This window comes from Cricetulus griseus, chromosome 5, assembly GCF_003668045.3.
Source record: "Cricetulus griseus strain 17A/GY chromosome 5, alternate assembly CriGri-PICRH-1.0, whole genome shotgun sequence".
NCBI lineage: Eukaryota > Metazoa > Chordata > Mammalia > Rodentia > Cricetidae > Cricetulus > Cricetulus griseus.
This window is the reverse complement of record NC_048598.1, coordinates 48007419-48079507: the sequence shown is the minus strand read 5'-3', so window position 1 is coordinate 48079507 and position 72089 is coordinate 48007419.

Sequence of the window (72089 nt, the reverse complement as noted above, 5' to 3'; positions counted from 1 at the left end):
TCTTATTGATGTGTAAGTTTCACTAATATATTTTCAGGCTACCCAGTTAATTGGTTTTTTACTACATAGGTTTATAGGGTAACTTACAGTTTTAGAATACTTTTTACAATTTTGTTAGTTTATATAATGTATGAATATCATATCTACCACATTACGTTCATATCTCCCTCCCAATTATACTGACTCCATACAGTATAATTGTATACTGTAACATTCACAAAACAATCATGTTTCCCAATGTAATTTTATTTTAACAAAAAAATAAAATTGCAAACGTCCAATAAATAAATGTTACAGCGTAGAGATTCTTTAGCTGCAGTTACAATCTATGTGCATTTAACTTTTCATTCTGTCATTAAATATCTATGTATGTAATACTCTTCCTTGTATACATGAGAATTACAGACAATCATATCAATTTAGCCTCTACTTATAATAAAGATTTCACAGTGGATTGTAAATAATGAAACACATGATATGAATTATTAATTGTAACATTGTTTATGCTCTTATTTAACTAATGTTAGAGTAGTAAATTTCACTGATAGAATGAAGCAACATACAATTAGATTAAAATATTTTTATGTATCACAATTTAAGACATTATGACCTAGAGGAGGAGCTTCAACCAGAATCAGTGACAAGCAATAGCCCTCAAAGACTTGTTCATAGTGCCAGGCTCACCAGACAATCTCCAACTTCTAAGGCAGCATCACCCACTGAGGACCAAATGTCAAAACACGTGAGCCTATGGGGCATTTTGTTCTCAAACATAATCAGTAATATTATTTCATTTTTGTAACTATAGCCATTATTTTTTCTACTCTGAAAGTTATCCCTCTTCCCCCCCCAACCCTCCTTCCTCCTCTTTCTTCTTGTATGTCTAATTTTGTCATCCTTAATATGAAATGCCTTTTTTTCCTCATTCTGGATGGACTTCAAATAATGTCTTTTGCACTAAGTATTTTTTAATTCTGTAGAAGGTTCTATCCTTTAGCAGCTTCTGGTATAAAAGACAGTGTCTACTCAGAGTTATTAAATGAAATGCTAGTTAGCAGTTCTTGATTACAAGTATCAAAGCCTTCCATTTCCTAAGCAGTAATTCGCCCTGTACATTGGTGATAATAGAATTGCCTTCCTACGGAATAAATATCAGGAACCAGAATATTATGAAAGAAGAGATATTTTAACTTTTCCATGGGAATAGATTTGTCTCCTTGGAGGCATAACATGAAAATTAATTCCTTATATCAAGCTATCATAAACTCTTCTATTTAATTTATTAACCAGAACTGTCTGTTCAAATAGTAGTATTAGGGATCAACAAAGCATATAGTATGATGCCTGATTAGCTGCAACATCCTTCCCTGGGGTTCTCTGAAACTAGAGCAGGCTTAATTGGTTCTGGAAAACTATAACTAAATATAAACTTAAATAAAATAAGTATAAATCCCCAAATATATGCTTGATTCCTTGAAAGATTTTAATCTGCTTACCTTTCCCTTATGTTATTTGTAGACTGAAATAAAAGACATGGTTATTGATCTGTGTATTTATAATGAGAGTGAAATTTTTCATTATATAGTTTCCTAAAGTGACATTCTAATTTAGACCTTATTTGGAAATATGCTTACCCAGAGATATGCTTAAAGACATTTTTCATGTAAAAGTTAAAAACACTGAACTCTTAATCTGCCTTAGAAATGCACACAGATTTTCCATACACTAAAGACATACAAGTTCTGAAATAAACATGTTTAATTATACTTAGTCGGTTATGATACAGATACATGTGACAGGCAGCTCTCACCAAATCTGGGATGAGAGGGTTGCTACTCTGTGTGTGTGTGTGTGTGTGTGTGTGTGTGTGTGTGTGTGTGTGTGTGTGTGTGTGTGTGAATGTGAGCTCTCTTGTGTTTCTTCTCTTTTAAAATGTTTTAAAAGTGTGTGTGTGTGTGTGTGTGTGTGTGTGTGTGTGTGTTAATTTGTGCATTTGAGTGCAGTTACCACATATAACAGAAGCAACAGATATTGGAGTTGGAGTTACAAAGTAGTCGCAAGCCATTCAATATTATTACCAGGAACTGAATCCAGATCCTCTGAAAGAACAGTACAATTTCAGAAACACTGAGCCATTACAATTTCAGAAACACTGAAATCGTTTCAGCCCTCGTGCTTATTTCTCCCCATCTCTCCAGCCCTAGTGCTTATTTCTTATTATAAAAATTCTATATAAATGCTGGTCCCAAGTCACAGAAGCCCACGTAGGATGAACCCTTCATGGTGAAAAAGTCCAGTTTGTTCTATGACTTTGACAACTTCTTTGTCACAGAGACCTGACAACATGAAACAACAGGCTTTTTGGAACTGAACCAAAATACAAGCATGTCAATCTAGGGATCTGTGTTCAAAGGGCTTCTTAACTTTAGTGCTCTTATGCTCAATGGAAGCTGCAAATTAAAATCACCAAGAGAGTTTCCGAAGCTATTCTGTTATCTAAGAGCTATTGAAGACCAGTCATTACCGCAGAGAAAGCAGCCTGGCACTGGTATTTTATAAGGCTCTTCAGGTGATTCTAATAGTACTGCCAAGGTTAAGAGCCACTGCACTACTGTCCCATTTTCCACAGAGCAAAAGCATTCTTTATAATTCTGCTTCCCTCTCCTATGCCATTCACACACTTCCCACAAGCTGAACATTTCAATGATCTGCTCCCCCTGCTCAAGTTAGAAAGATCTGAAAGTAGGTGGATAGAAACAATTAAACTTATCCCTTTGGGGCATCATTTAATTACTCCTGTTTTTGAAGGTTGTATGTTTGTGTTTCACAACTTGATTACATCCTATTTGTTTGCTTGTATATTCACTGCCTAAACATGCTCTAAACAAAAACAACAACAACAGACTTGTAAAAGTGAATGGAGAACACCACAAGGCTTCAAACCTGCACAAGCAACTACTGGCAACTGAGGAATCTTGAGAGTGGGAGACATAGGTTTACCCAAAGAGCACACCAATTGGTCATCCAATACCAAATGGTCAGGGCTGAAAACATACTATTTCTTAATGATACTGTTATTATTGGCTGCCAATGTGCTGATCCTAAAGCATTTTATTGGCCATCCCCTGCTAGGAGTACTCACACGACCACCTTCTAATCAATGAAACTGAAGCAAATACCTGTGGAAGAGTATAGGAGTTCAAAGGAAAACGAAGACAGTAAATCCACTTTGTGTTAAAGGGCTTCTTGTTCTATCTTATCCCCTATTTTCAGAGCTGATAGAATATTAACAGATTCCTCAAGGTGGCATGGATCATGACTTTACTCTGAAGATAAAGCCAAGAACATTAGAACAGAATGATTGATGAATTTGCTTCTGCATGAGTGGAAAGTACACGACAATTTTTCTAAAGGTCCATCTTCGAACGTCAGGTGTATTGACAAACAGCCTTAGGCTATTTGAAAATTCTGTCAATGCCAGAATAACAGGAGTGCATTCTGTTCTATTGTGGATATAAGCTTTAAAGAATGACTGGTAAGTGTCTGTTTTGGTGGAGGCAGAATGGGAGTTATTTTCTCGTAATTTACTTTCTCATCCTTTCTCCTTCTCTCTTTTTTTTAATTGTATTTCTAATCACAGGGACAAGTACATATATTCAGCACATCACTTACTATTCCTTGTCAAAATAGGAATAGCGAGTGTGGAATCAGAAGCTCCTGCAGTTAAAAATTATGTTCTTTTTCTAATGGTGTCAAATAATTTTTATGATACATTTACACAAAGTTGATTTTTGCTTGCTTCTTTGAGACCAGGTTTCTCTGTTAAGCCCTGGCTGTTTTTGTAGACCAGGCTGCTGTTCTCCAGATCCACCTGCCTCTGTCTCCTAAATTCTAGGATTAAAGGTATATGAATTGCATTGGATGCCTAAAGAGTGTGCTGGCACACCTGGAACTGGAGTTACAGATGCCTGTCAGCAGCCATGTAGTCTTAGGAACTTAACCCATTTTCTCTGCAGCAACACTAAATCATCTCTCCAGCCACAAATCATGAAATATTTTTAAATCTCATGCTCTCTTCCTTCTTTATGTAAAGAAAATAAATAAATGGATAAGCAAATAAATCCTTGCTGTATTTCAAACCTCACAGTTCTGGCACATTGTTCGATTTCTCTTTCAGTCTCTGACAGGTTCCTTCACAATTCTCCAAGATAAGTCCAGGAGAGTGTTGGTTTCCAAGAGTACATTTTCATTTTGTGCCAGATATATATTTAATCTATGAAATTGTTGATATTAATGCCATCTATGTTTGCATTTGCATCTATAGGTTCTCTCTATAAAAAGAGCAAGATGGCTCACAACAGTCTGATGGAGCCACACAGTCCTGTTTTCCTCAGGGAAAGCACAATTCATCATGTTTTTGTCATCTTTGACACAGATATGCTGCAAAATTCTATGAATACCAAATGTGCTAAATGTGTGTGTATGCACACACATATACACACTCACACACGCATACATAATATATGTGCATACATAATATATGTCTTTTAACTGAAGTAACTGATATTATCCATAGACATACATTCTACCTGGGAAAGTGGACAGATGTTATGAAGAGAAGAACAATGAATGGGTCATGAGGAATATTATGTGGAATATCATCAAATTGTTAATAGTAGTTCTTGAAAGTATAGTTTGCCAGATAACAGCATGTGCCATAATACAACATTCCAACTTCTATCAGGATGACAATTTGATACGTGTGTGTGTGTGTGTTAGCTTCTTTCCTTCTATGTAATTTCTATTCTTGACTATTTTGCAGAAATATTTTATGTATTATTTTATCTATTTATCCTCTAAACTGTATTTACTACCTGCCAACTGAGGAGTTTCCCATATGTGGTATTAGTGTCTCTCTCTCAGCATTGTTGCCCACCTCCATGTCCCTGAATTTCACGGTTCAGATAAGTATGACTTCATGTTTCCCATATCACTTGCATGAATGAGTGATGTGTTTCTGCATGCCTCACTCGTTTCTTTCTCCTCCCACTGTTTTTTTGGCTTTCCCTGTAGCCCCTCCCCATTTCACTTCACTGAATATCCACTATTGTGTGAACAAGCTAATTCAATTGTTTCAATATTTGTCTGACTCCTTTACAACACTAAGATATTTATTCTGGGACAGACAGTTTCTGCTGCAGAGTAGCAAACCTTGAGTTGGCCCAGTGGTGGATATTAGTCAACATCAACTGAATATCAAAAGAGACAGAGGGTAGACCCTTGATGCTAAAACCACCTACTTCAGTTTAGATCACTAAAGGTCAATGACGTAGTAAATCTGGATTGATCTGTTTACATGTGGCTGCATAAATCAAAGGCATGTCATATTTTATGAAGTAAAGGAGAACATAATAGTGTTTCATTTTCTCCTGTTTCATGTATATTCTTTATTGCTTGTTTGATGATTTTACAGTAAAGTAAAAATCCAAATGAAATCAACAGAGTCTAAAACTCTCAAAGTATTTTTAAATAGAGATAATTCTGGGCTCTGGCTTTATTCACCCATTTTAACCATACAATTGTTACATAATCAAAATCATTTTCAGGTAAATTTATTAGAGAATCTTTATAGAATTGTGTCTATAGCCACAATAGTATAAATTAAAATTATGTCTATTTTTAATCTGTTTAGTATAGATTACTAGAAAAATACATTTTTCACTAAATTTGAAAAGAAAAACATTTTACTAAGACTAGTTGCAATTTATCTGAGATCATCTGCCTAGTGAAAAGCAATCACAGACCACTAATCATACTATCCAACAATAATGTTGTGTTTTATCACAAACATAATCCATCTAGATTTAACAGTGCATTGTTTATTATTGCTAAATAATACACATTTAAATTTGATGTAGTGGAGTTTGTTTTGGCAGGCAGATATGAATATTTGTATTTAAAGTTGTTAATCTGACTATTGGAATGACCAACATGGGTTTAATCATATTGACACTAAATATACATTTGTTAAATTAGACAATAATCAGTTGGACAATATTCTATGGTCATACAAGATAGTACTTTATTTTTTCATTTGTGAAACACTCTAGCAGGCCTGAGAAAGGCAAAAGCAGGCCTAAGCATGGCCAACATGGCTTTAGCAGATGTTGCCCTTAACCCATTCCCTCATCCTTGCTAAACATTAAACTTAACATTACTAAATCTAGCCATATAGGTTTCTTCCATTACTTAGACACTTCCTTCTAAGGCTGACTGCCAAGTTCCAACTATCAAAGTACTGAAGTCCAGTAGTCAAAAGCTCCTTTTCCCCCCTTATTAACTTGCCAGTCAAAACAAACCAACTCATCCTATGTAGAGAGCTGCAGAAAACCGCACCCAAAAGATGGCGCTGGTTTCCGCCTTCCGCCAGCCCGACGGCGAGCGCTCTCTGTGGTAAACAACTCCAAATATGGTAGAGGTCATGTATCCTCTTAATTCTGCTTGGAGACAACCTATCCTGGCGCGCCACGTAGGGTTAGGTGATTGGTAGATGTAGACTATATCAGGCCCCGTCTCCCTCGGCCTGGGGCCGCCGCCTCCATTATACATTGTACAAAAGCAAAGAGGTTCCCGATTAAACTGTGTTTGAAGAAGATTCCTCGGTGTGGCGTCTTTCTTGCTGGTCAAGGGTGGACGCCGCAATCCTAAAACTGGGTTTCCATTTCCCTTCATAAAATGTCATTTGCCTATAGGCCAAATCTGTTGCCTTTCTATCCAGAGGCACCCCTTTTTTCTCTGGGGCAAATATCCCTTGCCCCATCTGGTTTGTCCCTTTTCTTTTTTCCCTCTTCCTCTGTCTCCTGTTTTTGTCTCTTATTCCCTGCCCTTTGTCCTTCTTGGGCCAAATAAATCTTTGTGCTGAGAACTTGGTCTCTCGTATACTGGCTCTGGAAACATGGATAACAATAAATATGGATAACATAAAAATAAACCTGAAAGTGCATAACTGACTGAAATAAAGCACACTCTTCTTTAAGTACTAATTTCTGCAAATTTTGAGAAACTACTTGAGAAAAAGAATTTATCTTGATTCTAGAATTACAACATTAGTTTTGATATATACCAGGATATCTGCAAAATATATACTATTTCTTTCTTATTGTGTTGTTTTACTCATTCATTGATGTAAGTTTTACATGCAATTCCTTATAATTACAAATAATTGAAACAAGGCATGGTAGTACAAACCTATGAATCTTTCACTTAAAGCCAGGAGAATCACAATGGGCTCAATTTGAGGATAGAAATTATTTAAATTTGACTTCTTCATGGAACATATGCTTTCTCCTCCTATGTTGGTTGAACATGTTCTTGTGTGTAGTAGTATGGGCTGGCATCTGCGGTTTCTTAGAGCCTGCAGAACACCTGTCCATGCCCTTATGGCTTTTAGATTCTCCATCTGAAGTCAGGTGTAATTCTAATAGTTTGCCTTTATATGTAACTTGCTCCTTTTCATTTTCAGCTTTTAATATTCTTTATTTCTTCTGTATATTTAGTGTTTTGATTATTATGCTATGTTACTTGGGAATGAACAATTCTAGTCCAATCTATTTGGTCCTCGGTAAGCTTCTTGTACTTTTGTAGGCATATATTTCTTTAGGTCAGGAAAATTTTCTTCTATGATCTTGTTGAAATATTTTCTGGGCCTTTGGACTCAGATTATTCTCCTTCTTTTATCCCTAATGTTCTTGGGTTTTGTAGTTTCATAAAGTCCAAGATTTCCTGAATTTTTGTGTCAGAAGTTTTTTGAATATAATATTTTCATTGAACAATGTATCTATTTCTTCTAACATCTTTAATACCCCAGATTTTCTCTTCTATATCTTGTATTCTGTTAGTGATGTTGTTCCAGTTTGCTTACCTAGATTTTTCTTCTCCAGAATTTGCTAGTTTGTGTTTTTTTTTTCCATTGTATCTATTTCATGTCTTGAATAGCTTCATTCAATTCCTCTATCTCCTTTTTGTCTAAGATTTCTTTGTTTTCATTTAGGGATTTCTACAATTTCTCTTTAAGGACCTCTATTTTCTTCATGAAGTTTGTTTTAAGGCCTTTTTAAAATCTTCAGCTGTGTTGTAATTTTCAGGACTTGTTATTAGTATGTTAACAGAGCTCTGGTTTTGACATTTTTTCCTGGATTGTTACTCATTATATCCTTATGCTAGCACCTAATTGTCTGGTTTCTGAGGTGATTATATAGATTTCTATTATATAGAAATTATTATATAGATTATATAGATTTCAGTGATGATTTCTGAGCTTGTCTGTGTTAGACAGGTGTTTTCTTTTTTGCTTGGTCTGTGTCTCTTCTCTATTGTTTTGGCTCATTTGCCCTGTGGTTAAACAGGGAGCCTCCATCTGAGTTGGAGACTGGAATTCTGGTATCTGGGTGGCCCCTGTTCAAGCAGGGGTCCTCATTTCTTTTCAGGGGCTGAGGTGCTGCCATAGGGATGGGAGGGTGAGTTGCAGCTAGGTAAGTAAGCACTGTGAATGGGAGAGATCCAATGGCATGGACTCTGATTGAGCAGGGACCCTTGCACACATATTATTTTAAATATTAGGTAATTAGCCAGGCGTTGGTGGTGCACACCTTTAATCCCAGCACTTATGAGGCAGAGGCAGGAGGATCTTTGTGAGTTCAAGGCCATCCTGGTCTCCAGAGCGAGTGCCAGGATAGGCTCCAAATCTACACAGAGAAACCCTGTCTCGAAAAACCAAAAATAAATAAATAAATATTAGGTAATTGAAAATTGAGACTTAGAATAATAATACATTAATGTTTTGAAGGTAATGGTATGTACTTTAGAGAAAATAATATAATTTTGATATCAGTAATATAAATTGGCTTTTTTTACAATATCCATCACATTTTGGGCCATTACCTTGTGTCATTATTTTCTCATTTTTCTCTGTGATACCATATTGATACATACTAAAACTAGCGAAACACAGATTGTTGTTAAAGACTAATAATTCTAATAATACGGTTTACATTACCAAGGGCTAATTCCTCTACAGTTTTATTTCTTGACACATATTTGGAGAAATGTACCTCCCATTGAAAGCAAACAAACATTGAAAGAAGTCCAGATTCCTCTGTCAGTGTGCATATGAGATTACCTTTGACAACACGCATTATACTTTGTGAGATTTTTCTCTTGAACTTCCCTTGCCAGTGTGTTGCTTCAACATTTTTCTTTTCTTGTTTTGTCAAAACCAAATCTTTAGAATATTAAAATAACCTTTAAGAGAAAGTGAGTTTAAGAAACAAATGAAACCAGGCATGTTGGCACGTGAAGATAATGCACATGAACTAAGAAGGTGGAGGCAGACAGATAAATAATAAGTTCAGTGGTAGGCCACATGCTTACCAAAGCCCAGACTTCAATTCTCAACACTATAATCTTAAATATAAATAACTATAATAACACTGTGGAGGATGGCAAGGACCCTTAGCATTTAAAAGTGTCTAATGATCTGAGATAGATCCCTGGGACCCACATGACAACACACAAGTGACTTCTGAATGTTGCCATTCTAACATTGTATGCAGAATGTGGAAGGTGTCACCCAATAGCTAAAGTAAGTACATAAGTGTAATTAAAAGTTACATTTTAAATAATTATAACATTCAAAGGTAATTGTCAACTTGAAACATCCATAATCACCTAGGAGTTGAGCCTTTAGGCATTCCTGTGGAGGGCTATCATTAATATGCTAATAGAAACTGGAAGATGCATCCACTGTAGGCTTCATTTCTTAGCTGAGACTCTATTGTGGTGTATATGAATGAAGAGAGGGAGCTAAATAACCACAGGCCTTCCTCACTATCTACTTCTGCATTGTTTGGGATTTGATTAGCTGTTTCAATTTCCTGCCACCTTGACTTCATCACCGTGATGGTTTGCATCCTTGAACTGTGAGTGAGAATAACCTAGATTCATCTATCCAGGATATTTTACCACAACAGCAGGAAAAGAAAAACACACACACCACACAAACAAACAAACAAACAGATGATGGTACTGATTATCAGGTCCATTGAATTTTTGTGGCTAGAGTGTAAAAGAATTTGGTTCTTTAATTAGAAAAGTCTGAGTAATCTAAGCAGGGATGAACATTCCATTCCTCAATGGTGTATGTATTGTGATCTGAGAACTCATGAACTCTAACCAAAATCATCCACTGACTTTCACTAGAATCACTCATTGAACTGCATATCCCCAATCTCTCCTGTATCTATTCCACAGGCCATTTCCACAGACCTAAAAGATTAAGGTTAAAATTAGTGAAGGAAATAAAGAAATCTTTGATTCATTTTTTTTGTGTTAGTCATTTTACAATGCTGTTAAGCCAAAAATATAGAAATAACTGAAAATAGGAAAGAATTGTCTTAGTTCGTGATTTTATAGTGCTTCATTTCAACATAGCATGGAATGTGAAGGAGAGTAGCTTAGGCTATGACAACAGAAAAGGCAGTGGTCTTTCTCATCATGCATGATAGACGAAAGAAATGAAGTTCCCTAAACTAAGTCAACTATTTCTACCAGGAAAACGCCACAGCATAGAAGCTCTACAGTCCCCAAGATAGCACCACCATCTAGGAAGTAGGTGTTTAAAGCGTGTTTAAAGGTCTTCAACCACAACACAAGTAAAAACAAATGCGAAACTTTCCTGTCCTTGAGATACCTTTGGGCTCACAGATTGATCCATACTGTTAGTCTTGCCAGTGCTCAGGAGATAATGTCCGGATGATGATAATTTCAAACACACTCTGAACTGCTCAGGGGACTCTGAAAAGCAAACACCCATATCTATATGTCAGTCAGTGTAGCTGAATCAATGGTCAATGCAGATCCCATAGCAAATAATAAAGTAGAAACCCATTGAGAAAGATAGCACATGTCAACTTCTGGCCTCCAAATATGTGCCCACAACCCCCACAAAATATTCACACAAGCACATGAACATGTATATACTCACATGTCTACTAAGCAAAGCTTTGGGCAGCAAAGCAGTTATGAAGACTGAAGAAATGATTTATGCATTTTTAGAAAGTATGTCTAAAATATAAGTGTCACAAAAGATTCAATACAATAAAGTAGACATAAGACTTTTAAAAATCAATAGATTGAAATAATTATTTTAAAAAACATACTATGCCGGGTTTAATGGCTCATGCCTTTAATCCCAGCACTCGGGAGGCAGAGGCATGCGGATCTCTGTGAGTTCGAGACCAGCCTGGTCTCCAGATCGAGTGCCAGGATAGGCTCCAACGCTACACAGAGAAACCCTGTCCCCCCACCCCCCAAAAAAGTACTATATACAATAAAAATATGTCATTATTCATTAGGAAATGTAGGTCAATTTAACAATCGAGAGTAGATCACGAATGCGTTTTGGGATACCATTCCCTATGGAGTGATACTCTCTCAGCCTAAACACATGGGGAAATGGCCTAGGTCCTTCCCCAAATGATGTATGGTAATTTGATGATCCCTCATGGGAGGCCTCACTCTCCCTGGGGGGTGATGGGTTGTGGGATGGGGGTTGATGGGGGGCATGGGAGGACAGGAGGGAGAGAGAACTGGTATTGGCATACAAAATAAGATTGTTTAAATTTAAATAAAAATTTATATTTTTCAAAAAAAAGACTTGATTAAAGGACAAAAGCAACATAAGATTTTTGACCATGTTGAAATAACACATCTTGCATATATCTCATAGAAGTATAAATTTGTAGAGTCATTTTTTAAAAGTCTGATGGAAATTACTTAAAAATGTAGAAACAAATCAATCATGTGATTAAAAAAGGAGCAATTTTACATATCCAAATCAAACTGTAAGTTGCAAGAAATATGTACTTCCATGTTCTCTGAAAGCACTGTACTTATTAGAAATTAACAGACACAACTAAAGTATCTAAAAACTAATGAATCAACAAAGAAAAATGGCTGATATGCATAATGGAACATTATTTACTCATAACAATTCCAATCCTGTCCGGTGCACAGCTAAATATACATTTGTGCCTTTCTGTATTGGGTAAAATAAAATTTTAAATAACAAGTTTACCTTAAAAAGTAAATCCTTAAAAAGGATTTACTTACACTATTCTCTAAAAGAAAAAAAAAAGGTCTGAGAAATAAACCTCCAAATTTCATCTCCTATGCTCATACATATATGTATATATACATAAATATGTATGCATGGTGTATTATATATGTACATATATGGATAATATAGGTTTATATGTAATATTTTTATTATACATAACATGAAGTATTTAATTTTATAATTATAACAACTATATTATACATATTTATATATAATGTATATATTTAGACACATGCACAATGCACACACACATTATATATATATAATGTGTTTTAATTGCTTAGCTCCACATACAAAACTTCAGAATTTGGGATGTCTCTTGAAATCCAATAATAAATGCCTATTTTGGATGAAATTGCTCCCTCCCATAGTTCTCTGTTCTCTGATTCTATACTTGTGTTCTCCAGGTCAAATGATGTGTGAGACTACAGTGAATTGCCTGAGCTTCGGACCATGAAGAAGGTTTATAGTTTGTCTTTAGTACAAAATCATAAGTTTGCAGTATGGCTGGCTGAAATCGAGATACAAGGAAGGAAGTTCTTGGTAATGTAAAAGGTCTTACTAAAGGACAAAATTGAACATGTATTCTAATAACCATAGGTTGTGTGATAGAATTTTCCTGGGGAGATACAACACACATCTATTCAAGCCAAATTGGAAGGCAAGGGCAGACCAAAGTAAGGATACCACCAAAGTCCAAGTTGATGAACCAAAAATTTGAGCTAGTTACCTATAAGAATATAGGTGAGGGCTTCCTCGAAGAAGTTGAAGTGACTCAAAGACAGCTTCATCACAGAAGTCCACCTCAGCATGGGTAACAGCTCACAAAAGCTGAAAACCTGGGGCATACTGCACAGCTTGCAGCCACCTCAATATATTGTATAGTGTTCTTTCCAGATAGTGCAGTTGGCCTAAGGCTTTTTTAAAGACAGCTCAGCTTCTTTCCACTACTTCAAGGCTGCTTGGCTAGTCTCTGCCAGTAAGCTGAGCTTGTGTCAATCCTTCTTGAAGCTTGACTTGTCTAAGAGTGACTTTCAGTAGTCTTTATTGTTCACTCTTTAGAAAGAGGTAAGTAATGAATCCGGTCAGTTTCAGGGACAGCCTGAAGCTGTTTCACGTTATGGATATTCCCTGGGTGATGTAATTTTTCAGTCCAAAAGACAAGGCTAAACAACACCAGACCTACACAAAAATGCTAGCTACATTTCTGTGCCACATATACCATAGGGTATTATTTAGTGTAAAAAGTAAAGTCTGGAACTGGGAAAAGCAGTGAACATCTGTTTTAACAAATTTCTTCTGCTCAGCTTGAAACTACAGAAGCCTACAACCTAGGAGGAGAGAATTAAGGATAAAGATCAAAGATAAACACAACAATATATATATATATATATACATATATATATATATATATATGTGTGTGTGTGTGTGTGTGTGTGTGTGTGTGTGTGTCTGTGTGTATGTGTATGTGTGTATGTACATATATATATGCATATACACATACACACTGTATATATACATATATATAAGCAGAAGGTTAGATCCTTATAGATACAATCTTATCTCTCTCTGTACAAGTGCATACCTTTTTCCAGTTAGACATAAAACATATTTAGCTTCTTTATCTACTATATGTCTTCTGATGGATGAACATCTTTCCTGAAAATGTGTAACTTCAGCCCTTCCTTCACCTGAATTTGCAACAGGAAATCAGGGGTTTTCAGTGGCAAAATTATTAAAACATTAGAGTGAAAACATTGAATAAAAGAAGAGTGCCTGACTTATTAGTAAATCAGAGGTGGTAAACAGACATGGGAAGACTCAGAACTTACCAAGGAAAACACTGCCAGATTTCTGAAAATAGAAAAAAAACTATTATTCCTGAGATGTAACAACAAAAATATCTGAAACAACAATGAAAACACAGAATACAAATAGCAGGATTTGTCTGCCACTGTTGTACAACAGCAACAGAGATCTGCACACAGCAGGCAAACATGCTTGGAAGAGAGGACTGTTATCACAGTGCTGTCAAAAATGTTTTAATTTGAAAGGGCAATTGATAACTTGAAAATTGAGTGACTTGTTACCAGTGACAGTGGAATTCAAAATTTCACTGCATATCAAAATTTCTGCTTGATTGAACTCAGAACTACCTGTCTCTGTTTATACTATTTAAGAAAGTGTAAGCTTTGGGGATGAGTGGAAGTCACATTTTTTTTTCAAGTAGAAATGTGATGTATTTTGTCAAAAATTCACATACTATTGAAAAATTTAGACGTCACAGTTTTAGAAGACATGTAAGTTTAGAAGCCATGTAAGACAGCTGAGATATAGAATTGAAGACTGAAAAATGTAACTGTGCTCCATTCAAATACATAGTGAATGCTTTAATAATTTAGACTGGGCGCCTGAAATTCCAAACACAATACAGCATGATAATAATGGAAAAAATAGTTATCATAAAAAACAAATATGGAAAATAGATTATTCAAAGTGAAGCATAAGAAATGTCTTTAATTCTTCACATGTATGACTGATTTGACTTCTAAACAGCCACCACAAAAATAGCTCGTAAATTTTTTCATGACTTTTTTGCTTTTTAGGCATTTGGTTTGGTTGTTTGAGACTGAGACTTTTGAAGTAGCTGAAGCTAGCCTTGAACTCATGAATCTGCCTGAGCCTTCTGAGTGCTGAGATCATGGCCTTATCTCTAGCTCTGTCAAATAGTAGAAGTTGTAGCTACTGCTGTAGTCATAGAGGGAAAAACAGCAAGAGGAAACACATAGTTCTTTTTTCCTAAAAGTGGAGTGGGGAAGAATGCCAGTGGAAAGTCTAATGTAAAGCCTTACATTAAGTGATTAAAAAACTCACAAATATAACAACAAATAAGGAAAAACCCTATTTGGACAATATTTTAGTAAAAACGGTACTTTGTGTCTCTATTCTGATGAGAATATAAATTTTCATACTGACAAAGAAACATTGGATATACCCATGTTAATTGAGGTTACAACTAAAATTCCAAGCAAAGGTCAATAATAAGAATTCAAGAGTAGTAGTAATTATACTGCAAATATATAAAATTTATTCATTTTATAAAAACAATAAAATCTAACCATAGTTTCATAAAATACTAAAATAAATAGTTATACAAGTACACTGCAGTATTAGAAAATACTATTATCAGCCAGGTGGTGGTAGTGCAGGCACTACCAGCACTCACGGAGGCAGAGGCAGATGGATCTCTGTGAGATCAATGCCAGCCTGGTCTAAAAAAGCTACACAGAGAAACCCTACCTCAAAATATCAACAAAAAATCCTATTATCTCACAGCCTAGAAAAAAACAATTTTAAAGTATTAATGATGTACATCTAACCAATATATCTGCCTAGTTTGATATGAAATAAATGCAAAGCACTACAGTCTAGGTTGAATTCAGACAATAACCAAACTGGAAATATAAAATCAGCATTACATGCCCAGAATAAAATCACCAGAAGAGTAAGTAAGTAGGATCTAAAGATCTATAAGGAATGAAAGGCTTTTTTATTAAAGGCTTCTCTCTAGCCTTTGCTATATGTGAAACTTTCCCCACATAAAGCTGTTTTTTTCTCTGGACTTGGTTAATAGGTTAATTGTTATTCTTATCTTCCATTTAAATTGTAGGGTTTAAACATAAAGTTAGTTAGTTGAGACTTGAATTTTGTACCATAAATTGAGGTTAGAAGTTTGTGTAGAGTGTTAATTGCTAAGGAATTTAGGAGGGAGTGGCCACTGGTCTCTGTTATCAGCAGGCCTGGATAAAGAAACTGGCATATTATTTTAGGCTGCTCTGTGCTAATACCCTTGGTTAGACACATGAAATTCTGTTCTTGTGCATATCTACAAAGTTTTTAACTTAAGGATCCATTCACAGAGACATTCAGTCTAGTTCTGGTTTGCTCTTGACATCATGAATCCATTAATTGTATGTGGCTTGTCTTAGAACTAAGAAGAAATTGCTGTTTACTTTATGCCAGTCTAAGAAAGAGATAAAAAGGGCCTACATGTCTTACAGTCCTCGAGGAACAGTAGATGTAGATATGAAACATATCCTAGTCCATCTTCTATATATCAAAATTATATATAGAGTTAATTGTAAGTCATCTGCCTGGTCACTCACAGACATCATATGTGCCCAATAAGATTGAAATGTAATCATGAGATTACATATACAAATCACATGAGGTTACACATTATGGTGCAGGTATTGGGGACATTAGCTCTTTTTGCACATGTGAATTTACAGACATACACAGTCAGTATTTATTGGCAATTTCTTCATAAGCCTTGCCTATGGATTTCCTCCATCAGATTAGTTGATCACCTGATCACCTAGTGGGTAAGACTTATAAATATCAGCTGTCAAATCTTATAATTGTACCATGTCTCACAACAGCTTGTGACAATGTTTTACCACTTTAAAACTAATGTAATAGTTTAACTATAAACACTTCTGTATTAATTTGAATTAAGGAAAACTGTTTAGGAAGTCATCACATTGAAAGTGTTTTTTAATAAAACCAGTGCAATGTGAGTTATGAATGTTAATTGTGGAAACCCTGGAAATGAGACTATCTGATGGAGCAAGGAGGCAAGCCTCTAGGCAGTCACTGGATAAATGTGACAAAATAGCCTGGGGTTTTCACCATAGATATCTCCTTGGTTATTGTTCCCACCCCTATAGCTTTGGTATCCTGGCCAGAGAGGTGGCTAAGGAGGAAACAGTTACTTCCCAAACGTGAGAAAAGCACTTGCAAAGATGAACATAAGGACAGGGAAAGAAGCTTCACCAGTGTATGGAAGAAACAATGCATTTGAAGTTTCAATAAATGGAAAATTCCATTTCCTTCTAAAATTCAACCTATATTGCTATCACTCTAGGTCACTTAACTTAGTATAGTAATGAATATATTGAGCATGATAATGAATTGAAGAAACCAAATGTCAGGGACTTTAGGTGCAAGGCAATCAAGTGGATGTATCTCCTAAGAATTTAAAACAATTATGGTATTTTCACCAAAGTATCATACACTCTTAAAGTAATATTTTATTAATGAAATATACTAACAACTTTTCAGAACAAGCATTCTGTCTGGTATTTTAGCTAACTGATTTAGTATTTTGATGTGAAAAATATGCCAAAGAAGCGTATAAAATATATTGTCGAAGAATATCTTTTTCAAGACATGCATACATTAATGGATTTTATTTCCACTATATGCCTTTATTATTTAATAACTAATCAATTAAGATTAATGTTCTTATATCCTATAATGTTTCATTACCTTCATTGTTGATATTTTAGTTTCCACTTGGTTATGTCCAAATGACTATTTACAATGCTTCTTTAGACTCTAATTCTTACCATATATAAGTGACAGCTATATTTCTGCTCTTCTTCTATTATTTTGCTAAAGAGCAAACCATAAAATTACCTTCTAAATACTCATCTTTCTTATTGCATAGATAAGCTTATTGCATAGCTCACAAGTTTCGTCAAAGGAAGTTCTTTTTATAATAGCTGGTGGTTCATACAAAGACCCACAATTTACCTAAGTACAGAGAAAATCCATAGAGTTGTTGGTTCTAAATAACACACACACACACACACACACACACACACACACACACAATACCAGGGCTAAGGGAACACCCCAAAACCCAGGCACAAAAGATGGGAAGAGCCAGAGGTTTGGAATAATTGTTCTGAAATAATAATGTTCTGACTCAAGCACCCATAAATTAACTTAAGCTGTAGCTACCTTCATGGGATCTGTAAAACCTTGGTCTTATCAACATTAAATCATGCAAGAAAAATGGGTCTTGTGACTCCTTCCTACACTGAGACACTATTGGCAAGTCAGTGGTGGCTGGGAGATAGGAAGTTTTTTTCTTAACTTCTCATCCATGCTTATATAGACAACGATAATTTAATTCATGATTTACAAACAAAAAAGCCAGTAAACCTGAAAACATAGATGTCTGGAAGATGTATTTCTTTAAGAGAAAGAAGGGTAATGAGACAGAATAATAGAAGATATTTAGGACTAAAGATTATATATATATATATATATATATATATATATATATATATATATATATCACATATGTATGCTTATATATACTTGCATGTAGATAATTATTTTAGTACTGGTTCAACTTAAATTCTATTTTATAGCAAAAAGTGAAGGCAAAAGAAGCATGAAGCTATGAGTCATGTCATAACCACTACCATGAAACAGAGAAGGATAATGCCATGTGAGTTTGTACTTGTTTTCTTCACTTTTTGTAATCAAGCATTTTCTTCCCAAGGAATGTTAAGGTCCACAATTAAGAAGGATCTTCCCACATCAATTAAACAATCAAGATTATTCCCCTCAGAAAATCCCATAATCCAGTTTCCCATGTGATTCTACATTTTGTTATGTTAAAAATTAATACCAGCTATCACAGGGAATTTAGTTATTGAGGGTAACTTCACTGTAATGGCAATTAAAACCACTGTCATCATTAGGGAAATTTGTCACAATCTACCTTGCTTTCTAGTGCGGCAGAAGACAGACTCAAAAACTGATTGGGGTGATGAAATTGTGTTTTATATTATCTATCTTTATATTTCGTTTGTCAATTGAAGCCTTCTGTTGGAGCCTCACCCACAAAAATGACATCCTAGAATGTTTGGCAGCAGTATGTACAGACTTTCCAAACTAATAAAACACTGATATAGTAAAATAAATGTATATCTTTTATGAGTATTCATTTATAATGCATAAGTTGTTTAGGTTATTTTAATAACATTACAGGTAACTTATAATGTATTTCATCTTCCTTCTTATGCAAGGGAACTAGCATAGTGCCGTATTTCCATGTTTTATTATTTTGGGAAATGAACCCAGACTACTAAGACTACTAAGCAAGTTTTGGCTACTGAACACAGCCTTGGTCCACTGATTAAAGAAGAATATGAGAATCTTTTGCCAGATTTTCCATAAATTATAAAAGTGATCTAGAATGAACAGTAAAACATTATTCACATTGTCAGGCAAACAGCTGCTGTACTAATAAGGAAAGAGGAATTTGATGTTCAGTACAGCTGTATTCCTTTTTCTGATCATAACTCATTAGAGATCTCATCTATTGACATGAAAAGCTGGTTCTACAAACCATGATGGATGCAACTAATAAAAAAAAATCCTAACCACATAGTTGTCTTGACATAAATGAAACAGTTATATAGAATTTTATTAATACATGACAAGATGTAAGTTTATTTATGGACTTAACAAAATACCATTTAGTCCATTTAGAGCTATGCAATTATATGATAATTATTTTAATTTGAGAAGTAATTATTAAGCTGTTATTTGTATTTGGTTAATTGAATTCCATTAGGTAATGCAGCATTATTACACTTCTTTCATCAGAACTGACAGCATAATCTATTCTGCAAGATTTATAATAGAGTGATAGATCACTTTCATATTTTAAAACATTAAACATTCACTAGAGTTTATTGGGCAAAATTCAAGAATCAACCACCAAGACTCGAAAAATCCCAGGTGTCTTTGCACCAAATATTTGGTTTTCATATATTAGACCCAGTACTTCAGCAAATTCTCTAAAGTAACCATCATGCTTCAGTACAGTTGTGTTTCTTCTAGTATGTGAAGTACACTTTTTAAATGCCATCTAGGGGATGTCCCACACACCTTCTCAACTATACTATGAAGCTTTTTCATTAATGGTATTTTGTTGGAAGTATTAAACTGTCTTTGTTAGTTGGTAAGTCAAACAATAGACCACAAAGTGAGTAGCTAAAACACTAGACATGTGTTTATCACAAAATACAATCCGAGGAGCTCAAGGTCAAGATCCATCAATATAGCATTCAGAGAAGTGTTTTCATTCTGGCTTGCTTACTGTTGTTTTATTGCAGCACCTCATATAAAAGGGACAGAAACCACTGGTGTCTCTTCTCTCCAAGAGAACTGCTGGTAAACATGGTATCGATGTCAGACTATCTTGTCTACCAAACTACCCATCCCAAATGGCGTCTCCTGATTTTATACAAGTCAGAGAACCATCATGTGACTTTTGAAGACAAACACACATATCAATTCTATGTATTATCTCTATATTCCCAACATATTCTTCTGTCAATAATATGCCAATGTTAGTCTTTTTTCTAATCATTTAAACTTATATTAAAAAGAGCATAGTTATGTCTGTCTAATCAAAGATAATGAAATGAAGATTCTTTGCTTATCAAAGTATAACACACAATTTTTCCTAAAAATTACAGAATGCAAAATTTTAATATTATCTAGGGTATTATGATAATTTTGTTATTTTCCATATTTTGAAATTAAGTAATAAGTAATTTTGCACCAATTATGATTCTATATGTAATACACAGAGTAAAAGACAAAATGTATAGAGACTGGAGTCTTAACCATGAACAGAGGTGCTTGGGCTACAAAATTGAACTCTTCAGGACATGATACATTAGTAATCACTTTTGTGGCTATCTCACAGAATTCCCATAAATAAACCAAACTGTAATTTATGGCTTTGGTGTGGTCAAGTCCTCCCTTCATTTCACTCATTTGAAGTTTTAAAACAATCATAATAACATTAGAGTTTGAAAATTGCAGCTCCAAAACATGTATATTGACATCTTAAACATAATATTAAGCATGTGCCCTTATTTTAAATAGAGGCGATAGGGTTATAATTAGTTGTGATGGGGTCACAATGGAGTATGTCTTCCACAGACTAACACACACCAAGAAAAAATAATAGGAATATATAATCATAAGAAATATTGAAGCAATAGATTTCAAGGGAAGCAGAACTTGTGACCAAATTCTGTAAGGTAGAAGAGAGAAATAAAATCATCCTTCATGGGAAGTGAAAAACATTAATGTCTTGCTGTCAGATTTCAAGCCAAGAGAAACGAGATAATAAATGTCTGAGGTATGCTTAGATACTTTGTTGTACTATTTAAAATCATCTTAATAAAGGAACACAAACATTTGAAAGGACGTATAACAAGTGAGAAAGTACTCCCTTACTGTATAACCAAGTTTCCCAGACGTTTTAAGATAGCTAAGTGAAGAATATATATTTATGTGTTATAACAATATATATATATGTATATATACATACATATATATATATATATATATTCATGTATTTCCAGAAATAGACTGTGAATAGATTGACAAGGTATCTGTGAATTAATTTTTTTCAAAAGCATGATAAACAGTCCCAGTTCCTAGCTGTAGCACAACAGTAAATATTCTTGATGGTGAAAACTATGTAAACTTATTAGCACCGTTTGTGAGTAACTGACTGTGACTGTGTCACCAGGTCATTTTACGTAAGCTACAATATTCAGATTGATGATAAAAAATTAGTTTGTATGAAAAGGGAAGAATGCCCTGTATATTTAATGACCAAATATGCTAGTTTTTGTGGTCATACCACAAAATACAAGAATACTTTCAATTGGATAAGCTACAATATTAATTTTTTATTTTTGTTTTTTACCAAGAATTACAATAGCTATTACTCTGGAAGTAATCAGTTTTTTGGTTTTTTTGAAGGTTTTTTTTTTTTTTTTTTGGCTGCAATAGATCTCATTGTAATGTTGGTATTGAATGCTATTTTCATGTAGTGCAGCAAATAATTAGATATCTGCCTTATAAAAATAAAACTTTTATATTTTAGGTTGTGGTCCTTTAAAGGATGAGCCATCTCTCCAGATCCACTGAACATGATAGAACGTAGAGGGAGAATATCTTTGAAAGCATTGGCACAGAAGACAGCTTCCTAAAGAGAACACCTATCACATAGGCACTAAGATCTACAATTCACAATGACACTTTATAAGGCTGAAAAGTTTCTGTAACTTAAAGGACACCTTCAATAAGACAAAACAGCAGCCTACAGAATGGTAAAAGATCTTCATCACCCCACACTGGACAGATGGATAACATTAAAATACACAAATAACCCAAGAAATGAGACATTAAAGAAAACCAAATGATACAATTTAAAACCGTGGCACAGATCTAAACAGAATTGTCAGTAGAGGAATCACAAATAGCCAAGAATCACTTAGAGAAATATTCAACATCCTTAGGCATCAGGGAAATGCAAAACAAAACAACAATGAGATTTTATCTTACACTGTCATAATGGCTAATTCAAAAACAGAAGTGACAGCTTATGCTGGTGCGGATGTGAAGCAAGGAAAACATTCCTGTACTACTGGCGGGGTGTAAATTTGTACAGCCACTTTGTAAATCAATATGGCCGTTTCTTAGAAAAATGCGAGTCAGTCTACCTCAGGATCCATCTATACAACACCTGGGCATATAACCAGAGCAGGCGCTCCATCATAAAACAAGGACACCTGTTTAACTATGTTCATAGCAGCTTTGTTCATAGTAATCAGAAACTGTAAACAACTTATATGTCCTTCAAACAAAGGATAAAGAAAATATGGTACGTTTATTCAATGGAGTAATCCTCAGCTGTTATGAAACAATGACATCAGGAAACTTAACTTGCAAATGGATATAACTAGAAAATCTGAGTGAGGTAACCCAGAACCAGAAAGACAAACATGGCATTTACTCATTCAAGAGTAAATATTAGCTGTAAAGTAAAAAATAAAAATAAAAATCACCATGCTACAATCCACAGACCCAGAGAAGCTATGTAGCAGATGTGAAATATGAAAATACACCAGTTCTTTAAGATTAGATAATGCTTTCAGGTCCAGCATTATTACCAACCCTGACATAAAATATGCAAATGGTGCATCTATCAGTAGAGAGCTATAACTGATTATATCCATGAAATATGTCCATTATATACATCCATGTGCATGTTTTTCTGTATAAATATGTGTATTAGTTTAACAACATAAAAATTTGTGTATTAAAATTAAAATAATACTCAGCATGATAAACTCACATGGAATTCTTTTAGGTATAGTTGGGCTCTATGAAATTGAACAGTAGAAATTGTCAGTAGGCATTAACCACTGATTTGTGATGAAATCCAGAGAGAAGAAATCATCTTGAAAGAGGAAGAGGAAATTGCCTGGGGTTCCTTTGGCATTTTGTTAGAGACAGCTTTATAATGAGCATTAAATGTACTTTTCTAAGAATATCCATCTAGGTCTACAATTATTTCAAAATTGTTTACTGAAGATGATAGAAAAGTATCATCTGACAATCTAGAGTGCACATATCAAAATTAATTGCATTAATTTCACATTCAAACTGGCAAAAATAATTTTTGTAGTATATTAAAAGCATTGATATGAAAATAGTACAAAATCATCCAAGCCTCCTAATATGAAAAATAGATTACTAAAGTTTTAATAAGTGGAAACATTTGTACTTTATAGCTTTTCAAATATTCAAATCAGGAAAATGAATGAGTATCACAGTAGGGAAGAAGCTCCTCGTTGAGTGGTTTTAGCTTTAAATTCAGCCCTATGACAACCATTGAAAAATACATAATCGAAACTGAAGCAGATAGAGTAATTGAAGAAGCACAGCATCTACTCACATTTCCCGAAGAAAATAAAGAAAAAATCAGTCTATTTACAAGAATAGACAACAGTAAAGAATCCTAGAAGGGAAAAATGCAGCATGATGAGCGTGGAAGGGGTTCAAACAGAACAATATACCTGTTTTACTATGACACAGAGATAATAGAAATGTATTAGGAGTACTTAAATGTAGGGAACACTGTGTTTTATTTATTAAGACACTGGTTATGAAACTTTCCTATGGCAGTGTTTTTAAGGACTGGGAAATTGAAATCAAATCTTTAATAATCAATGTTTAATTATCAACAGATATTGCTTTCTTTGTTTTATAAAATTATATAAATATAATTGTATTAATCTAAGTACTAGACATAGTACTTGAATCTTAACCATAGGATTTTGAGATTACTGAAGAAAGCAATAGAAAATTGTAACAAACATTTCATTTTTACTCACACTCTTGGTACTGCTAATCAATTTCCGATGTCCCTTTAAGCATAATTATTCTGATAAAATATGAAAGTAATTAACCTTAAATACATTGAATGTTTATCAATATGTTATATTTCATATCATTCATTTAATATGAGAATAAAGAAATAAAAGAAAAAAGGCAGCATAGACATATATGTGGTATAAAAAAAGGAAAGGAAAAGAAAAAAGAGAAAGTATATAAATACAAGGAAAGAAAAACACAAATGCCAAAGGGATGGCAGAAGTGTAAAGCACTGTGCTTACCACAAATTTGACTAAATTAGAAAGAATGTACAGTGGCATATATAATCCCATTTTTGTTTTTATTTTTATTGAAAACAGATTATTTTCTCATACAGTGAATCCCAACCAGTTTCCCCTCCCTCCACTCCTCCCAGTTGTCCCCCAACTCCACTCTACTCCGGATCCACTGTCCCTCTGTTTCCCATCGGAAAGAGAAGTCCTACAAGGGACAACAACCAAACAAGACAAAACAAAATATAATAATACAAGGCCAAAGCTTTCATACTGAGCCTAGACCAGGTAATCCAACAGGAGAAAAGGAGTCCCAAGCAGAGGCAAAATGTCACACACACACATCAGTTACCACTCTTAGGAGTCCCACCAAACATCAATCTAACAACCATAACATGTACATAAAGGACCTGGTGCAGAATTATGCAGACCATGTTTGGAACTTCAGTCTCTGGGAGGATATGTGAACCCTGCTTATTTGATTCAGTGTACCATGTTCTCCTGGTTTCTGTCTTCCATTCCCTCTGATATGTAAGTCTTTCTCATCTCTCTTCTGTGGGGTACCCGAAGCTTTGAGGGGAAGAACCAGATGGAAACATTCAATTTAGACTCTGTATCATGTCTGACTGTGGGTCTCTGCATCTATGCTCATCTGTGCCAGAGGAAGCATCTCTGAGGGTAACAGGACAAGTCACTGATCTGTGAGTATATCAGAATGTCAATAAGAATCATTAAGTTGATATATATGCTTGTTTGTGTGTTCATTTGTTTTGCCCAGTCTCTGCTTCCTGACCATACAAGCATTGTAAGGGATGAGCTCCTCTTGTTTAATGAGCCTCATTAAACATAGAGGCAAGGCAGTGTTGGTACAAACCTTTAATCTCAGCACTTGGGAGGCAGAGGCAAACAGATCTCTGTTAGTTCACAGCCAACCTAGGCTACACAAAATTGATCTGTTCTAAAAGAGAGTAAGGAAAGATCTCATATGCTCATGGATTGGGAGGACTAATATTGTGGAAATGGAAATCTACTTTTAACTAAATAAACTCAAGCACATTGTTGAATCAATTCATGACTGATTTACTTATAGAGAATTAAAGAAGCCATATTAACAAAATAAAAGGGAACTGTGAAAATGTGGATTTTAAATACTTTCTAATTGTCCAGTAAACCAGATCTGTTCAACTTCAATACTCTGTCAGCTAAAGCCTTTGGGACATAAGAGCAGTTGAAAAACTAACAAATAGTATGAATCTCAGATACCAGCCATATGTATTGAAATCATTTAGCTATCAAACCTGTTTTCTTATTTGTGTTTTTAATCTAGATAATGAATATAAGTTCAAGTTTTAAAATTATAACTAATTTCAGCTCTAGAAGTTTTATACAACATGTTTCAGGGAAATTTGATAGATATTCCTTGTAGCTCACATCTAGAATATAGTAAACTTAGGTTGTATATCCTTATCAGTTGCTTATTTTATTAATTAATAATAGTCATAAAATAAATTTTCTTTGCATTTTTGTGTTTTATCAATAAATGATATTAAAAGAAAAATATGCAGTAAAATGTTATCATTTATTTTCATAAATAAGTTTTAATGCATGAATGTATTGTTTGGTTTATTCAGAAGGAAAATTGAAGCCTCTGACTTTTGGAAGAAAAACCAATTACATTACTGAAATTATGTGGCAAACTCATATCATAGGAATATCCAGTGAATTTATTCAAAATTGTTTTTTCTACTTTCAATGAAAATCCAATTTCCATTTTAATAATGTTTGTGGCAAATACTATGGATACACATTTTTATTGTTAGACCAATGTTAGTTTTATTCTTTTGGTAAACGGGGTGGTTTTGTTTGTGTTCTATAAATGCTATTTATGTTTTATACTTTGGCAGCATACATAAAAATGATATTATAAACTGGCCATCATTTGGACATATGTGCTTATGTATTTTTTCTCTTTGCAGTAGTAGTGAATGGTTTATCATAAACAAATTTAATTCATGCATCAATTTCTTTTGTGGCAAATAACATATTTTGTAAGATATGTATTTTTGCAGGCACATGAGTATAAAAAGTTGTGCTCTGTGATAGAGATCTTAATACTGTAACATAAAAGCAACTTTATGAAACTAGTAAAATAGCTGATTGGAGCTGCAGTAGTTAGATCTTTGATTGATAAGAGTTACAGCTATTAAAATAAGTTACATTTAAGTTTTTCAATGAAAAATAGGGCCCATAATTTTTAACTACTACTTAGTGAGAGTTAGTTGTCATTTGTAGATATTTTGTTTGGAAATCACTCAGCAAAAATATTGCTGTCTCCTCTCTTATTTGTGATATTCTAGAAGACTTTCAAATCTTAAGTCTGTCAATAAAATATTAAGTGAAAAGTTTTGAATAATACATTTTACCTCCCTATGACAGAAATGTCACAGTTTGTTTATACATTAATCTAGCAGAAACTAGAGTTTTACTAATTTCAAAAGAAGTAAATGAATAATAATATAGAAAGCAATTATATGGAAAATTATATATATAATATAAAAGGAAAACCTGTACTCTTATTTAAGTAGATAACTTGATGCCAACAAAATATATTTACACAAAAATTAGTAAAGATAATATCAAAACTACTAACACAACTCAAAGAATTGTCATTAATGGAAACACATACAGAGAAATTCTTTCAGAAGTGAGATTTTAAACTAGAAATAATATGTATGTATGCATGCCCATGTGTGTGTGTGCACATGTGTGTGTCTGTGTGCCTATGTGTAATTTTAAGTATTTATTTTTTAGTTTTGAAATACTGACTAAACATTTAAGTTGGGCTCATATTAGTTACCTGGAACTCCTGATCTCCTAAAATAATTATTATTTTCTAAAATTATTACATAAGGGGTATTTGTTTAATAGTTGAATAGCATAATATATTCATGATATTTGTTCTTTAACATTGATAATTGTTGGAGATATTCTCCAACAAGCAGGGAATCATTAAGATAGAACCTAAAATTATGACCACCATATTAACAAGAAAAAAATAACAGCTCTGCCCTATTAAATTAAAATTCAGTTCCTTTTATGTGACTTAGAAGTTAAGAAAAAACAAAATCCAATCTACAAAAGTAAATCATACTTAGAATGAATTATAACATTTTATGGCCATAAATTAAATCTCTTACTAATTTGTCACGTAAATTACCACAGTTACCTTCATATTCAAATATCCATGTGATCTATTTACTCATACTCTTGATAAATAGATTTTTAGCCATAAAATTAACTTATCTTTTTTGTAATCTGCAACTTTTATTTGAATCATGATAAAAAGAGATTACCAATCTTATACTCCCCCCCCCCCCGAGGTCTAACCTTCCTACCTAAAATACTTAACTGTAAAACTCAAACCTGATACTATAGTTCTATGATAATAGATCAAGATATTATGAATAACATGAATTGTAATACATGAAATATAATATTTTGGAATGTCAAATTTTGTATGTATTCTATTACTATGTGCAGAGTATTTTGGATGGGAAAATATATGTTTCACAGTTTATTCTACCAGTTGCAAATTTGCTAGTAGTAAATTTTATTTGTGTTATTCAGTCTAGAATATTATTAAAATTCTTTATTACACAGTCTAAATGAAGCAAAGTTAGTCCCCACTCATTCATAATTTTGTGGGTTCTATTCATCGGAGTGCAAGATTATATCTTTTCTGTGAAATATCCAAATAATACTTATATGTGTAGATATCAACATAAGAAATCAAATGAACAAGTTATGTGTTTGTTAGTCATGTATAGCCTATCTAACAATATCATTATTTTATACATCATATTCTGAAGAAATAAAACCCAAAATCAGCTTAACTATGAGAATGAAGAATAAAATTAGCATGAAAAAGTTGACTGACAGAATCCTCTGAGTGTTGATGAGTCACCAACACTGAAGCCTTCCTTTTGTGAATTCCCATGAGGTGGATGTCTAGGCTCAAGGACTAGCTCATCAAAACAAAATGTATGGTCTGTAAATTCCTAAGTGTAGGAAAAAATCCTGTGACTGTTTTACAATCTATATTGAGGCTGCAACCTAGCAGGAGGAATTATTTTCAGCTGAGTTGCTGCTGAGAGTATATTCTTGCTTGTCCAAAAGAGAAATTAAAAGAGATAAGTGATCAAGCCCCACTTATAAAAGCCTCATATTATTCACTATCATAACTTGCCAAGAAAGCATATATGCACTCAAATTTGTATGACAGTAGATGCTGGCCCTGTGTTAATTTTTAACATCAAATGGTAAATATTATAATGCTTTTTTCAGTTTTTAACCTCCAATTGCTGTAGTGATATTTGGTGCGATACTACTAATTATGGAGTTGAGAATCCCTTCATCCCCAAGACTCAACATAAAAGGACCATCAAAAAATGCACTTTCATAGCTTTACCATTCTAGACTACTGGATAACACCCCAGGAGTATAATTTCAATTCTCCAAAAATACAATTTGCAGAAACATGCATTGGCCATTCAGGCTTATTCACAACAATCAATACACAGCCAACCTTAAAAATCTGTGTAACTTTACTGGCAAAGTCACCATGACCTTATTTTATAAGTGTGGTATTAGGAAGTCTATGTCTAAGTGCTTTACATACACTTAAAAATACACCCATGGGGCATAGACCTTTTGACTTTACAATATATAATCCTTTATGAATTCATGATAGATTTTGGATAGCAAATATCAAGGCTGTTGCTCTTTTCCCTATAGACATGCTCCTGCACTTGGATTGACAAAATCTGCATGACATGATAAACCAATGAAGTTAGGTCATGATTAGAGAAGCCTCAGTAAGTGTCTTGCATTTTATGAGGCTTCCTTTGAGGAGTGTATTGAAATTTACTACTAATACTAACTGTTAATATACCTGAGAATTGTTCACAGCTGTTCTCTGCCTTGCTTTGTTACCAATGACCTTAATTTGATAATGCAATATTGGGTCATTGGGTAGTTAACAACCCATTGCAAAGCCCTCATAGAAAATACTTAGCTCAGATTTACTTTTAACAACCAATAAATAATGAGGAACCACTTGGGAGACTCAGGACATCATCACTAACTAGCCAAGCAGCTCAAAGTGTCATACTTGGTCCTTTCAGCACCTGCAACACAAAAAAAAGTCTAAATAAACACCCTAAGATAATTTATATTTCAAACTAAGGCTACCAACATTTGCACATACCAACACAACGCACTTCAATATTCTAAGAAATTTTTCCCAATTTGTTACATGGTATCCCTATTTTGGTATTTTTATAACAATAACCAAGCCCTGATATAGCTCTCTTCCAAGTACTTCTCAAGAAACTATCCTATGAGAGAGCAGAAAGATTTAGTCATGGGAAGAATAAAGGAGAACAAGGAAAGAGTTTCCATAATAGAGGGAGCCATTATAGGTTTAAAGAGAATTCTGGCACTAGAGAAATATCCAGAGATCTACAAGTTTGACCCCTACTAACAATCTAACCAATAGTTGAGAGGATACCTTAAATACCCTTCTCCAATAATGAGATTGATGACTACTTTATATGCTATCCTAGAGCCTTCATCTAGTAGCTGATGGAAGCAGAAGCAGACACCCATAGCTAAACACTGAACTGAGCTCTGGATTCCAGTTTCAGAGAGGGAGGAATGATGAACAAAGGGGTCAACCCCAGGCTGGAGAAATCCACAGAAACAGATGACTTGAACAAGGGGTTGTGCATGGACCCCAGACTGATAGCAGGGAAACCGGCATAGGACTGTTCCACATGCACTGATCGTGGATGTCAGTTTGGAGGTCTGGACAATCTATGGGGCCTCTGGTAGCAGATCAATATTATCTCTAGTACATGAATGGACTTTGGGAGCCCACTCCACATAGAGGTATATTCTCTCAGCCTAGGCACATAAGAGAGGGTCTAGGCCCTGCTCCAAATCATATGACAGACATTGAAGATCTCCCAAGGAAGGCCTCACCCTCCTTGGGGAGCAGAAAGGTGATGGCATGGGGGGGCAGGGGAGGATGGGATTGACATGTTTCTAATTTAAACTTGGTCTAATTACCATTATAAAAATAAAAAACATATAAAAAGAAATAAAAGAGAAAAAGAAACTATCCTTAAACTTGATTCTGTTTGAGGGGAGACCTGTAATCCATACTTTCTCTATCCACCTGCAAGAGCGTTTCCTCCTCCCATCTGTATATTCTTAGGGGAATGAGGATTTTTCACACCTCCATTACCAGGACAAGATCTGACCCAGTAATGCAAAATGTGTACCTCTGTCATCACAGAACATTGAAAGGCAGTCCTAATAGTGTCTGTGAGGAAAGAGAAACACAACACAGTTAATTACTTCCTCTGTTTCTAGATAGGAAGAGCTATTCTCCCAAAGTTGGGCTGAAATAATAGGTTCTTCTCACTGTGTCATCTTGGAGTATTTACTAGTATTCTATAACATATTTTTGCTTTTAACCTGTACATAACAGATTATGTTTATATGTTAAACATAACAGGTATGTTTAATTAAACAAAATAATGCTGTGAAGAGATAGGTAATGTGAACTGAAACAAAAAATAATGTCTATGCAAAAACTGCTGAAGCATCACATTCTAGAAAATTCTAGTTCTGTCACATTATAAAGATGTGGCTGAAATTTTATGACTCCTGTGACTCTAACTAGATAAAAATAATACAAAGAGGCTTTGCATTTGTGTAAAGATCTGAACTTGGCAAAATGTTGGAAAGTATCACTGAATAAATAAACTAAAATAATGAAAACATAAATAAACTACACTGTAAAACAAGATACATTATTTTCAACAATACAACATTCTTATTTTAAGACTGTTCTGAAGTCTTTTTTATTTGAATTAGAAACAAGATTATTTTACATGTCAATCCCAGTTCCCTCTCCCTCCCTTCCTCCCCTACCACCCCTGCAACTAAAACCCTACCTATCACAAATCCTTACTCTTCCCCAGGGAGGGTAAGGCCTTCCATAAGGGGTCATGAAAGTCTATCATACCCTTTGGGATATGGACTAGGCCCACCCCCATGTGTCTTGGCTCAGGGAGTATCCCTCTATGTGGTTTGGGGTCCCAAAGTCCACACCTATGCTATGGATAAGTACTGAACTACTACAGGAGGTCCCATAGCTTTCTGAGGTCTCCTAACTAAAACTCAAGTTTCTGGGGTCTGGATCACTCCCATGCTGGTATCCCAGCTATCACCAGCCTGGTCTGGACCCCTTTGCTCTTCATTCATCCTTCTCTGCATCTGGTTTCCAGTTCAGTTCAGTGATAAGTTATGGGTGCCAGCTTCTACTTCCACCTGCTGCTGGATGAAGGCTTTAGGATAGCATGTAAGTCACTCATCAATCTCATTATCAGGGAAGGGCATGTAAGGTAGCCTCTCCTCTGTTGCTTAGATTGTTGGCTGGTGTCGTCTTTGTAGATCTCCAGAAATTTTCGTAGTGCCTGATTTCTCTGTAAACCTAAAATGACTCCGTCTATTATGGTATCTTGTTCTGAAGTCTTTTGTACTTTAGAAGTGGAATGTAAACACAAGAAAATACTACCATGTTTTTAAGGAAATCTGGTTCATATAAGGTCCACTGGAATTCTAATTATTTACTCTGATTACAATTACTGATATGTTCATTTGTTGCTTTCTATTAAAGCCTTATTGTCATTCAAGTAGCTAATTTACATTTATTGTTTGGGTGCTTTCTTCACAAAAACACCATGTGCTTTGCTTTGCCTTACTGTTTCCTAAATCCCAACACCAAGGGCTAACATAAGAACAAATAGGTATCTGTAGCATGGAAAACATATATATTACATGGAACAAATACACATGCTTCTTTAAGACATGATTGTATTGATAATTAAACATAGATTGATTTCAGGTGAACTAAAAGAATACATTTGTCATTTGATAACTCCAATAAAAAATTACTGTAGGAGAAAACAGCTGTCATATTTCTAAAATCAAGTTGTAGTCTATAAATTTCTCAGGAATTCAAAGAAAATATGTATAATAAAATATTTAATTTTGTGAAAGTTAGCTAAACTTATGAGTTTATTCATTTTAAAACTAATGTCATTAATGATTGTAATATTTGTTTGAGGACACAGTCACTTAAAATATGAGAAACAATTATATGTGTTTCATTTTAGTACTTTGGATTATCTTTTGTCAATAGCATTTTATCAGATCCATTGTCCAAAAACTGTTCAGGAGCAACCGTTCCTAGAAAATTGAAGGTACTACCTCTTATCAAAGAAGACTCTCTTATAGAAAATGGAGTCCATCATAGAAAACCACAATTGGATATAATAGAGAAAATGACATTTTGCAGGAGTCCAGGTACAGTGAGTATATCTCATTCACAATTTCAGCATCTATGGATCAAGGAACATCACAGAAAAATGGGCAAATAGATGGTAAGAGCCAGGAAACCAAGAAGTCTGCTGTGAAATAGTCTAACCAAGAAATGCCTGGATAAATAAAACCAGAAGAAAGACACTATCAGTGGACATGATAACATAGACATAGAACTATAAGTAGCTAAGGACTGCTAAGAGAACAATAATTATTCTCTCTTGGAAGCCTGCTTGTAGGTTGTCCATTGCAGAGTGGTCATATAGACACAAGCAACAAAAGTGGATACATATATTATTATAGATTACATTCACACATACAGACACATGTGTATACTTTTATAACAATTATAAAACAAAAGAAGTTATCAACTTGAAAGTTGGGGATTGACATGAAAGCTATTTGAGATGGGGTTGCTGGGAAAGACTGAAGGGAGGAAAGAGATTTTGATATTGACATAGGTGGCTCCATATCCAACAACATGTCTACCTGCAAACTGTCATGCTTCTTGCTATAAAGATAATGGACTAAACCTTCAAAAATGCAAGCTAGCCCATAGTAAATATTTTCCTTATTAAGAGTTGCCATGGTCATGGTGTCCCTTTAGAACAGAAACCCTAAGGCAATATAATTTTATTTAAATTAAATACATATTAAAAATATAATGTAAAATTATTTTTAAAATAGAAAATTGTTTCAAAAATTTAGTAACTTACCTCTTGTCTCCATGAAAGATGATCTTTTGTTATGTGAAACATTTGGTATAACTTCAAGGAAAACATCATTGCTTTAGCCTGAAAAGGAATCAGTCTTGCTTAAGAATATAATGTTATATAATGTAACTGATAATGATTATGTGGAATGCTTTCATTGGCACACGTTTTTTGAAACACAATTGCATAATTAAATATTTCATTTTCATTAAAGGAACAGCTTTATGTCAGCATTCAAATTCTCTGTCTTGTGAGTGGAAGCTGAGAGCAAGAGGGGAGTTGTGGTGGACTTGGTTGTGACAGTAGATTCTTGTGCTACAGTCTGGCTTTGACAGACATGTAAAACATTTCCAGAACAGAATTAATTAGGTATTATACTGATAGAGGAGTAAAATTGGCTAGAGAATTTGAGGAATACTTGCCAGTTTGAATTAGACTGCCAGATAGAGAGGGGAGCTGTAGGTAGTAGAGTCTGCCATTTTCTGGGATTGACACAAGTTTTAAGATGATAAGATGGAAAACATTGTGGGTCCTTATGAGTTTCCCCATTAACAGGATGAGATGTCAGCTGGTGAAGTCATTGTAAAGGACTTGTTTAGATGATCATATTATTGATAAAATATTGTACCTTTAATATTAGTTTGAAATAGTTTCATTATTAATTTTTGTGTTTGAAATGATATAAAATTTGGCTTGAAACTAGTATTTGGAGAAATGATTTTCTGCACTAGTTGTTGGTAATAATTTGTTTGCTTTTGTGATAAAAAATAAGATATTGATATTCTAAATAGTTTTAATAGATAAAACAATTTCTGGATAAAACACAATTCAACTGTCAATTTCTAAAATATTTATAAAACTTTTTCATGATTCACATTTACACACAATGTAAATTCATTGGCAATGCAAAATTTTAATTCTAGGATAAAAGGTCAAATAAAATAAAAATGCAGTGTTATCTTTAAATCTCAGAGGTTAGAAGTAAAAGTTCTGCTGTCCTTTATGAGGCACTAATAAAAATTGTCTTCAGAACACAATCATAGGTGTGAATTCCCAGAAGTCAAAGTCATTAATTGCTGACATTTAGAAAGTTAGAGAAACAGAAACTATGATTTGAGACTCCTGGATGATGTGTGAGAAAAAAATAAAAACCTTATGATTGTTATTTCAGCCATATAAAGTATAGTTTAAAAGAATGTAAGTAATTCAACTTCCTGGCATGTGGAAGCAAAATAGAAATTTTTGAAATATAATTTTATGTAGAATTCAAATAAATAAATAATTTCCACTATAAGAATAGCATGTATTCTTCTTCTCATTCAATACAATAAGTATGATTTTATTAACCTCATTTCTTTATACATGCAATTTATCCTTTTATTTTACTTGATTTTTGTTCCAAACTACTCTCAGTCATCATTTTATGACACTGTCCCAAGAATGTGAGAAGTACCAAAAACAGAACCTAATATCAGGCTGGAAAGTCTTAAGCAGCATGAATCTAGTGAGAAACCAAAATATCTGATCTGTTAAGATATACTCTATTGTTTAACAGTGGTTTAATGTTAACAGAGTAACCAGTTGCTTTCTAATAGGTTTTTAAGGCCCACTTTATAAAATGGAACTTATAAATGGGACCTGTAACTGAGGCAAAAACATTTATGGTTGGCTAAGACTGTCGATAGTTGCCTGGGATCTTCCACAAGAATCATCAAGGGCTGGGCTTTGGTGGCACATGCCTTTAATCCTTTGGGCAGATCTCTGTGAGTTCAAGGCCAGCCTAGTCTCCAAAGCCAGTGCCAGGACAGGCTCCAAAGCTACACAGAGAAACCCTGTCTCCAAAAACCAAAAAAAAGAAAAGAAAAGAAAAGAATCATTAGTTGGGAAATTGCAATCATGACTGCAGGCCAATCAGATGAAAGCAATTTCTCACTTGAGGTTGCCCCCTCTTGGATGGCTTGTGTCAAGTTGACAAAAAACTAACTAGCACATTAAGAAACCAATACTACTTCCATTCTGGTAAATGGACATAGTGATAACAGTTTTCCTAAATTCTTAACTTTACACCGTTTGGTTAGTGCATCTCTCAGATTTTATCAGAGAAGTTTCTTCTTGTAATAGATGACAACACAGAGGCTCACATTTGTTCAATATGCCACCATATGTTGATCAGAGATTGTGGAGAAGGTGGAAAGATTTTTCTAAAAAAAGCTGGAGGCTGTGGACATTTGCTGCAAATAATGTTTGCTGGGCATGGGATTGGCACACATGCATTCCCAGTGGCTCTGACTTCTGCATAAGCCCAGTATGAGAACAGAAATCCCAACCAAAATGGGTGGGGGAGGAGCTTGTGACATCTTACCCCTAGCTGAGAAGCTGTTAGATTTGGTGCTGACTGGGGAAGAGAGAAGTCAATTTCTTCAGAGTTATGTCACCAGAGAAGCTACTCATGGTCCAGTATATGGTCCTACACCCAGGTGTATACAAGTATAAGTAAGTGAACTTAGTTGTCTGAAAAACAGACCACATGAGGTAAGAAGGAACAGGTTTATAAGGAGGGCAGGAAAGGAATTGGAGGAGAGACAACAGTAGTACATATGCTGAAAACACTCTGTAAGCATGTAGGAAATTCTCAAGCAATCCATGTGACTCTTTATCTGATGTTAGATTTGCAGCATGTTTTCTAAATCTTAAGCCTGCTCTTTTTCTCTGTGGATTACTCTCTTGGCTATGCATGCTCTTTTCAGTAGGAATACATTCCACTGTATTCGCTTTATTGCCCAAGATCTTTATTTCTTTATTAGTAAATACATCACTGAATGCAATGTCATGAAGGTCTTCTACCATGTTCTCTCGTAAGATCTTTATAGTTTTATCTATTTTATTTAATCCACATTGAATTGATTTTTGAGAATGGCATATAATATGAGTCTGGATTGGTTCTTCTGCACATTGATATGCACTTTATCTAGCTTTTAAAGGAGATGTACAAATGCCCGACTGATATGTGAAAATATGCTTTATGCCATCAAAGGTATGGGAATGAAAAACAATCACAATTACCACTTCATATCCCTTAGGATCAAATGTTAAAAGACATTAGTTACTGCAGAAAAATAAAAAAATATATTAAAACCTTTTAAATGTTTTCTTATAGGAAATCGACACAATAAGTGTGGTCTGAATAGCAACATGCAAGCTGCTCAAAGGATGGGAAATGGGCTTGCCATATCATGCAGTAATGCGTCATGTGGACATTTATCTCAGTAACTTAAACCAGGATATTGTGGTGACATAAGCACTCCCATCATTACTACAGAATTATTCTGTACAGTTGGATATGGATTCATAGATAGATGGACACAAAACGGTATCATATAAATATGTTATAATATCTGGAGTTTAAAATAATACCTAATGTCTGTCACACATGACAAATGTAATAACATGAAAGAGATCACAAAGAGTGAAACAAGCCTGTTGCAAAGGACACAGGATTCCATTACTAAATACTCAAGTAGGCAATCCCATTCAAGCAGTGTGGCCTGGTGATTCCTGTGACCTTGGGGGCTATGAATCAGGAGACATGAAGTTAAGGAATAAAAGAGGAATAAGTGCTACTTGCACTAATAGTTAACTACCTTATTCTGCACAGCAGAAGTTTACTATGAGACTATATATGCTGCTTATTGGGCACAAAAATTAACTGAATAAAAACAGTCTAAAGAAGACATGGAGTATTTTAACTAAATTATGTTTTAAAATATCTTATTGAAGAAACCATATCTCCATTGTCCTTAAAATTGTCAAAGTATTTTTGTGCTTATTTTCCCAGGTGAAATATACTTTATCCTCATCAGTTTATGTTAAAAATTGACTCAATTTTTTTCTTAAGGATATAAACCTTCATAATGTTGTATCAGAAAATGTAAGAGTCTAACATGTAATTTACTAGATTTTATGCAATTGATAGTACTATAGTATTACCATAATTTAATTTGAACTATCCTTCTAGCTGTATTCTCCCTTCAGGAGGAGCATCTCTCATTATATCTTGTCATGAGAATTTTCAGTTAGGAATCCCAAAACAATTCATATGTAATTATTTAGGATTATATCATCATGTGACTAACTTTCCTAGTCTCAATAATTTTGGATCTGAGTTTTTTTATTTTTTTACTTTTTATTTTTATTTTTTGGTTTTTCGAGACAGGGTTGGGTTTCTCTGTGTAGCTTTGGACCCTATCCTGGTACTCCTCTGGAGACCAGGCTGGCCTCGAACTCACAGAGACCCACCTGCGTCTGCCTCCCGAGTGCTGGGGTTAAAGGCGTGCACTACCAACACCCGGCTTTTTTTTATTTTTATAAGTAAAGGTGTCAAACTTGAGAATCAGTGAATCATTTGTTTTTAAACTCTTTCCCTTTCTCTTTGTGTGTCTAGATATATATTTATACATATATTTTATACATGTATTTATACATATACACATAGAGTATATATATTTGAATATATGCAATACATCATAAATATGAATATCATATACCAATGTGAATGTATATGTACATATACGTTAATAATACACAAGTTAACTGCATATTTATACATATGCATATCTACATTTGAAAGTGGGAGTTTATAAATTTACATTTTAAGTTGTGTAGTAAAGTAAAATTACAACAACTTTAGGAACTGTCTTAACTCTGTTGATATTTTTCTCAGCATACAATGCTTTTTAACAAATCTCCCTGGCTCACTGGTCTAAATTATTTTTAAAAATCATATTTATTCTATCTCTCATGGTCTGTAAATGACAACAATTTTCTGACTTTAGATCTGTAAGACAGTTGTGAGATTTTGATTGGCAAGAACAGTAAAATCAGTACATATTTGGCTGTAGGTAAATTGCTGTATGCGGTCTTCACTTGCCCCCAACCTTACGTACTCTCCACATTGATGCTTGACTTTCTTCTTGACATGCCACCCACAGAGCATTTAAACTACTGGTCACCTGAAAGCTTTTAAGCAATATTCTGGAGTGCCACAAATGTTTTAATTTCTTTTTTGACTTTGCATAAAATCCAGATCTCATTTCTAACAGTCTATTTGCCTAATAACTAAAGAGTTCATTCACAACAAATGTAAATTCCATCTCTTCATGACATTGTTTTTATTAATCACAAGCCACACTTTAAACACTATTTGATATTTTGAGAAATTTTCACTTTTATTGTGAATAAACATTTATTAGAATACTGTTTCCCACATAATTCATCTACCTATTTTAATGCCTAATATACTTATTTATGCATCTGTATTTCATGTGAAAATGCTTGTATATATTTGTGGCCCAAGCATATACCAAGATGTAGGTAGGTCGGATAACAATGTGCCTAATAGAGTCTCTGGACAGGCCCAACCATGTGGAACCAGAGACAAAATCCAGGGCCTTAAACTTAATAGTATGAGCTCTCACCCATTGAATAAACTAACAGCCTCTAAAGTTTAATGTTTCTTCGTTTTGTGGTTTTTTAGCTTCTTTTTTTCTAATTTATTTTTATTTCTATTTAAATTAGAAACAATCTTGTTTTGCATATCATTCCCAGTTCCCTCTCCCTCCAATCCTCCCACATCCCCACCGACCCCCCATAACGTCCTCTTCTCTTCCTCTGGGAGGGTGAGGCCTTTCATGGGGGATCAACAAAGTCTGTCACATCATTTGGGGCAGGGGCTAGACCCTCTCCATTGTGTCTAGGATGAGAGACTATCCCTCTATGGGGAATGGGCTCTCAAAGTCTGTTTGTATACTAGGGATAAATACTGTTCTACTACCACAGACGGACAAGGCCTAATTGACACCCACCTTCAGGGGACCTGGTTCAGTCTCATGCTGGTTTCCCAACTATCAGTCTAGGGTCTATGAGCTCTTCCTTGTTCAGGTCAGCTGTTTCTGTGGATTTCCCCAGCCTGGTCTTGACCCCTTTGCTCATCACTTCTCCCTCTCTACAACTGGTTTACAGGAGTTCGGCTCAGTGCTTAATTGTGGGTCTCTGATTCTGCTCCCATCAGCAATACAGTGATGAAGTTCAATCTTTAAGGTAAGAATTTTTGTGGGTGGAGGCTCACTACACTCTTTCAGTAACTTTACAAACTTCAAGAGTGTTCAAAGAGAAAAAAAGAAAGAACACTGATAATTCTATATAATATTAATGGTATCTTTACATTTGGAATACCAGAAAAACTCATTTAACCATCCATGCATAATACCAAATATGTGATCAGAGATCAGTGCGTTTCCTCTCGTCTTTCTCTTGTATGTTTTAAATTTAATATTAATTTTTCTTCTGCTCAGTAGCTCTTTTTAGTGTACTTTGTTTTAGATGAATACTTTCTTATTACTTTACCTCCTCTATTTGGCTACTACAGTAGTCGCTTTTCTCTTGTGCTAAAACAGCATGACCAAGGCAACTGAGAGAAAGAAGTGTGTATCAGTGTTTATGGTTTCAGAGAGCTAAGAATTCATCATCATCACAGTAGGGAGGCATGCTACAGGTAGGCAGGACAGCTGAAATAAGCTGGCAGCTCATCTCTTGAAAAACATTAGAAGAGAGAGAAGAGGAAATAGCATAAGTCTTTAAACTCTCAAAGCCTGCCTCTAACTAGGCCATACTTCCTGAAACTCCTCAAATAGTATCACCAACTGGAGAATAAGGGTTCAAATACATAATCCTATTGGTGGATATTCTCATCCAAACCACCACAGCTACTTAGGTTTTACACCACATTCTCTTTGTTACATGACAAGACATGATACTTGTAAGCTTGTAAGCTAATTGAGTTCTACCCCTTTTCTAAAGCATCATTTGATATTAGTACCATGTAAAAATATTAATTTATTTGTTGCCACTTTACAATGTAATGGTTATATGTTAAATCTGTCTGTACTATACAAAAATGTATAATGAAGTATAAATATATAGCATAAACGCTGTTTTACAAAGTGTGTAATGTCTATTTTTAATACTAAGTAATTAGACTAAAATAATCAAAACGACAAATGAAATAATTTATTCATGAAAAACATAAACAGGACTGTATCAGTACTAATGATTTCTTAACTAATGTTTATAGATTCTCTATATATGGAGACAAAAATAATTGTAGCTTTATAGAATAATTATAAATGTGAAAACCAACTTCTGTAATACAAATAGTGTTGAAAGAACCAGGTTCCACTGGCACAGAGGTGAAATGTTAATTGAGTTACCACATTTATCTCATATAGAAGTGATGAGAGATATTTACCAAAGTCAGTGAAACAAGAAATGTAAATCAAAACAAGAAATTATCTATAAACCTCTTGTTTTCAAAAAGAAAACTGATTATGGGACTCAAAGGATAATGCAAATCTTTTAATCCTTTTTTTAAAATGAGAAATACATAGTTATCATCTCCATTAGAAAACTCAGTAAAGGATGTTGAGCACTTTCTTATGTGTCTTTCAGCCATTTTAGATTCCTCTGTTGAGAATTCTCTGTTTAGTTCTGTACCCAACTTTTTAATTGGATTATTAGGTGTTTTGGAAACTAACTTCTTGAGTTCTTTGCAAGTATTGGAGATCAACCCTTTGTTGGATATGGGGTTGATGAATATCTTTTCCCAATCTGTGGGCTGCCATTTTGTGTTATTGACTGTGTCCTTTGCCTTACAGAAGCTTCTCAATTTCAGAAGATCCCATTTATTAATTGTTGATCTTGGTGTCTGTGCTACAGGTGTAAGGTTCAGGAAGCTGTCTCCTGTACAAATTTGTTCAAGGGTACTTCCCACTTTCTCTTCTAAGAGGTTCAGTTCTACTCCAGTCAGAATGGCTAAAATCAAAAACACCAATGATATCTTATGCTGGAGAGAATGTGGAGAAAGGAGAACACTCCTCCACTGCTGGTAGGAGTGCCAACTTGTACAGCCACTTTGGAAATCCATATGGCAATTCCTCAGGAAAATGGGAATGAGTCTACCTCAAGATCCAGCAATTCCACTCTTAGGCATATACCCAAAAGAAGCACATTCATACAACAAGGACATCTGTTCAACCATGTTCATAGCAGCATTATTTGTAATAGCCAGAACCTGGAAGCAACCTAGATGCCCCTCAACTGAAAAATGGATACAGAAAATGTGGTACATTTACATAATGGAGTACTACTCAATGGGAAAAAACAATGAAATATTAAAATTTGTTGGCAAATGGATGAAACTAGAAGAAACCATTTTGAGCGAGGTAACCCAGTCACGAAGAGACAAACATTGTATGCCCTCACTCATATATGGATTTTACACATACAGCAAAGTATTACCAGTTTATAATCTACACCACCAGAGAATCTAGACAACAAGGAGGACTCGTTAAGAGACATACATGGTCCCCCGGAGAAGGGGAGAGGGACAAGATTTCCTGAGCAAATTAGGAGCATGGGGGAAGGGGGAAACTAGGAGAATGAGAAGGGGAGAAGAAGAAGGGTGAGGAGCACATAAGGGAGCGGGAAGGTTGTGTATGGGAAGAATAGAGGAGATCAAAATAACAGAAACCATCAAAGAGGGATCCAGTATAGGTTTAAAGAGAAATCAGGCACTAGGGAAATATCCTGAGATCTACCAGGATGCTACCAACTAACCACCTAAGCAACAGTGGAAAGGCTACCTTAAATTCCCTCCCCTGATAACAAGATTGACAACTAACTTATATACCATCCTAAAGCCTTCATCCAACAGCTGATGGAAGTAGAAGCAGATACCCACAGCTAAAAACTGAACTGAACTGAAACCCAGTTGCAGAGAAGGAGGAGTGATGAGCAAAGGGGTCCAGACCAGGCTGGTGAAACCCACAGAAACAGCTGACCAGAACAAGAGGGTGCTCTTGGCCCCCTGACTGATCACTGGGAAACCAGCATGGAACTGATCCAGACCCCATAAGTGTGGGTGTCAGTGAGGAGGCCTCGGAAATATGTGGGGCCTCTTGTAGCAGATCAGTACTTATCCTGAGTGTAGGAATTGACTTTGGGAATCCCATTTCATATACAGGGATAGTCCCTCATCCTCTATACATGGGGGAGGGCCTAGGCACTATCCCAAATGATATGACAGACTCTGAAGACCCCCACAGGGAAGGCCTCACTCCTCTTGGGGAACAGAAATGGTATTGGATAAGTAGGGTGTTAGTGGGGTGCAGGGGAGGAGGGGAGGGAGAGGGAAAAGGAATTGCCATGTAAAACAATCTTGTTTCTAACTTTAAAAAAATTAAACAGTAAAGGTCATGAGATAATGCTTAATTATTTAAAAATGAACACTGGAAAAACTGAAATAAGATCTCTGCCCCCTATCACCTCCTTGGTCTAAAAGCATAAGACAAAATGTTACATCCAGCAAGAAAAGAGGTGTAAGGTCATGGCTACAGTCTTAGGAAAGTGTTCAGTGACATTTTTCACCTCATTCTTTCTTGAGGGACTAACAATCCCTTAGTTCTTTGTAATGAATATTCTAAAGGCTTGCCTGTACTGTGGCATTGTCAATACCAACATAGATATTTGTCATGTAAGATAACAAAGTCACACACATCAGCATGTGAGTGTATGTTGAGTTCATCACCCTGCCTATCACTGGAGTAATTTGCTAATTGTTTAATAATATTATTAAGAAAAATCCATGTAGTTAAAATAAATTCATACTTTATTCTGAAACTATTGTATTATATTTCTAAATTTGGTCTACAACATAAAGAGTGTCTTATTAAAACCAACAGAGGTGCATCATGTTCTTGAATCTAAGCTGTGCTTAATAAATAAGTCCTTTGTGGTTATGTTCTTATAGACTGGTTTTAAGAACTATTCCAATTATTTTCACTTATATCAAAAGATGAAATCTATCACTTTATCACGTTAAAAGAAAGTTTAAAATGTTATTGGATGAGGACTTAGGAGGTCCTGGGACAAAAACTAACGTGAGTGATCTTAACAGACAACACAACATAGAAGACATTAGTAAATGTCACGGTGACACCTTATTTCCTGGAAGAATCTAAAGAGCAAATAATGATAAATAAAATAGTGATTCAAACAAAAAGAGCATGAATGCCATCTGCATGTGTGACTTCTTTAAATGTTTAATGAATAAATTTTTTGAACTCTAAAGTACAAAGACCTAGAGTAGAAGTAATAATCTAGCCAAATAGTTTCTGTTGAAGGAGCAGGGTTACAGAAAGATAGAGTGAATATAAAACATTGATCCCAGTTTAATAAGGCATGCATTTTTATGAGAATTATTTATTATTCCTAATGTTTCTAATGTATAATTTATATAGCACCTGTAGAAACTTAGATTACATTATGTGTGACACATATAATATACATCTTTAATTCATAATAAGTGAAAGCATAAGACCCATTCCTTCACTTACTTAGAACCCCTATACAAATACTAAGCTGAAAGACACAATATATACAGATGACTTGGTGCTAACTCTGCAGGTGCTGTGTTTGTTGTCTCAATCTCTGCTTCTGTATGAGTTTTTCTCATATTGATTTAGAAAGCCTGCTTTCTTGCTCTCCTCCACCCCATTTGCCTCTTAAATTCTGCTTAAGTCTTCTTCTGAGATCTAAGGAGAGGGATTAGATGGAGATATTCGACTTGAGGGTTCCAAGATCTCTCTTACTCTGTGTAATGTCTAGATGTGTGTCTGAATTTTTTCTCATCTGCTAAAGGAGGAAACCTCTCTGTTGTTAGATGAACAAGGTACATCTGTTTGAGTATAGCAGAATATAATTAGCAGTCATTTTATCATTACTTTTTTCTTTTAGATGTGCATTGTCTGTTTGTCTGCCTTTGTCCTTGGGCTATCTAGACTCAGGTTCACCTGAGCTGTGTCTATTTTTTCTTTATTTATTCTAAATTAGAAACAAGAATGTTTTACATGCCAATCCCAGATTCCCTCTCTCTCCTCTGCTCCCCTGCCTGCCACCAACACTCTATCCCATCTGCTTTCTGCTCCCCAGGGAGAGTGAGGCCTTCCATGGGGGAATCTTCAAAGTCTGTCATATCATTTGGAGCAGGTGGTAGGCCCTCCTGTGTGAGTCTATGCTGAGAGAATATCCCTCTATGTGGAATGGGCTTCCAAAGTCCATTTATATACTAGGGATAAATACTGGTTTAGATGGGTTCAATATTGTGGTGTGGAGTGAGCTTTAAGTCTACTCAGTTTTGGTTGGTTACTCCCATAAGCTTTGTATCATCACAGGGTCCCATTTATTTATATCTTACAGGCAGTAAACTACTGTAGATAAAGAGCTGGCTTCTTGTTTACAATTCTATTTTGAGAGCAGAGTGCATTCCTGTACCAAAGACACTGTAATGTAGTGAAGGCTCTATGGAGGAATGTGTTAAACATCTTCATTTTCTTTTCTTTTTCTTTTTTTTATTTAGAAGCAATATTACTTTACATGTCAATCCCAGTTCCCTCTCCCTCCCATCCTCCTATTGCCACCTACAGATCTCCCCACCCTGCATTATTTTCAATGAGCTGTGTAGTAACTGTCTTCAGCAACGGGCCTCAATGTAAGTTGTTGAACAACCCATAGTTTGGCAACAGCCTGCATTGTTTGGAGATTCTCATAGGGTCTCCTTTGGCTGACAACTCAATTAGATACAACCCAATCCTCTGACTGGGACAGGAAGCTTCTTTTGTGACAAGCTGATCAGTTGAGACTCTGTCTCCTACTTATTTGGCAATCTTACTTTAGTCACCTTTATATATGTATGTATTTTTCAAAGTATTTACTGCATTATATTAAAATATGACCTCTGAAATGATACTTAATTGTAGTTGTCTCTCCCTGTATCCTCTGTCCCCATGGCCCATTTCTTCTCCTTCCTCCTGATGGCTCCTCTCATTCAAACACCTTATTATCCATAGGTAATTATATATTCCACTTTCTTTATTCATTCTTCCATCGAGGAATATCTAGGTTCTTTCCAGTCTCTGGTTATTTGGATTAGAACAATAATGAACATGGCAGAGAAAGTATCTCTATGGTAGGATGAATCGAATCACCCTTTGGGTTTATGCCCAAAAGTGGTATAAGTGGGTCTTGATGTAGATAAATTTCCAGCTTCCTAAGGAATCACCACACTGATTCCCAAGGCTGTAAAGTTAGCATTCCCACGAGCAATTAATGTAAGATCCTCTCTGCATCCTCTCTAGCATGAGCATTCATTTTTGTTTTTTGATCTTAGCCATTCTGAGTGGTATAAGTTAAAATCTTATATGTTTTGATTTGTATTTCCCTGATAGTTAAAAATATTGAATTTTTCTTCAAGTGTTTTTTGGCCATTTTAGTTTCCTCTATTGAGAGTTCACTACTCAGTTCAGTACTCCATTTTTAATTGGTTTGTTTTCCTGATATCTAGTTTCATGAGTTAATTATATATTCTGATGATTAGCCCTCTACTGGGTGTGTAGTTGGTGAAAATCTTTTCCTGTTCTTTAGGCTGTTGCTTTTTCAATGACAGTTTTATTTACCATACAGAAGGGTCTCAGTTTCACAGGGTCCCATTTATTCATTGTTGATCTCAGTGCCCATGATAACAATGTTATGTTGAGAAAGTCTTTTCCTTTGTCAATGATTTCATGGTTACTACCCACTTTCTGTTTTATCCTCTTCAGTGTATCAAGTCTTGTGTTGTGTGTCCAATACTTTTGGATTTGAATTTTGAGCTGGTTGATAGGTATGGATCTCGTTGCATTCTTCTACATGCCGCCATCCAGTTTGACCAGCACGAGTAACTGAAGATGCTGACTTTTCCAGTGGATATTTCAGGCTTCTTTATAAACAGTCAGGTGTCAATATGTGTGTAGATTTGTGTCTGGATGTTCACATTGATTCCATTGTTTAATGTGTCTGTTTTCTGACTATGTCATGCATTTTTTATTATTATAGTTTTGTAGTAAAACTTTAAATTAGGGATGGTGAAACCTACAAGAGGTCTGTGAAAAATTATACTGGGATTTTGATGGGGATTGCATTGCATTTGTAGATTGCTTTTGGTAGGATGGACATTTTCTTACATTAATCCTACTGATCCATCTTACAATATCTCTTTTCAAATACTCTTTTCAATGGCTATAACTTTTTATCATACAAGTCTTTCACTAGCTTGGTGAGTTTCCCAAAGTTTTTTTTATATTATTTTAGACTATTGTTAAATGTGTTGGTTCTTTCATTTTTTTCTCAGGGCCTTTGTCATTTGTATGTAGGAGACCTCCTGAGTTTTGTGTAGTTTATTTTGTGTCCAGCTGCTTTGCTAAAATTTTTATCTACTGTAGGATTTTCCTGGTGGAATATTTAAGGCCACTTATGTATACTATCAAATCATCTGCAAATAAAGATATTTTCAATTCTTGTTTTCCAATTTGTATCCCTTTCATCTTCAGTTTCCTTGTTATTCTAATGAGATGACCACATGGCTTTTATCTTTCCATTTGTTTATATTATGGTTTACTTTTTAAAAATTGGTTTATATATGCTGAAACATCCTTGACTCTGTAGAATCAAGCCTATTTGATCATGGTGGATGCTCTTTTCAATGTGTTCTTCAATTCACTAGCATTTTGTTGAGTATTTTTGGAAGGAAAATTCATTTGTAATTCCCTTTTTTGTTAACTCTTTATGTGGTTTGGCTACCAGGGTTACTGTGAACTCACAAATGGATTAGGAAAGGTCCCTTTTGTTCTTATTTTGTGGGATCATTTGGGGAGTATTGGCTTTAAATCATCTTGGAAAGTATGGTAGAATTCTGTACTAAAACCACCTGGTCTTGGCCTCTTTTTTTTTTTTTTTTTGGTGTTGGGTGGAGACTTAATGACTGCTTCTATTTCACTAGGGGTTATAGGTCTGTTCAAATTGCTTATCATTTCTTGATTTAACTTTAAAAAGTAGTATAGATTGAATAAATTATTCATTTCTTCTAGATTTTACAATTTGGTGGAGTACCGGATTTTAAAGTATGCCTGAATGATTCTCTGGATTTTTTTGGTGTTTGTTGTTATGTCCTAAAGCATATTTGAATCACATTTGATTTGTACATTATATTCTTTTCTCAAATAGTTTCTCTATTCACCTATGATTCATCTTTCTATATCTTGTATATTAGGGTCCTCTACAGAAAGAAAATTAATAAGCAATGAAAAAATATTTAATGTGGACTTATTAGACTGATTTACAAGATACAATCTGAATAGTCCAACAATGACAAGCTTCATAATGAAAGCAGCTGAAAACCCGTAGCTCCTTAGTCCATGGGTCTTCATTCCATACTAAGTGCTAAAGAAACTGTGTTCTGATGTCAGTAAGAGTTTGTAGCAACAGAAGCATCACTGACTGCAGCAAGAGGGTAGATGAACTAAGGAACTTCGTAGATGAACTCACAAAGAGACTTGAAAGCAAGCATACAAATAAACTAAATCCTATTCCCTATGTCTGCTTTACATCTGGGCCATATAAGGAAGGTTTGGGTCATATTCAGGCTAGATCATGAAATAGGTAAAATTCCTTGCATCTATTCCCTAAGGTGAATCTAATGCAGATAATTCCTTACAGGTATTCCCAGAGGCTTGTCTCTTAGTTAGTAGCATATATAAATCTAATAAATTTGAGACTCAAGATTGCCCATCACACAACTTCTTAAACTGTGGATCCTGAATCATAGTGACTGAAAGTGCCAGCTGCAAAAATGTTGACAACAAGCCAGGTGGTGGTGGTGCACGCCTTTAATCCCAGTACTCGGTAGGCAGAGGCAGGCGGATCTCTATGAGTTCCAGACCAGCCTGATCTACAAGAGCTAGTTCCAGGACAGCCTCCAAAGCCACAGGGAAACCCTGTCTCGGGAAAAAAAAAAGTTGACAACAGTAAAAGACGTCTAAAAGTGCAGCAGCAACTACAAACAAATTCAAACCCAAATGTTCAATGACTCCTTTGTTTCTGACAATACTCTCCCATGTTGTATCACACAATTTCAATGTTGCTTTTGTTCTGAATGCACAGCAAGCAATACTGCTGAACACTGCCTGAAATACCTCAACTCAGATGATAGTCTTACATGCTATTAATCACAGCTCTTGCTTTAAAGCCGAATTCCACTGACAGAAACATAAGCATTTGATGATGAAAAACAAAGACTATTAACACTTTCCATCATCTCCTGGAACTTAAATATTAATATAAAATTAATATATCTGTATAATATTTTCATATAATATTTAAGTTTAAAGTGGCAGTTTCATAGTAGAACAAATGTTTCAATGGGGGAACGGTACCTACCTCCAGACATACATAGAAAGACAGAGCCAATGCCATAAGTTGCCCTCTGACCTCCATATCCACCATGGCTCCCAGTAAATAATAAATGTTTTAAAAAATAACTGTAAAAAAGTTGTTCTTGAGTTGATTATGTGAGATTCGCAAACTGTATTAAAGTAACGTTGGCTCTGGGTTATAAAATAATGTGGCCAGATTTTTAGATGACTCTAAATCCCCATCTGCTGTTTTGTTTTACATACTCATGTGAAACAGTATTCTCAGTATTTTCAATTCTGAAATCAAAATTTGGGTCAACTCTCAAAATTGTTGAAAGCACTCTGTCTTGAACTATCAGACATTCAGAAATTTAATTCACTTGAAAGTAAATGGAAACATGTATTTTGTTAGTGTGCACATTGTCTTTCATCTTTAATAATTTAAATTGTATATAAGAAGGAATTATTTTTAAAAGGAATATTCTTTTGAGTCGTTATCAATAAATGTTTGATTTGTTTTCCTAGTTTATGAACTTAAATATATGGCTAACATAAAAGTCTCTTGCACAAGGTGCTATCAGGAGTGAAAAGTAGAAGGATCCATATTCTATTGTGAAAATCCTCTCAGTAAATCATCATCTAGTCCATGATGACCCTTTTTCAGGTGCTTTCTTCTGGATGATAGCCTCACTAAACTAGCTGCTTCAGAACAAAACTGAGATGATGAAGAAGAAGAAGAAGAAGAAGAAGAAGAAGAAGAAGAAGAAGAAGAAGAAGAAGAAGAAGAAGATGATGATGATGATGATGATTACTATTAATTATTATCGAACAGTGTGAAGTCTCGCCTAGGTCACATGTTTAGACAAGACTCAAAGACACTTACATTTTCCTAGAATTTCCGAAGGACCCTCCTACCCTCAAAGTTTCCTACAAACCTGGCTGTTTACTTAGCTGGGTTTGTACCAATGTTTTTCTAATTTTGTTTTCATGCTCTTTGGAGACCACCATAATACATTTGTATTTGCTCTGTCCATCTGCATAGATTTTCAGTAAGTCTTTCTTGGCACTTTTATTTGTGGAAATGTAAAATGGTCACTTTGCTCAGTAATCCTGCAAACTAATGTTTCCTGTGAATTTCTCCTAAGGCGGCACTTGAACTGAAAACACATATCAAGGTATTCTGAAATAGTATGTTGCTGGCCTGTGCTGTTTCCTTCTCTGGTTATAACAATTGCTACATTTGTGGAAGGGTTTATGTGTATTAAGAAATTAACCTTGCCAGCAAAACAATTAGAAATATCCATTATCATATAATTGTAGATAACAGAAGTAAAGTGGATATAGTAAAAAAAAAAAAATACTTGGATCAGGACTTTTTATCCAGAGCCTGGTATGTGCACAGTAATAACAATAAAACTTATGGGAAAGAAGAATTAGTATGCAAATTTACTATTTTGTGCAATTTAAAACTTCACATTTTTCAGCCCGGTGTTGGTGGTGCTCTCCTTTAATCCAGCACTCAGGAGACAGAGACAGGCAGATCTCTGTGAGTTCAAGGTCACCCTGGTCTCCTGAGTAAGTTCCAGGACATCCTCCAAAGCAATATGAAGAAACCCTGCCTTGAAAAATCAAAACAAACAAAAAACTTCACACTTTTATATTCTTTAGTCATTCCTGTTCCTGTAATCCTCAGCCATTTTTAATCCTTCCCTGACAAACAGAAAATACTCTACTAATAAGTGACCATTTCTAAAGTATTCAGTTCTATTTCAAAAAGTCCCTTTGTTTTTGCTGTTGGCAGAACAATGGACTTGGCTCTAATTCCCAGGAGCAGGCTATCTTTGTAGCTACATCAATCAACCTGTACAAAAGTGCATCCCACCTAAGTCCTGATAAAGTTTATTCAGTAGGCACTTGCCTCATGGGAGAAAAGAATTTAAAACTCTGCTGTGGATTTTTTTTTGGTGTTGTCACAGTGATGAAGATAGAAAAGGCACAGGGTTGCATTTTAGGGCTGTGCATAACTGGCTCTTTGGCAGTGTCACAAAGGCTGGTCCTGGCTATGTTCTGCATCACTAATATGAAGGATAGCAACGACTCACAAGAACACACATGTGTTCTGTTATTACATCTTCTTTAACTCAATTTCTATCTATTTCACATAAAATTGACAACTTTTCTTGTGATTCAACCTTCACTGTTTTTCTGTGGCACCTTTGATGTACCACTATTTGAATGCATAAGCTCAAAATTATCTGTAAACAATAAGGTGTGGCCATGAACCTTTGTAATCACAGCACTGTGAGTCAGGTCAATACAGTTGTAGCTTTAATATCAAGCAGGGCTACCTAAAATTACATACAGGAAGTATGTAAAAAGAAAATTACATACAGGAAGTGCCAAATGCTCTGTGCTGAACTATTGAACTATCATCAGATTTACAAAAAAATTGTAATTCACTTGAAAGTAAACAAACACATTTATTTTGTTAGTGTGCACATTTGCATCTTTAATAAAAGGCAAATTAAATATAATAAAGAATTATTTTTAAAATTAATATCCTTATGAGTTATTATTAATGAGTCAACAAACACACACTCCCCAATAGGAGGTGCAATATTGTTTTTAATTCCTTATTTTATATTGTGAAATTATAATATAATTATAACATTGATCCCTTCCCTTCCACTCTCCAAGCCCTCTCATGTAACCCTTTTTGCTATCTTTGAAACTAAGGGAATCCTTTTTCATTAATTGCTGTTACATGCATATATGTATGCATATATACAGCCTGCACAGTCTGCATAATGTTGCTTGCATTTGTTTTCAGGAATCAACAATTGGTATGGGTTAACAAATTGGTGTGTGTTACCTTGGGGATGGTCATATTTATAACTGAGCTAATTTCAAGATGACTAGAACTATATGAAGGTTACATAAAGAGAGAAATTTTACATATACCATTCGTGATTGCAAAAGGAGACACAATTATGAATGGTAGGAAGAGAATTTACTCACCTTTGTTGGGTCATATGACAATGTATTATTACCATATCCATGTATAATATCTCAGTTCCTCATATTTGTTGGAATCAAAACCCAATTCTATGCAGAAAATGATGCTTTAATATTAGTTTGTTGGAGATTTATTGCTGTTACACATGAATGGATCATGTTTGTTCACATTTTGGTTTTCCTTCTCTCTTGACCCTGATATCAAATATGTTTCCAAATATTGTTGGGTTTTTTTGGTCCTGAAAAAAAAACACACTTTTGCTTAAGGATTATGAGTTTCTTCATTTATATGAAGTAATTTTCCAAAATAGAACTACACGAAACTACCAGCTAAGATTTTGTGTCTAACACATCAAACAGAACATTTGGTTATCTGAAACCGTATTAACTCAACAAATGCACCACTGATCCTGGAGGAAGGGGCTGAGGTTTGAAGAAACATTGGCTTTATTGATTTTGCCTCTTCGGATGGGGGTAAGATGAAATCTCAAAGCAGTTTAGTTTAGTTTTCATTTCATTTCCTTTCTCTTAAGAAAACTGAAATGAAAAAATAAACTAATAAAACAAATCGATTTAAAAGCATATACTTCACATATATTTAAAATTTTCACAGCATCCCTTTTGCTATAACTATATGCAAATATTTTCTTCATCATCATTTGATATTGATGTAAAATGACATCTTAGAATTATGTGTTGGCTTGGCTAAATATGATGGTTTTTTTGGCTAAAGGAACCTACTTTAAAATTAAATTCAATTCCAGGAAGCTCAAGTGAAGGTCTTAGAATTTTTAGATATACTCCTTGAGGATTCATAGATTCACTGAACACAATTTTCTATTTATTGTAATGAAAGCTTAGTCACTTAATGTGGGGCATCTTTTCAGCAATGACAGCAAGGAAATTATTTATTTACTAAGGAACATCAGTCACACAAATGTGCTGTGTAAGTCAGAAATGACAGAAATTATAAACTCACTAAAGTCGCTCTGATTTACTACTGACAAGAAGTTTCTAATGTCTATAATTGGAGTCTGAAGCATCAGTCAGCAAAGTTGGATACTGAGTGAAACTTTGCAATGTTAAGGAGAGGAGAATGGGGGAATTGGGAGTTATTTATCATTGTAATATGTTCCTGTACACCAGAAACAAAGATTTCCACTTTCAGAAAACCCATATCTTCCTCTTTATTATAATAATATTTTTAAACATAAAAGTGCTTGTGTATATGACTGATGAAGTTACAACTTTGGAAAAATAATCCTGTAGTTAACAGAACTGAAATTTTGCTTCTGAAGTTGAGTGGTGCAAAAGAATTTTTTAAAAATGTTAACAAACATCTAGCCTGAAACTAATAGTGGCAAAGAACAGCAAACTAGATCAAAAACCATGTATGTTAGCTATATTGCTAGTAAGCCAATAAAATACACATTATTTATGCATTTAATTTTGGCTTTATCATTCCTATCTCATGCTTAGATTTTTAATTTTAATATTTTAACTCTGATTTCTGTTTTCACTGAATTAGCTTTAATGATCTAGCTTATACTTCAAAGACAAATAATAAATCTAAACTTATACTGTTCAATATACATTTTGTTTCTTTTTCAATTACAATTTTTATTATGTAGTATATATTCATTGTGTATAAAACTATACATTTTTATACAAGCATACAGTACACTGTGCATTGATAATATTATTTTAAGCTTTTCAAATTTACCTTCCCCCCATACAACTTCCTGCTAATACCCTAGTAGGTTAGTTTCTCCTTCATGTTTTATATAAATTATTATAAGAGTTTACATATATTGTAACACTAAGGGATCAAACAGAATGGAAATTATGAAATTGTCTTGAGAATTCTGGCTTAATTTACCAGAATTTATCATTTAATGATGATCTCCAGTTGCATCCATTTTCCAGAAAATGATATAATTTCACTTGTAAACTGACAAAATCCACTGTACATATATGACATACTTTCATTATTCCTTCCTCCATTTTGGGGCAAGTAGTTTATTTCCACAGATTACCTGCTGTGAGTAGTTCTGCCATAGATATTGATTGTATAAATTTCTCTTTGATAAATTCACTTGGAGTCCTTTGGAAAAGCAGCTAAGAGTGATATAGCCAGGTCACATGGTGAATCTACTTTTAATTTTTCAGGTCAGGAAAATTTCAGGGTGAATTATATATTATCCAGACTAGTTTACTCCCCCTGCCATTAGTATATAATGATTCAATTTTGTCTAAATCCTACCCAGCAGTAGTTGATATTTGTTTTATTAATGGTCTTTTCTGCTTGAGCTGAGATTGAATCTCATCTATGAACCAGTCCTAAATCATGAATCTTCTAACTCTTTTTCTCCATTGGAAATTTAGAATTCTTTTGATGTTTTTAATTTATATGAGACTTTGTAGTAATTAAAAGTATAAAATTAGTTGCATATTAAATATTTCACAAAATGAAAGACTGAAAATTAAGTCTTCCTGAGGTTTACTTTGGTTTTAGTTTGATTTGTAGCCATCCTTGACAACCTGACACTCTTTAAAAGCAAAATCATATCAAGTTGCACTTCACTAAAAATTTGAAATGATAACTTAAAATAAATAGGATTGAATTAGCACAAGATTATATATATATATATATATATATATATATATATATATATATATATATTCTCCAAATCAGTAGGTATAAACTGCACCACTTAAATACTTTGCACACTATGACATACATACTCATAATGCATAATGATGATGATGATAATGATTCTAGAATGTTGGTTTGGGAATAAAATACATTATATTTTCCTTTTGCAAGTTCATTTTTCTCCTTGTCCCACGAAATTTGTAAATACAATATTTATAAACTGTGTTAAATGTTTTCTTTGTAATATTATATTTCTTGATAATATATTAGATTATTTTATGGTAAATTAAGGATTATTGTAGACAGTAAGTAGACCCTACTTGTTTATTAGGATAAAATAGGCCACATAAAAGAAAAGTGCATATGACCTGCCAAAAAAGGAAACATTGTTGGGTCTGGGGAAACCAGTTAATGGTAAGAATGCTTGTTGCACAGGCCTAAAGACCTATGTCTGAATGTCCAACACCCATGTAAAAGTCAGATGACTGTGGAGATAGAGTGGAGAAAGTATTTCTGGCTCTTGCTTACAGAGAGTCAACATTGTATAGAAAGATAGGCTAAGCACTTCCATAGTTCTGTGCATTTATTTTAATTATGAAAGAAGAGTTGTAATATGATCCATAGAACTCGAGAAGCTTCCTCCACATAGAGGCTGGCAATTCAGTTTAATTTTTTGTTTGTTCTGTTGTTATCTGTTTTAATCTCTCAAAGTGTAAAAGGTGATGAGAGTTTCTCAGCCTGTTCCTAAATGATTTTTTCATTTTATATAAAAAATAACACTGCATTTGGTGATTCTGGATAGACATTTTAGTGGTAAAAATCACAAAGTGGTACAGAATTCCAAATATACAAAGAAGTGTCTGTGAATATATATTAATTATGAGAAAGCCTATATTATAAATATCCTGAATAGTTGTTAAATCCATAAAATGAGTATTTAAAGAACATCCTCTCCTCACTTTTATGAAGAAAATTCATTATTTGAGGATAATGGCATGATCTTAAAAAAAATCTTTCCTTTCATTGAAACAAATCTTTAGGATATAATTTAAATGAATTGTCCTCCTGCCATTCATAAACTACTTATGCTGAACTTACAGAGCTTGTGATGTCAGTAGAGATTAAATTATAGCCTTGTGTTCAACTGGAAACCATTTATTAAGAATAATCTGACATCACTGCAAGAAATCTTTTTTTTATAATGTCGGATAATTGTAGTTCATTATGAAAATGGAACAAACTGTGACACTCCCATTATAGGAAAAAAAATATGCGGGATGTTCAGAGGATTTTACAGAGTAATGAATTTGCAAAGAAAATCCCCATGATGTTTTTTTAAAATGCTACAATAAATTAAGAACACCAAATTGAAGAAGAGTTTGACCCATTTCTATACATAAAACCCAAAGTATTGGATAGCTAACAAAATCAATTTTTCTTTGAAAATCTATACAAGGCAATATACTTTGTTTATAGATAAAAATTTTATAGGTGAATCTATGTGTCTAAAATGAAGAGAACTTTAGTTTAAATCCAGTAATTTTAATTTCGTTCAGTGATCCCGAAGGAAGCATAAACCAGTTGCTACCAAGCTTGAATGAATTTACATCCTGTTCTTCCAAATAGGTCAAGATATTTATGGGCCTGTTAATGTGAAATAAGTTTGTCATAAATCTGTCTTTGTACTTAGTGATGAAGTTTGACTCACAGCAGCCTCCTTATGCAGTGAACTACCCTTGACATATGAATAAATTGAAACTCAAGAATAATTCCTTGTAACTAAGCAACTCAGCCTACTGCAACAATTGAGCTTTAGCCATGACAGGCTGCCAGTAGCACAGACCACATACATACATATAAGTCTAGCATCTCATTACCCCATATCTATATGATGCAACTGCTGGCAGTATACAATCAGAACACTTCACTTATCATTTCTTTCTCCCTTGCTATAAATAAAAAATCATGTGGTAGAATAAAGCATTTTGAACCATTTTGTATCTACAATGCTGCCCTGTTGGAGAAACTTTACCCTGTGGAGCAATTTTGTTAAAGGAACCTGCAATTAGTTTTAAGAGGTACATGTCCTTTTGGCAGTCTAGAGATTATCAACACATCTGTGTCATTGTATAAAAGATACTGCATTGGCTCCAGAAAGAGGACAAGAACTACACTCATTTATCAATAAGACCATTACAGGGAAAAGTTAACAGTTGCTGGAGTATACAAAAATGTGTTTCTCTTTGTAAAATATAACACAAATTTTATTATAAGACAGTGGCTATTGTCTTACATCTAATTGGACATTACTCTACTAACATGAAGCTATTACTCACACCCCTTTATTCTGAGTAACTATGACAAATTCTGGGTTTCCTGAGTTTAATGAATCAAAAGGATATGATATAAGGTCAATATTTTGAAATCTGAATTATGTCATGGATCTATTCATTAGGTTATTATGATAAAATTTTAACATTTGAAATTAAACCTAAATTTTTTCATCATGATATAAAATAAACGCAGAATATTAGCAGAATATTCAAAACATGTTTACAATTCAAAATCTAACTCTTTAAGTACATGTTATTTTTCTTTAAGATATTATAGCAACAGAATATAGCCTTTGCTTATTATTTTACATACTATTAGAATAGAGAACAACACTAAGTGTTGCTAGCTTGGAAACTAGTACTATCTTAAAAGCATAAAATATAAATGTGAATATACACACCAGGAACCCCAGCATTACAATGCTAGAGATAGGAGGAGTTATGCAAAGTGTGAAACTGACCTGGACTACACAGCCAGTTTCAGGTCAGTCAGGGAAGGTTAAAAGCAGTCCTAAAACAACAACATCAGAGATAAAGCATGAGACACTGCTCCTTTAGGAAGATTACTAATATAGTGTTAATTGAAATGCACTATTTGTAATTATGCTTTCCTTTCATTTGACATTAAACAATAAGCACTTTAGCAAAAAGATTTATGATACCATGGTTTTATGTTGTGTTAATGGGGCATGTATGCATGTATATGAAGCAAGATCATGTACATCATGTACATGTTTTAAATAATTATTTAAAATCATTTTATATAAATATGTAAAATTATTTATTCAATAACTGAATATGGAAAGGAAGGAGAGAGATGTGACAGTTAAGGTTTTAGTGGGGGGGCAGGTAGGGGAGGATGGGTGGGACAAGGGAAATGGGATTGTCATGTAAAACAATCCTGTTCCTAATTCAAATAAAAAAAGTTGAAAAAAAAAGAGAAAATTCAAAATAATAAAATAAGAAAGAGTGATGTCCAGGGGTGGGCCTAGGCCCTATCCCAAAGGATACAATAGACTCTGATGACACCCTATGGAAGGCCTCACCATCCAGGGGGAGCAGAAAGGGTATGTGATAGGCAGGGTTTTAGTTGGAGGGGTGGTAGGGGAGGCCGGGCAGGACAATGGAACTGGGATTGTCATGTAAAACAATCTTGTTTCTAATTCAAATAAAAAAATCTGCAAAAGAAAAAAGAAAAAAAAGAAACATTTGCAATATTTTAACTATGTACCTGTGGATTAAATAAATGAATCCTACCAAATCTTGACAATACAGGAGAAACTGGACATTGCCTAGTTGGTTGCAACTGTTATAGAGACAGTATATGAATCACTATCCTATATGTAAATTATATTCTATGAAGATTCATTCTTTCAACATTGAAAAAGTGAAAACCATGTAAATTCAGAAACACAATCAGATATTACATTACAACATGTTTGTAATTCTTAAATGACTGTCAGTAGTGCATTATCCTCTGAAGAAAGAGTATCTTCATGTATTGCCCCCATGATGGATATTACTATGGAAATGTATTGAAATATAGTAAATGTCCACTTAGTGACCTGGGCTTTCATTGCATCAAAGATTATCTTCCATAGTAGATCCTTCAGACATGGTTAGAGAGTTATAGCACAGTACAACCAGGCATAAACTTACATGTGACATATGTGAAGCTACATGTTTACATCAGTATGTAAACATGTAAATGTGCACAAACACAAATTTTAAGAAGTTTTCCTTTTCCAAGCATTAGTTCTAAAATTCAAAAATTGGAGAAAAATGGAGAGTATTCTTTGTGAAGCTCACCTGTCCATTTTATCTGGATACTGTGTTCAATAGTTTCCTCTTTAATAAACAAAGATGCTCATTTCATCCACATGGGATACCTGGTATCTCCTTAGGGTTTGTTGCCAAAGGCCAAAATAGCAATGGAAATCCTGACTTCAGGGAAATTTTTTATGTTAATTAAGAGAACAAAAGACAATCAAGTGAAAACATCTCAATCTGTCTCCTGGAGAAAGAATTGAAGCTCACATCACAGTGTTTAGGAAATGTGTTTGTTTTTCACTTAAAGACGTGGAGATTTCCATGTAAGTTAAATGTTTTAACCTTCACTGGATTAAATATGCAGTTGCTGAATTTATGTATTATCATCATAAGCAATGTATGTTATTACCATTGAATATGCATTCTAGTTCATTCCTTTTGTGCCACAGTGCACTCTTGTATCAATCACCACCTTCTTCTTCTCACTCTTCATTAACTTGCTGTTGACTCAGTTAAATAGTACATTGGTACTTCAGCTAAGATCTTGTGGTGGTTTGAAAGAAAATTGTCCCCAAAGAGGAGTGGGACTAAGGGGAGGTGTACCCTCATTAGAGAAAATGTGACATTTCAGAGACAGACTTTGAGGTCTCCTATGATTAAGATATGCAAAGTGATTCACACTACTTCTTGTTGTCTGAAAATCAAGGTGTAGGACTCTTAGCTACTTTTCCAGAACCATGTCTGCCTACCACAACACCATGTGGCACCATGATGATAACAGATTAAAACTCTGAAAATGTAAGCTATTCCAATTAAATGTTTAATTTAATATAGTTTCTGTGGTCTTAGTATCCATTCACAGCAGTAGAAATCGTGAATAAAACATATCCACACTGAAGAAACACTCATATTTGAGACATGCTATCCCTGTGTGGTGGGAATTTTAGAGTGGCCTGAACTGATTCTGCTCCTACCAGACTATCATGTACTGATCAGTCTAAGCAAAATGCAGTAAATAAATGAAACAGGATGGAAAGCACACTGTTGTAAAATATTCTTTTAAGTTGTGTTATATTTATTTGCTTATGCATTGTTTTTATTGATGCAACAATGTGCTGCATTCTTTTATATTGCATTTGTTTAACTCTGTGAAGCTGTTAATTCTTAGCCTGGCTAACAAAAACCTGATGGTCTAATAAAGAGCTGAATGGACAATAGTAAGGCAGAAGAAAGGATAAGGAAGCTTGGCAGCACAGAGAATAAAAGAAGAAATCTGAGAAGGTCAAGATAGGACAAAGGGAAGAGGACAAGTTCAGGGACCAGCCACCCAGGCAGCCAAGGAGTAAGAGTGAAAAAAAAAAAACATACAGAAGTAAGAAAAGAAAAAAAGCCCAGACATAAAAGGTAGTCAGGATATTTTAAGTTAAGAAAATCTGGTTTGTGGATATTGTGAAGGGTGAGGTTTCTCTGATTTCTTTCTCGCTAAATTTATCAATTTTATATATTAGGGCTACTGATTATTTTGAGTTAATTTTGTATCCTGCTACTTTGCTGAAGCTGTTTATCAGCTGTAGGAGTTCCCTGGCAGAGTTCTTCTGGTCACTGACTTCTTCCTTTCCAATTTGTATCCCTTTGAGCTCCATTTCTTGTCTTATTACTCTAGCTAGAACTTCAAGTACAACAAATTGAAGAGATACAGAGAGAGTGGACAGCCTTGTCTTGTTCCTGATTTTAGAGGAATTGTTTGAGTTTCTCTCCATTAAGGTTGATGTTGGCTGTTGGTTTGGTGTATATTGCTTTTATCATGTTTAGATATGTTCCTATTATTCCTGTTCTCCCCAAGATCTTTATCATAAAGGGATGTTGGATTTTGTCAAAGGCTTTTTCAGCATCTAATGAGATGATCACATGGTTTAACTTTTTAAATTTGTTTATATGGTGCATTACATATCTTGGGGTAACACTAACCAAAAAAATGAAAGATCTGTACAGTAAGAACTTTGAGTCCTTAAAGAAAGAAATTACAGAAGATACCAGAAAATGGAAAGATCTCCCATAGTAAAAATGGCAATCTTGCCAAAAGTAATCTACAGATATAACGCAATCCCCATCAAAATCCTAACACAGTTCTCCACAGACCTTGAAAGAACAATACTCAAATTTATATGGAAAAACAAATAACCCAGGATGGCCAAAACAACTCTGTACAATAAAGGATCTTCTGTTGGCATCATCATCCCTGACTTTAAGCTCTATTATAGAGCCATAGTTCTGAAAAAAAGCTTGGTCTTGGCACAAAAAGAGACTGATAGACCAATGGAATCGAATTGAAAACCCTGATATTAGCCTACACACCTGTGAACACTTTATTTTTGACAAAGATGCTAAATCTATACAATGGAAGAAAGATAACATCTTCAACAAATTGTGCTGGCACAACTGGATTTGGACATGCAGAAGATTACAGAAAGATCCATATCTGTCACCATGCACAAAACTTAAGTGCAAATAGATCAAAGATCTCAGCATAAATCCAGCCACACTGAATCTTCTATAATAGAAAGTGGGAGATACCCTTGAACAAATTGGCATAGGAGAGCACTTCATGAACAGTACAACAACAGCAGAGACATTGAGATCTTCAATTAATAAATAGAACTTCCTGAAACTGAGAAGCTTCTGTAAGGCAAATGACACAGTCAGCAAGACAACACGACAGCCCACAGAATGAGAAAAGATCTTCACAAACCCCCCATCTGAGAGAGGGCTGATTTCCAACATAGACAATGAACTCAAGAAGCTACCCACCAAAACACCAAACAATCCAATTAAAAAATGGGGTACAGAACAAAATAGAGAATTCTCAATAGAGGAATTAGAATGTCTGAAAGACACTTAATAAAGTGCTCAAAATCCTTGGCCATCAGAGAAATGCAACTCAAAACAACTCTGAGATACTACCTCATACCTGTCAGAATGGCTAAAATCAAAAATCAAAAATACCAATGACAGTCTATGCTGGAGAGGATGTGGAGAAAAAGGAACACTCCCCCATTGCTGGTGGGAGTGGGAACTTGTAAGACCATTGTGGAAATCAGGATATCGATTGCTCAGAGAAATGGGAATCAGTCTACTTCAAGATATACACTGAACTCAACTATGGAACTTAGTTGCAGAGAGGGAGGAATGAAGATCAAAGAGGTCAGTACCAGGGTGGTGAAACCCACAGAAACAGCTGCCCTGTACAAGGGGGAGCACATGGACCCCAATCATGCTGTTTGGTAGGTCAGTACTGGACTGATCCAGACATCTGAACATGGATGTCAATAAGGAGGTCTAGGGGGCCCCTGATTTTGGATTAGTATTTTTCCCTGTTGTAAGAAGGGACTTTGAGAGCCCAACCCAGGTTAAGGGATGTACTCTCAGTCTGTACACATGGGGGAGGGCCTAGGCCTGGCACAGGATGATGTGGTGGACATTGGGAAGACCCTGTCAAGGGCCCTACCCTGACTGGGGAGTGGAGGATGGATGGGGTGGAGGGTAGGTCAGGGGTGAGGGTGAGGTGTGGGAGGAGGGGAGGCAGAAGGAGAGGGGATTGACATGTGAAACAAGCTCATTCCTAATTTGAACTAATAAAAAAATTGAAAAATAAAAGACAATAAAGAAAATCTCGAAAGAAACAAGCCTAGTTATGCTGGGATTTTATAAGCAATAATAGATCTCTCCATGTATGATTTATTTGGGAGCTGTGTTTGGCTCCCTCAAAAGAGTCCAAAGAGTAAAGAGCAATGTAACAACAAATGACAGACGGTACACTCTGCTGCATAACAATGGATAGTAATATATTATATTTTGTGGGAACAGGAGTAAATAAGTGAAAAATAGCAAAATCCACAAAATGTAATTTTCAATAATTCTTATCTGTGTTTTTGTATGTATGGTCTGTGCACATTTACATGTTTGTAAATGTGGATACCATGATTATATATACACACCTGCCTGTACCTAGGTTTGGAAGTCAAAGAATTATATCTGGTCATTGTCCATAAATCTCCAGTTTTATGTTTTGGCCCAAGGTCTCTCACTGAACCTAACCTTTTCAGCAAGAATAGTTAAGCCAGTGGTTATCAACCTGTGGGTTATGACACCATTAGGGTTTAAACAACCCTTTCATAGGAATTGTCTAAGATCATCAGAAAACACAGATATTTATATCATTATTCATAGCAGTAGCAAAATTGAGTTATGAAGTTGCAATGAAAATAATTTTATGGTTGTGGGTCATGGCAACATGGGAAACTGTATTAAAGTATTACAGCAGTAGAAAGATTGAGAACCACTGAGTTAAGACATCAAGCACCAGGGTTCTGTCTGTCTCCTATTTTCTAGTTCTTAGATTATGAACACAAGTCAACAGGCCTGGCTTCTTATGTTAGATGCTTGCTTCTTAACTCAAGCCTTTATACCCATCAGGCAGTTTAGGCTGATGTATTCTCAGCCTCTTAGAATTTACTACTTAAAATGAAATCATGTTCTAGCTGCATGACAAATTAGTAAATAGCACCATACTTTAATTCTGTATTAAAAATGTATGAGAACGCTGATTCGACTACTTGTTTTAACTGAGATTACCAAAAGATGAAGGCAAGTGAAGGCAAGAGTAGCAATTGTACAGTTATTGGTTTACTAAAGGGGAATGATGACTTATATACTCAATTTCATTAAATAATTTTCACTTTACATTACCATTTGCATTATATTGATAAATATTCGTGATATATTTTATTTTATACTCATGATGTTAGGAAATAATTATTTTACATGTGGTTGTCTTTCACCTGAATACTGTGCTGTCTATCTTAAGTCTATATTTTCCACAAGACTTTCTTAGTAATCCCTTAGACTAATTATAGGAATTTCCTTTATTCTCATCAACTTAAACTGATCTATGTTTGTAAAACTGTTACTTATTACATACAACAATTTCCATTATTGTACACAGATCTATCCAAATTGTGTCATTGCCCTAGATAGATAATCCTTCTTTCACCTTATATCTACTGTTCGAAGCAAATACATCTCTGTTGTTCTATTGAGGGGGCCTTATACTTTCCTAGTCTTTTCTTGTCCAAATGTTCATTGTTTTGATTTGAGGTCTCTAGAAGTGTACTTAGAGTCAAGAATTCAATATGTTGGCAAGGTACACACGAAGAAGAGTGTGAGAGTGATTTAAGGAAGGGAAACAGCCAATAAATGGTATATAAATTTAGACAGCCTCCATAGCAGATGACTAGAGTTCAATCCCGATAAAATCTAATCAGTCTACATGCAGTGGGAAAGCCTATAACTTGACAAAGTGACATTAATTGAGTCTGTGCAATACAGAAGAAAGCTTTAAAGGAGAAAAGAACTGCTCAAGAGAAGGCAGCACATAATATCTTTAGTAAGATTTGGACTCTACTGAAAGATTTTGAGCATGATCTAAGAGAAATTTTATTGGGCCAGTGTTAGTTGAAATTTTTGAAGCAGGATTGGAAGTGAGGATTAACTACTGACTTCGGACAAGAGAACAGTTAAGTGTGTGATGCTGTGCAATGCCAGAAGGTAGGTGTTGCTACAATAATTAATCTATTATTCTTATTGTGGTGTGGAGCACTAAAAAATACTAGAAGTTATTTTGACATGCTTCAGAATTATCCCCATTAAGAGACCAGTGAATTTTGTTTAGGTCATTTCCCAGAGTCATTTTGCAAATGGTAATAGAATTATTAAAAATACAGTAAGGAAAAGAATATGTGCCTAGCCTACAAGCAGCTATACTCACTACCTCCATACTTACACTGGTTTAAAGGCATAAAATCCAGATACAATTGGAAGTCAGCAAGTGCACACTGAAATGTCAGTGAAATATTGACAGAACCTGTGGTGTGTTCGTTTTCACAAACATGTGTGAATATATTGACTTGAAACTTTGGAAATTGCTAGGTTTTTACTGAATGTATAAGCTGATATGGTATTTTGGAAAATTGTCAGGTTCAAAACACAGTTTAATTTTTCCTCGGGCTTAGGGGAAAGAAATCTGTACATATGTGAATGAAAATATGGGACTTTCACAACAGCATAATTTTCAACAACAAAAATTAAAACAATCCTACAATTGATGAAAATAGTGTAGTCATTCTTCAGAATACTATAGTTCAGTACAAATATCTGTCTGTGTTTTTAAAATATATCTGAATATTGCAAATAATGTTGAATGAAAGCAGCAAGACAGGAAACACAGAGAATGTTTTCACTCCTTTAATGTTCAAAGAAACAAATACTTATGAGAAGGAACAGTACTCAGAATAGAGGAGTGAGAAGTGAGCAGGATATTCATCTGGAGAACTTTCTTTTTCTGGGTCTAACTATGCCCATGAGGTGGCAATATATCCAATTTCCCAAAACTATATAAACTATAGTTCTAACATTTTTATATTTACAATCTACCACTAGTAGGTAAATCTAGGAAGAATATATCTATCCTGTGACAAAAGCCATTCTAATATCTCAAGCTTACCAGAGACAAATCTAGACATTTCCAAATCTACTTTTCAACAATACTACTGTTTTGACTTTGGAGTTTCTGTTGATGTTGTCATTGTCTTATTTTTTTAAATTTCATTTTGTATTATATCTCTTAAATCCCATTTTCAATGAATTTTGAGGAATTTATTTTATTTCCCGTCAAACTTTAATGTTACATTTTATCATTTCTTGAGTGTCATTCAACCTACTTTGACTTATATGATGGCTTGAATATTTGCTTGTATATTGGCTTGAAATAGAAACAATCTCTTACTGAATTTATACATGCTTAATCATTTTATAAACTGTTAATAATGTCCAGTATTATTTTTTCCATCTTTATCTGAATAAGGACACTGGTATTCGAATAAATATATTGTGGATTCAGAGAAAATTATCTTGTACACTAGAAAATCCTCAATGTAATGAGAAAAGCCTTGTAGCAAGGGATTGAAAGGTGCAACAGCCCTGTGTGAGCTCTAATGAGCAAGTCTACTCATCTCTTATTATGTAGCTTCCAGACTGAAAATATGGGAAGTATTTATTAGGATACAGAGCATAATTTTTTAATTACCCAAATTAAATAGGACTCTGAAGATAATGTTAGATTTTAAATTAATTTATAGTGTAAGATAATATGAGATTCTTTTTATTAATAACTACGGTGTACAAAATGTGGGTTTCATTATAACATTAGCACAGACATACACACATAGCTACATGCACATATATTATTTTATTCAGAGTTTTCCAGAGGAACAAAAACTTATATAATCTCTATTTATCTAGCATCTATTTATATATCTGTTTATTAAAATGTACTACCAGCCATTGCTACAGCTCTTTAGCAATGGCTGCTTATAAATTGAAGGTCCCAGAATTCCATAGTCATTCAGTCTATAAGTCTGGAGGCCTAGGTTGGTCTTCAGTACACACCAGAATGCCAAAAATGTGGGCTTTAGTGGCAGTGAAAGAATGGACGGCTAGTGGGCATAGGAACAAACTAGTAAAGAAAAAACTTCTTTTTCCCATGTCCTTTATACAGGCTTCCAACAGAAGATGTGGCCCAGATTAAAGGTGGATTTTTCTACCTCAAAAACTAGGATTAGAATTGGGTCTTCCAGCTTCAAATGATCAAATGATTTAATTAATCACAAAATAACTCACAGGTGTTTCCAGCCATTTGGGTCTTAGTTAATTCAAGATTTATCTAAGTTGACAAAAAGAATGGCCATCATATATATATATATATATATTATATATATATATATATATATATGTGTGTGTGTGTGTGTGTGTGTGTGTGTGTGTGTGTGTGTGTGTGTGTGTGTGTGTGTGTGTGTGTCTATTGACCTATTAATTCCACTGTATTCAACTTTCTTCCTGCTACTCTTTTTCTAGAGAAGAATTCCTTTTCTGGAAAAGGGTTGGGGTGGAACAGGTCAGTAGGTATTATCATATTTAATTGTATGGATTTATGACATTCTCAAAAATAGACATAAAATCTGTTCTTTAATTTAACAACACATGAGAGAGTGAGAGGAAGAGACAGAGAGCCAGATAGAGAAACAAAGACAGAGAAAGACAGATATTAAATCTAGATATGTAGTCAGATTTATTGAAACTATATGCTACAAGATAAAACAAAAATGTTTATATTTAATTTGGGCATGATCAGACATAAGGCTTACTTTAAAAGCCAAGAAACCTATGTATGTCTATGTTGAGTTGATCTTATTTGACCTTTTATAACTGAGGCTTAAGAGCAGACAAATATAAACATATATTGTATAGTTTATTAACATATTTTATATGTTATTTTAAAATAGGCATTGGATGTGATGCTGCACTCCAGATTTTTCAATTATAAACTTCAGAAGTTGAAAAAGTGTAGCAATGAGAAGCCATCAAATTAACTTCTGCCCTACATTGGTTTGATGCACATTATTTTCAGTTCTGAAAGCCGTAGTGGCAGAACTTTGTACCTGTGCTTTTTGATTGCTGTAAAATACAGTTTTAGCAATGAATCCTTATCAGTTGATTTTTTTCAGAAGTGCATGCTTCCAATATGCAATGCCAAATTATTGTCTTTGTCTGTGTAGTGTCACTATTCTGTCTCACTAAATTCAATCATCCAAATCTGTGTTCTCTTTGATCCTTTAGTAATGTTGCTGTATTTTTTCTATGAGATCAGTTTTCTCCTTATGTTATATTGTGGGTATGAAGATTTAAACTCTTTCTAAAATGAGTTTAGAAATTGGATTTTCTCACACTGAAGAATTTCTGTGCCATAGCTTTGCATGAGTCTTAGAACAAGCCCTTGAGGAATAGTTCAGGCTTTGTTGTATAAATACTGCATGCATATAATTGCATATGCATTGTGTTTCATTAATTATCTCAATAAAGGTATTCCTGTTCTCAGAAATACAAATGACTAGTCAGAGGAAGTTAATACTTTTCTAAATTTATGCAATATTAAAAATATCAAGCTAGTGTATTGATGTTCATGGTTATTACCTAGCACTAGTATAATTTACTTCAATCAATTTATCTTATTCATTTTTTTTTTTGGTTTTTTTGAGACAGGGTTTCTCTGTGGCTTTGGAGGCTGTCCTGGAACTAGCTCTTGTAGACCAGGCTGGTCTCGAACTCACAGAGATCGACCTACCTCTGCCTCCCGAGTGCTAGGATTAAAGGCTTGTGCCACAAAGCCAGGCTATCTTACTTATTTTTAATGGAAATAATACATGAGAAAAATACAGTAGTGATAATATTGTGCAATACAGTCTCATGGCCATAAATTTCATTTAGCAATACTACAGCAAATAACATATAATCCCATAACTCTAATAATAAACTTCAAATTAGATTCTGACTACTGAAAAGACTGTCATATTTTGTATCTTTATATCTAATGAGTACATACTTTCAATATTTGAAGATTTCCTTATATATCTGTGTTAGTATAAAAATAACAACCTTGTATGAACTTGTTGCAATCTAATCATATATCCCAGATATTATAAGAGTGTGGAAACTTTAAAAATTATTTAATTCATTCAGCAATCATTAATTTTACTTGTTGTGAGTACTATAAGCTACAATAATGACTAGTCTGTTAAAATGTGCCCATTGATATAATAGTGGGATGAATGTTATAAGAATAAGCAACCACATTTTAAATGGATCTAAGGACTGCTCCTAGAGAATGGAATATGCCTGTAACTGTTAACAGGGCCAAGAAGCTGTTCCTATACAGGTTATAGGCTTAAGGGGGACCAAAATATTATTATTCTACTAAATTGACTAAGTATATAAATGAATCTTTTTGAGGGGTTTTCGATACAGGATTTCTCTGTGTAGCTTTGGAGCCTATCCTGGCACTTGCTCTGGAGACCAGGATGGCCTCTAACTCACAGAGATCTGCCTGCCTCTGCCTCCTGAGTCCTGAAATTAATAGGCATGCGCCACCAATGCCCGGCTTATAAATGTATCTTAATGACATTTCTCTACCCATATTACATTATAGCTCAGTCCTGTTGAGAGAAACTTCTTAAAATTGGTGGCAAACAACACAGAAGCATTTACATGGTCAACAGTCAGAGAATAAGAAATGTATGAGCATCAACCATATATTAGGATATGTATAGCAAACATACCCCAAGGCTTATTAGTCTTTGGAGGAGAAGGGGAGAAAAAAATGTTAAAGCTGGAGAGGGTTGATAAGATCAAGAAAAAGGACTTTTTGACACAATTGGGCAGTTATATATATGAATTTATATATCCGAAAAATAGCACTGATGGAGGAGCTGTGTACAAAACCAAAACTGATGGACGATTAAAATTTTGTATCTTCTGAGAGAGGGATAGTAAGTTTTATTTGATGAAGTGACTCCAGATAGATAGTTTGGTTATACTCCAGTGTAGGTCTCACTTCCAAGAGAATTTGGACAATGCAAATTAGACTGGATGGGTTTAATTAAAATAGAAGAAATACTTGAATCAATAGAGACATGTTAGTAGAGACGATGAACATGGAAGGATTTGAGGAAAGGGTAATATGATTAACATATGTAACATGAATTTTTAAAAATTGCTTAGCAAAACTGCAATATATAGAATGGAATTTAATTTTCTTAATATAGCACTTTCATTCAGACATTTGATTTATTTGAATAATACCTAATCATTCTTAAAAATGCAACATTATTTAGTATAAGGAAACATTATACTGACCTTCCAGTTAATGAACACAGCCTCAAAAAAGAACAATTTAAATAATACCTTAAATCTATACAAATACCAACTAGGACAATTGTCAACATTACAGTGGATAATTGAAATAAATTTCACAGAAATGAAGTAATAAATTACTTCTTTTCCAAGTACTCATAAGATTCTGCATCTTTCTGACTGCTCTGATGGCCCCTTACTTAGGGCTGGTTCTCTTTGATTTCAAGGACAAGGAAACATTATCAAGTGTAGAAATCTCTGAAGAGATTCGTGGATTTTGGAATATTTGTGAGAATAATTACTAAAGTTTGCCTTTGGTGTGCCCATAAACCATACCTAAGTACTGTACTTTAAATAGGATAGAATTCTAATTCTCTCTTAGTGGTAAATCAGGATGGACAAGTAATCTGTGTTGTACCAAATCCAGGCATCGGAGGGAGCAGGAAGTTCTGCTTTACACATTTGGTGAGTGAGCCTTTTATGGGCTCAGCTTGAAGTACCCAAGTGAAAAAAGGCAGAACATGACTCAAGGTAAATATTTCAAAACAGTAAATATGTTGGTGAACTCACTCCTGCTCATGACACCATGAGTTAATTATAGTCTCATGGTCATGTCCAAGAGGAAATGAAAATATAAAAATTTAGTCTCTAGCTAACCAGATATGTTCATGAAGAGCAGAAATAAACTTTCATTTAAAGAAGTTAAAGAATAGTTTTTGTTGTAAAGAAAAATGTGACAGAACATATTTTTTTTATCCTTTCAACTTGATACACCCAATTGCCACCAGAAAAGAGATTCTCATATGAGGGGAAAAACTATGGGCATATTTGTGGGGGGTTGTATTGAATGCTAATTAACATAGAAGAGTAGATTTCACTGTGGCTGGTGGTTGTGGGCTATATTAAAAAATAGTTAATCATGAGTTGCAAGTGGGGCAACAAGCAGTTTCCTTTCATGATTTCTGCCAACTTTCTTGGTTGAAAGATTAGTGAACATGATTCAAGTGATTCCATAAACAAGATATATTATTGATTTAACTTTCAACTCTTCGTTGTCTCACATCATTTGATGGTAGACCTGTTTTGATGAAGACCCCACAGACTTAGTACCCAGGATTTTGATTAATCCAGCTGGATCTGACCTGAAAGCCCCCTTGCAGTGATTTAGCTACCTTGGTTCCATAAAACAGTATGAAAATGCTGTGCATGGTGCTAAAACAGGGAAACAAATAGTCCATCCATGTGCACCTCTATGATTTATGGCAGCAAGGTCATATTAGCGGTAACCAACTCCTATCTGATACGATAAGTCAACTCAATAGGAGGGTATCATGCCTAAATTGGAAATCTGGAGAGTTTCTATGGGACAATGAAGTCTTGAGACCTGGAAGGGTCAAATGGGAAAGAAAGAAATCAGGAAATTGATGCAATTATAATTCAAATAAATTTATTTTAGAAGCAAATATTTTTTAAAAAAAAGCCCACTTGCTGCTCAATCATGAAACTGCAGCTCAGATTCCAGCTCCTGTGTTAAGTGGCTGTGGATGCCTTCATTATTATGACAGTATTACCTATTTCAAAAGTATAGAGCCAATAAAGTGGTGAATAGATAAAATCATAGTAGGTAGATATCTTTTCAGCCTCTCTGATCAGACACCTGAGAGTGTGGCAGAAGAGAACCACATAGTTGAGGGGTTTTTATGCCACAGAGCAAGTTAACCTTCAAAATTTAACAAGACTCTGTTTTTAAAATCATAGGTGAAAATGTTGATGATACAGCTCAGTGATCTTTTATCTAGCATCCCAAAGACCCTAAGTATAAAACCCCTGTCAGAACTATAAATAAGGTATATAATTTTTGGTGAAGATACACATGTGTTGCCTATTTTATCACTTATATAAAAACTAAATTTACAAACGATAAATAAGATAGATTTCTAAAAAAGTAAGGAAAGAATGGTAATGAAAGACAGATTTGGGAAAGTGTAATAGAAAAAATTTCAGAAATGAATAAATAAATAACACTTAGATACATAAAATGTTCATAACTTATTTAAGTTTCTTATCAAGCAATTGAGGCTTCTCACAGTAATTTTCATAAAACTATCATTACATACTACATATGTCTCAATTTTTTAAAATTTTCATGCAAAGTAAATGTGAAATATGTATAAAATACAGAAAGCAAATTGGTGCAAGGCAAGAGAAAAGCTTTAGGACAAGCTCATTTTACAAATGCCTTTGAATGTGAGTTTGTATGTTTTCCAATTTTTGTTTGAGCTGGCAGGAATGTCAGACATGTTTGTTGGAATTTGGAGAGAAAAATCATGTCATAGTCTTCATTGCTGGAATGAAATCCAAGAGCTTTAAAGAACATTATTTTATCTACAGTTATAAATTTCAGTTTCTGAAATAGAAATGCCAAGGAAAACTTGTCTTTATATTAAGTCAATAATTTGGGAGGGTGCCTTTTACTTATTTATATTAGAAA